The sequence below is a fragment of the Cottoperca gobio genome, chromosome 14 (genome assembly GCF_900634415.1).
Source record: "Cottoperca gobio chromosome 14, fCotGob3.1, whole genome shotgun sequence".
NCBI classification, from domain to species: Eukaryota; Metazoa; Chordata; class Actinopteri; order Perciformes; family Bovichtidae; genus Cottoperca; species Cottoperca gobio.
The window spans coordinates 15,237,261-15,309,349 of record NC_041368.1 but is presented as its reverse complement, the minus strand read 5'-3'; the positions used below and the strand labels follow the sequence as shown (position 1 = coordinate 15,309,349).

The window sequence follows — 72,089 nt, the reverse complement described above, 5'->3', positions numbered from 1 at the left end:
CTTCACATGTAGTACTTGACTTTATTTGCCTCTCTTTCTCTGCCCATGGACCTTCACTGGCTGCTTTTTCGCCATCATTTTCTCCATCATTCTGTCTACTTGTGTCTCACTCACCCACTCTCTAACTCTGTCACCTCTCTTTATGTCTCACATCTCAGTCCCCTCCTTCCTCTCCTTTCCAGCCAGATGTCTATGATTCACATTCGAAGTGTTTATACCTCCTGCTGTTACAGTCTTTCCTCCTGCCCTCACACTCTCACGGTTTTCTCCCTCTCTTTCAGCTCTGCTCCTCTCTCCCTTGTTCCTTCAGTCTCCTCATTTCTTCTTCCTCTCCCACTGTTTTTCCTCCCTCCTCCTGTGCCTTTTAGATAACTGTTTGCTCTGCTGACACTTTCATCACTGTAAGACCAATAGAATTGAGGAAGGTGTGACACCCATCCATGTCACCCTGTCACTCCCTCTTTATCCCTCTGCGAGGAACCCTCCCATCTTCTCTTCTACAGCATCTTTTTGAGATCCATCACTTCCTCCAATCTTGTCAAGTAAATCACGTCCTCTCCTCCTCGTCACTCTGTGAGACTTTCCCTATGTTGTACTGTGACAAAGACAATAGAAGGCTGCTATATATAATGTATGTGATGCATATATAGTTCTGTGGTATACCAAAACAAACAAGACGGCTATAGAAGTTCCCTTTTCAAACACAGAGCTACATACACAGATTTGTGAAATGTTTAAGTCATGTGTTCGCCTATAGCATTGTCTCATTTTAAATTTCTAACCTGTATTTAATATCTTTAATTGTTCCATGGGTGACAGTGCGAGCGATAAAAGTGATGGTTAAAGTTGTGGTCATCTTGTTAAAACACAATACACAAGTTTTGGTAAACAGCAAATGTCGACCTAACCCGAGGCTGCATTTCAGACGATTAATGAGCTTCTAGTGACCTTTTCTAAAAACGAAAAGGAGACAAATTTTACTGCAGAATCTTCTGAAATTTGCATAGTGAGCGAGCACATACACTAGTTGTCAGTATTTGTTGCTAATTTGTATTTGTTGTTAATTAAACACAGGGTTCATAATCAGACATTGTATATTACTATTATTCATATATATGAGAATGAGCAAATGCGAGAATCATTAGTGTTATGATGCAGTTTCTATTTTCTCTATCCTTAAAGCTGCTGTAATCAATGTTTTTAATATCATTATTATATCCAGAGACTAATTGTATGTGAAAGGGGTCTCTTGTGGTGACAAACCCACAGGGCCTCTGCAGTTCCCCTCAGCTCTTCAGAGCATTTCAGCATTTTTTAACTCATCGTTTTGGTTTTGCAGCCCCGGGACCTGCTGTCTTGGTTCACTCTCACAGCTAAGAGTTGCTTTTGGTCGCAGCAGGCAACTATTTTCACAGCAAAAAAAAAGCTCTAAAATCCGACTGAACTCCTGACAGACAAAGTTTGCAACTAGCTGGTGAACATGGTGGAGTATTTTTGGCAGTTCAAAAGCCATATATTTCCCTCAGAAGTTAGTGGAGACCAAAAACAGAGCTAAAAGAGAGAAAATATTAAAAGCTAGTGATGCTCCCTATCATTATAGATACTGGATAAAAGAAGTAATATCTTCTGGAAGCAATTTCTTGAAGCGAAGTACACTAACTCAACTGAAAAGGTGATTATATGTCAGCGTTGTGTACATGTTGCGTTTCCGCTACTCCCAAGTGGCAAAATAAAGTTTAAGAATCAGTTAAACTTTGCTCTAACTTGTCATGTATCTCTCGAACACTCCTGTGAGCAGTGGTGGGCCGTCAGGGCCAGCAAGGCCTTCTCTGCTGGCCTAATCATCATCAGAATATAAATTAAAAAATTTTCCACAAATATGTATTAAATTATTCCCCATAGTCTATTCTCTTCATTTCATAGCTTTCCTCTGGGTTGCGCTGCTTCCAGCCTCAGATGGAGATTTGGAGGGCTGGCCTTTATGTTAGAGCTTTTATCCAATCATATTTCAGCCATGATGTGTTGCCAGGGACCGAGAAATCTGCCCTGAGATCTTCAGAATCAACAGTGCGGGCGCCTGTAGCTTAAAGTGAACGGAGACAAAACTGTGACGTTAACCAATCAGATTTCAAGTTGGCGACACGGGGGCCAGCTAGAAGGCGTACGATAACGTCAGCACGTCCACGTCTTTTGATTGGATACACACTATTGAGAGGCAGAACTATGCAGAGCTAGCAACTGACCTTGAACAAGCTAGTTTGTGTAGATTTCTACAAGCTGATTTTTCAACCCACAATGGCTGAAGGAGGAGAAGAAATCGATTTGGTCGCAGATATCATTACAACGCCATTTTCGAGACGAACTTTTCAAGAAAAGCTAGACATCGTTAGAAGAGAACGGCCAACTCCAGCATTAGCCTCCATGTCTATAGAAAAGGACTTATTGGTGGAACTGAAACGCACAGATAAACTGTACAACAGTCATTGAAGTCTTCTTGAGGAAAGAAAGGAGGATGGATTTTGTGTTCAAAAAATCAGTTGTTTTGGTGAGTAACAAGCATTTTGTTTTTTGACAAATATATAAAATGTGTGATGCTTCTGCAAGAGATGTAGAGATGTAGAGATGTGTGTGGCGCACTGGCTCAGCTGTGCAGTAAAAGTACTCAAGGAGACTTGTTGAAATGTTTTGCTTTAACCTTTATCAAAGTGGACATTCAAGGCTAGGAATACACTTTCACCACTGTCGCAAATATATCCTCATGAACAAATGCAAACTATTTGTTTGTTTTCTTTTATTTTCAGTGAATAGTTTTTGTGTCTTTATTCTTTATCGTCACGTTTCTTAAATGAAACTGCTTTAGGTGCGACAATGCGCTGTTTAGTGAACACACTTGTTAAAGCTCACATACTTTTAGTGGACTTAATAAAACTTTGTAGACTAATCCCTTAAAAACGCCTTTTATTTTTAAGTTTTGACAGTATCCTAACGATCTTAAAGCTGGTAGTTTAACACTCTTAATTGTAAATGCGGATTTATTGATTATAAATGCTTCGGAAATATTAATATAACTCTGTTGTACTTGACTTTGTTAAGGTGATGCAACGCCCGGTTATACTGCGTTTCTGTTTAAATGTATAGTTTCTAGAGCCATGGCATCATAATGATGGTATTAAGAGGTGGAATAATTCAGGTAGGACTGTGTAGGACATCACTGAAGGCCTAGATGTGAAATGCACGGCCCGCCACTGCCTGTGAGTTATTATCTCTGCAGGAACACATGAGTAGATGTTGAGTATGCTGCTTGGCTGCGTGCTGGATGTCACTGGCTTCCACATGTGTTTTATTATTGCATTTTATAATGTTTGGATATCATTGTGATTGTTATTCAAAAGGGAGCTCTGAGAAACTCCTACAATTCACAAGGAGTTTGAGTTAAGTCACACACACACACACACACACACACACACACACACACACACACACGGGTGACTAAGACAATGTGCTCTGGTGATACCAGATTGGAGGGGTTTACAGCAGACAAATACAGCTGGCCATGCTTGTACTCTCCACTAAACCATTTGTTCTGCAAACACCCATGTCGATTCTCCAGACACAAAAACAAACACGCACATTTTCCCACATACTCTTTAAAAGATGTTCACTTAGCACCGGTTTTGATGGCTTATGTAACACTTCTCAGTTTGCCATCATTTAAAAAAAATAATTACATAGCCTTTTTAATTCTCCTTTTATCATTTTATTATATTTAATTTAATCACCAACTACAGTATCATTTTACAAACTGAGATTAAAATAATGCTGATCTGATAAGGCACCAGACTGTTCCCATATGCTGACGGCTGAAAAACGTGCATGTTCTTCCAGATCAGCATTTTTTAACAATAATAAAGATTCCTCGATTTTTGGCGTGAGAGTCGACTGTTAGAAATCTGACCCAAGTTTTTCTTTCACATAACAAAATCCTGTCCATTAGCAAGTCGGTCAGAGGCATGGTGTGTGAAGTGAAGCTCCACCTGGCTCCGTCGTCAGTCCTCATTATTTCTGCCTGCCCAGTGGCCCAGTACCACACAGGCAGCTATTTACTGATGACGACTAACTTACTCCACAGGCCGGGGAACTTTAGCTCATTTTTGTTTTTTTAAGACCTCTGGGTAGCAGGGGCACACACACACACAAACACACAGTACATACAGTATATCTCAAAAGTGAGTACACCCTTTAGATTTTTGCAAATATTCTGTTATATCCTTTCAGGGGATAACATTATCCTACTGAAACTTTGATATAACTTAAAGTAGTCAGTGTGCTGCTTGAATAACAGTATAGATTTATTGTCCTTTGAAAATTACTCAGTACACAGCTGTTAATGTCTAAACAGCTGGCAACAAAAGTGAGTACACCCCATAGTGAACATGTCTAAATTGTGCCCAAAGTGTCAATATTTTGTGTGACCACCATTGTTATCTAGCACTGCTTTAACCCTCCTGGGCATGGAATTCACCAGAGCTGCACAGGTTGCTTCTGGAATCTTCTTCCACTCCTCCACGACGACATCACGGAGCGCACGGATGTTGGACACCTTGCACTCCTCCACCTTCCTCTTGAGGATGCCCCACATGTGCTCAATTGGGTTTAGGTCTGGAGACATACTTGGCCAGTCCATCACCTTAACCTTCAGCTTCTTCAGCAAGGCCGTTGTCATCTTGGAGGTGTGTTTAGGGTCATTATCATGTTGGAAAACTGCCCTACGGCCCAGTTTCCGAAGAGAGGGGATCATGCTCTGCTGCAGGATGTCACAGTATATATTGGAATTCATGTGTCCCTCAATGAAATGCAGCTCCCCAGTGCCGGCAGCACTCATGCAGCCCCAGACCATGATGCTGCCACCACCATGCTTGACTGTAGGCAAAACACATTTGTCTTGGTACTCCTCACCAGGGTGCCGCCACACACGCCGGACACCATCTGACCCAAACAGGTTTATTTTGGTCTCATCAGACCACAGGACATGGTTCCAGTAACTCATGTTCTTGGATTCATTGTCTTCAGCAAACTGTTTGCGGGCTTTCTTATGCATCGGTTTCAGAAGGGGCTTCTGTCTGGGGCGACGGCCATACAAACCGATTTGATGCAGTGTGCGGCGTATGGTCTGGGCACTGACAGGCTGACATCCCACTTCTGCAACCTCTGCAGCAATGCTGGAAGCACTCGCACGTCTATTTTTGGAAACCAACCTCTGGATATGACGCTGAGCACGTGGACTCAACTTCTTTGGTCGACCCTGGCGAGGCCTGTTCCGAGTGGAACCTGTCCTGGAAAACCGCTGTATGATCTTAGCCACTGTGCTGCAACTCATTTTCATGGTGTTGGCAATCTTCTTATAGCCAAGGCCATCTTTGTGAAGCGCAATAATCCTTTTTTTCAGCCGCTCAGAGAGTTCCTTGCCATGAGGTGCCATGTTGTCCAGCGTTCAGAGAGAATTGTGCCCAAAACACCAAATTTAACAGCCCTGCTTATCATTTACACCTGAATCCTTGTAACACTAACGAGTCACATGACACCAGGGCGGGAAAACAACATCATTGGGCACAATTAGGACATGTTCACTATGGGGTGTACTCACTTTTGTTGCCAGCTGTTTAGACATTAACAGCTGTGTACTGAGTAATTTTCAAAGGACAATAAATCTATACTGTTATTCAAGCAGCACACTGACTACTTTAAGTTATATCAAAGTTTCAGTAGGATAATGTTATCCCCTGAAAGGATATAACAGAATATTTGCAAAAATCTAAAGGGTGTACTCACTTTTGAGATATACTGTATAATCATTCCTCTCAGGTATTACTCCTGAGGTTATACCAACGGTTATACACACATGCACACACTGAGTTTGCATGTGTGTATAGTTAAAAAAACTGTAAAATACTAAACACTGCAACATACTGTGAGTGCAACTAAACGGTGGACTCCACATTAAGACAAATACATCAGCCATTTACCACTTTAAGAATATATCAAGAATTAAAGAACCTATGCCTCTGCAGGATTTAGAAAATTCTCTCTGAAAAGTCAATCACTCAACTGCAGCTGATTGAGAAAACTGCTGCTAAGTCCGCACTAAAACAAGGAAAGAGGAGAAGATCACTGCAGTTCTCAGATCAGTAAACTGGCTTCCCTATATGAATTTCTGACCTGCCACTATATTAAGAACAGTCCAGAGCTTTCAGATGGTCCCCAGAGTCTAAACTAAACAGAGAATCATAATGTGGTTTCTATGCACCACATATCTGGAATAAAATCGCAGAAAAACACATTTCATTTGCCACTGCATTTTCTTAAATTAAATTTGTGACTATTTATTCATATCTCTCATTGTACTCTAATTGTGTTTTGTATCGTCTCTGTGCAATTTCCACATCAAAGACCAAGTGAGTTTCATTTTTGGATAATAAAGTGTCACAAACAAGGAGAGAGTCCATGCAAGATATTTATTAAAACTAAAGTTAACACAAAATAAACAAGAGGATGGGAGTCAGTGATGAAAGCATGAATGTGAGAGTTATGTGCTGTGGAGGTCTTGATGGTGCACGAGGAAAAGAAGAGGATTGCTGGGTGGATGTCAGCTGAAAGAAGAAAGGCAGGACTGAGCACGTGGACAGCTCTAGTAGCCTGGGAGCCCTGGGGGACTAGATCTAGAACTGATGACCCTCCACTGTCAGCAGACATTTGCACTTGTCATAGTAGAAAAGGCACAGTTGTAATTGAGAACATTAAAAGCGCCCACACTCCATTCAGGTAGTACCAGGGTGCTGGCATTCTGCTCACTGTCATGGCTTACTCGGACACTTGACGGAAGTGAGCCATCATTAACGAAATTAGTTAGTGTCAAAATGTCTGCTGTGAAAAAGCTCTATTGTTTGCTGGGCGGGCAAGGACAAGGAAAGCTCTCTGGACACGGGAGGGACGTCACACTGAAGAACAATCACCTTGACATTTAAAATATTTTACAAAGTTAAAAATCCAAGTCGAAGACTGTACAATACGGCAGTATAAAAATGAGATGTCTCACATTTCCTCAGTTGTAACTTATGGCTCAAGTATTCTCAAGTGTCCCCACTATACTATCACAACATACTACAATATGAACAGAGTGGCATATACAACCACCAGAGCTTTAACTCCAACTTTAACTTCTGAGGAGGAGGAGGAGGATGATATGCTGTATGTCTACAGGAATCATTTATGTTATAATGTAACTTTAATGTCTCGACAAAACCCTGTAATATTCTGGGGTACACGTGATGTACCCACGTGAGCATAGGAATTATGTTTTGATATCTTTTGCTAACAGTCTGTGTCAAGTTATTTCCTAAATGTGCAGCTTCCCTACTTAAAAAGGATGGAAACATCTACCCCAAAGTTGTTTAACTGGATTTCACTCCAAAAGACCAAACTGCTCTTTTCTTTTTTTCCCTCCTTTTATTTTTTGCAATTTCAGCAAAAGTCAGACAAGGTATTTAGGTTAGGTATTTAGAGGTGAAAAACCTTTTGTATAGAAAACAGAAAAGAGAATAAATACATATTACAAGGCAACTCAAATAAATGTAAATAGCAAGATACACACATTTGTAATTTCCAACTATTTCCATTTCAACCTTAAATTAATTTACAAATGCACTCCCACTAAATGAACATAACACATGCACAGCTGCTGTCATCATTTTAACAGGAAATGCATTTCATTTTCCCGAGTAAATATGTACTTCCAACGGCATTTTAACTTTAAGTACTACTCATTTTTAATTAAATACAATTACTCATTTTTAATTAAATACAATTATGCAGTCAGTTTTTAAATCACAAACGATATAAGAAATTAAACAAGCTGTTCTGCAAACATGTACACAAGCAGCTCACGGAGCCACACACACACACACACACACACACACACACACACACAGCGTCAATCAAACGAGTAGCGGCAGCGATCTCCAGCAGGTAACAGTCTCTCAAGCTAAAAGGTTCAGCGTCTTACAGGCTGCCTCTTTGGTCTCGATCGATATTTGGGCCCTGCGCAAACTTGCTCCGGATTTCGACGTAGTCACGAACACATCCTCTCTGCGCTCCCATAACGCCAAGCGGCGCTCTTTTAAATGGGAAACACTCAGGCAGATTGGTCACATCCGGTTTGTCCCATTACTATCTGGACAGCTCCAGCTTGACTTGACAGCTTCAGTTTGACTTGACAGTCTGAAAAGCTTGAAAAAGAAGGCATTATTTTATTAATTTATTTATGAATCAGATTTGTCCAGTACTGTATCATATTGTGTTTGTGTTGTTGTTTCTCTATCTATTTTTCAGTGTTGTTCGGAAATGATGCTTGTATGGATTTTTGGTGTCTTGAAGGGATAGTTATAGGCATGATGCAATAACACAATTTGTATCAATCATCCTTTCATATGTCAATCAATCAATAAATATAATATATATATATATATATATATATATATATATATATTATATATTATATTATATATTATATTATATTATATAGGTATTTAGGCAAACAAACACTAGCAATGTTACACAGCAAATATACATGCTCGCAAATGTACCTACTGTATTAACTGCTTCCCCTTTAAACTATGAAAACTCTTCACCTGCATCCTCTTTTTATCGCAAACCGGAACACTTATTCTAACAGCACACTCAACTCTATAAGATCAATTGTAACCCAGTCAATGAATAACTCAACTGAGTATCACCCGGACCCCAGTGGACTCTTCATAAGCACTTGACATTAAGTAGAGCATCGGCACTGAACAATCCAAAAATGTCCAAATGCTTTCCAACTTCCAACTAATGCATCAGTTCACTTTAGAAAACACAATAAAACTTAATCATTGACGGAGTGAACAAATACTGCATCATGCAATTTTAGTGCAGTACTGTACTTGTGCAAATACAGAAGCTGCTGTGTGTTTCTCACTCCTTATCTCTGTGTATCTTACAAACACACACTTAGCAGAAGGAGTTGTGTCACTGATTGAAGCAGCCTACTCACAACATGTTGCCTTCTGAGTCAGTGCATTTGGAAACAGAACAGAACCATATATTAACCAATAATTTAGCGGCTCCACTGATCATGTATTACCTTACACTGTATGAGCCTGAATGCAACGTATTACATAAAGTGTGTTTCTGCTTCTTTAGCTCTCTGGCTCTCTTGTCCTCAGAATTGTGGTTTTAGGAATTGAAGGAAAGAGAAATATCATTTGTGAACAATGTCATCCCGCAGTCTTAAAACAACACAATAACTCACTATTCCCCTGAACTCCCTGACTACAAGACTATCCGTAATGAAATATGTCATTATTCCTCTGCGAAACACCTCTTTGAGCTTCCACAGTATGATAACCTTCCCTCCAATTATATCCATGCTCCAGAAACATGCTGCGAGAAGAGAGTTCTTTGTGTTGAAGTAATCTACTGTGACTCTTGAACGGGCACAAAGAAACGGCTGTATTTATTTTTAATAGAAAGCCAGACAGAGCAAGAAATCTTTTTCTTTTTTTTTATAATGAAAACTCTTCTTGAATGATCTCAACATTTCATTGGTTTCTAAGTGAAATGGGATGCCTGATTAAACCCAAGTCTTTAGCAGAAGGTGCAGGATAAATGGGAAGGCAAAGAAGTGAAGGTGGTTGTAATTAGACTAAAGACAAACCGACCAGAGAGGATCTCTGTTATGTTGTTACAAAGACGACTACATTAAAAAAAAAGGAGAAAAAAGACGCCACTTACAGAAGATTAAGAAGGCTGGTGCTGTTAAATGTCTTTATTAAAGCACATCCAGATCTACTCTCTCCTTCTTTAGTATACATTTTTATACCTTCTTTTATTTTTATTTGTGTCGGGTTTGAGTCTTAATGAATATGGATGCTTACTGCCACAATGTGTAAGATTTCAAGCATTGAAATCTCTGAGGAATTATTAAAAATACATTTCAAAATTCAAGGTTTTAAACATTCATTTCAACAGTAATATGGATTTTAATGTGTGGCTCTGTTCTTAAGGGACAGCACAGACTGTCCCTAAGCCCACAACATTTGATGAACATTAACACATATTAAAAGAAACATTCAACAATTACAATTTACAGCTAAATGCTGATACAGGAGGAGGCTGGGGAGGTGGAGGGAGTTACATTTCTAAAAGCAGGCAGCTGGCAGTGATGAGAACATGGCTCAGACTTGGGACTGATGGAAAACGAATGAGTGCCAAATGTCTACATGGACAGCCTGATCGTTGAGAGTGTAGGTTGTGGACATACATGATTGGAGAATGTAGGGAACATGCCACGATAAAATTGATCATGGTGTGTAAAAAGCTCACAATCACAAAGTGTGTTTCAAAAGTGTGTAGCTAAGAAGCTAATTAATTTAATCGTTTTTCTTAGAGGGGATATCTCAGTCATACAGGTTGTTTCTATCTACAAGTACTTTATGTTTGCATGTTTGGTCTGTCTGTCTGTCTGTCAGCAGGATTACGGAAAAACTACTGGCCCAAAATGTTCATGAGCCTTGGTGGAAGAGTGTAGCATGGGTCAGAGAAGAAGCCATTACATTTTGCAGCAGATCCAAATCAGTGGGCGGATTCATGAATTAGGAATTATTTTTCACTTTTGTTCACATTGCGAGATGAGGCATTTGGCCTTGGCCTACGTCTGCGCTCTCCGAGAGCCCTTCTAGTGAAATATCTGCTATAAATAGGACTACAAATACCTTTTTAGGCATTAAGAAAATAGACCATTGGATCCATTTAAAGAGGAAAACAGCGGTCAAGTGGTGGTGTACATGATAGTGGTGGGTGAGCTGAAAAATACATTTTGTGGAGTTTGGGATCAAGCCAAGATAGTAGCCAACATGAATGATTTAAAGGCATATCTTTCCCCCTACAAATTATCATCAGAATATTCTGTTTAATCTGTAATAACCATAAATATTTGTGTAAGCACATAAAACATCTTAGTGTCTCTTGGTGTTGCTGATTTTAAATGGAGTTATATTATGGCTTTACTGCCTTCTAATCAGCCAGAATATGCAGAAACAGATAAAAAAAACAGCAACCACCTTTCCATAACTCATTCTGGGTGATCAGTCATTTTAGATTTGCCACCAAGACATACAAGAAGTGAAATTGACCCTGAAATATGTGATTTTTGGAGTAAAGATTTAAAGGCTTTTAACATGTTGTTACGACTCGGACACAGGGAAGGAAGACTCAATTGCACCACTCCAGACACAAGGGTAAAGTGTAGAATAAACAAAACTTTACTTCCAAAAAACAACAACTAAAAACGCTCACAAGGAGGGTATACACATTTCCCTGAAAATCACACTTCATGGAACACTGGTAGTTGCACATGATCTCACAAGGATATGACCAGACGAACTGGCACAAGACAAAGAGCGACAGGACAATATATACAAGAGGTGAGTGGGAACAGGTGGAAACAATCAGGGGCGGGGCAGATGCTGACAATGGCGGGAAACCACACAAAGACAGGAAGTAAACACAAAACATGACACAAGGGAGGTGAACTCTACAAAATAAAACGGGAACACAAATCCAGAGTCATGACACATGTATGCATCTCACCAAAATGCATGGTGTGTATCCTTAATACCCTGCAAACTTGTTGAATCCATTTCATTACATTTTATTTAGCTGATGCTTTTGTCCAAAGCGACTTATAATAAGTGCAAACAACCACGAGGATGCAAACTCAGAACAGTGAGAATCTTGCAAGTACATCAGCTTCAAATAGGTTAAATCATTTTAAGTGCAGTACAATAGCTTCAAATAAGCCAAACCAATTTAAGTGCTACAAACACAAATGAGAATATATATATATAAATATACACATATACATATATATATATACACACACTGTATATCGTACATAGGTCTTCAACAGGGGGTACTGCAGGGGGGTCGCAAAATTGTTTGTAGATAAAGCTATTTTTTTTCCACTCTCAATATGCATTACCTCGTGTGTGCACTCTTCAGAGCGAAGGATCATGCCACCAAGAAGTGAGGACTCAGTGCAGCGTGCATGTGCGTCATCATGCGTGAGAAACAAACCATTTGCTTGTAAAAATATTGGTTAACAGCGACGTTAGCGCTGAAAAATTTGTCTGCTGTCCTCTCTAAATAACGCACTTAAAAAGGTGCCGCTGCAGTACAGCGCCCTTAAACACAAAGGACAGATGCTGCAAATAATGTGCAATGGTGATAGTAAAAGCCCCAATCAAAAACCTGTTATTCCAGTTTCTATTTCTGTTTTTCATCCATTCCTGTGTTCTTCTGTGAAATTCATGAACACTTCAGGAGGCAATGAGGAGACTCGAGGCTATGATAATAATATTTAAAAAATAAATGTGTTACCTGAGCTGAAGCAATTGCAGCATTTTGAGAGTGTGATTCATTTGTGGATTGTGTGTGTGTGTGTGTGTGTGTGTGTGTGTGTGTGTGTGTGTGTGTGTGTGTGTGTGTGTGTGTGTGTGTGCAATATAATGCATAAGCTCACATGCTGGATGTGGGTTAACTTCACGCCAAAGAATGTCTTTGAGCAGGTTGATATAATAACACAAGGAAGAAAGGATCATTTTTTACACATTAACTCCACTCTGACAGCCTCTACTCTCCAATCCCCCATTTAATATAAACCCTTTCATTTTTTCTTTAAAATCTAATTTAATAGAAGGTTGCAACATTCCAGCAATCACCACCTCCTGAGGTTATGTGTTTAGGAATGTGGTCTGCAGCATTGTTGCTCGCTGCCTCCTGCACTGATAATATGGCTAAATAACATCTGCAGACATGTGGTGCGACTGTGATTAGCGACGTCTCTCTGGGAGAGAGATGTATGAGCTTCACGCTGCATTGTTTCACTCCGAGTCAGATACCAGGAATTGAAAGCTCAATAGCAAGACAGACATGTTCAATTATGCCTTTTTCTATTTATTTTTTCTATTAATCCTGCTTGAAAGGTATCACAATAAAGGGTGTTTGAATGCTTGATTAAATATCAATCTGCCCTTTAAGCTTCAAGAAGAGACTCCCAACAACGGATGTACCTGTGATGGATCCACACACACGAGGAAAGAGCCTCCGCACCCTCCCCTTCCTCACTTACTGCGTACTGCAGTACGTACTGCACACTCAAAGTGTAACTCTCCATAGGGGTGTAATTACGTTTGTTGTGTAAACTGGGTAATTAGCAGTGTTTCTACTTAGCTCTCAGCTGGAAAAGTGACGAGGAGCGAGCAGAGCAATGAAAGAAACATCATCACATCTGATGCCGTTTTTTTTTTCTCCATAGCAGGATAGTGCAATTTCTTAAAATGTCACTAAAAAACAAATGCTAGCATAATGAGAATTATCCATACGCTGCGTACGAGAAAACACTGCACAGGGATTTCTGCACACTTATGCACAGTATGTGGACATGAAGACAGAGTCATCTCATTTGAATTCTCCCACATTAGATTATTTTCAAACAATCTCCCATCTAATATGTCTGATTTTAGTTGATTTATTAAGAATCAGCAAATACCTTAACAATGATGCAAACTCCATCCTCTGATGGAGAGTTGAGACCAATGAGATGCAGTTGAAAGTATAAAAGCTAAATCTGCCATTTGTGCAGACTTCATTGTAAAAGCCCACACCTCTTCTCCTCTCACTACCTGGTAATGGAAAAGTAGAATACGTAAAACCCAGCAGGTGTATCTAATCCTGCAGATAAGCAAAACAAACAAGGGGGAGTTATAACTGTCATCTCTCTGTGATCAGATTAGAGGTTATGCAGATAGAGGCTTAAGACGGTTATCTATTGACTCATCCCGAAGACACTACAGGTGCACAAAGAGATGGTTGACTGAGAAATGTGGAGTCACTGGATGGATACAGCAGGAGCAATTAATAAGCAAACTAAAGCTAAATTACGTTTTTGAAATATTCAACATCTTGCACAGTTGTCATGCTTCCAACACATGGAGGGAAGTGGGGTTTAAATGCAATTTTGGATTTTGTAAACTGTTTGTTTTTTGCTAATAGGACCGAAATACAGAAACCAGGATGAACACTGAGGACTTCAGCAAAAACAATAAGTGAAACATTAGAGAAGCACATGCTGAAACTGGTAGGCTGTGCTTTGTAGGTGGCCAAAAAGCAGACAAGGCAGCCCAGACAATCTGACAAAAGCCAGCAGGCAAAATGTCAGCTATATATATATATATATATATATATATATAGAGAGAGAGAGAGGAGAGAGACACACACACACAGATACTAATGATGAAATGCGGTGCAGCTGGTGAGGCAGGCAGGAGCCTGGTGGACAGGTGAAGAATGACACTGGATGATGTCAGAATCAGAAATCCATTATTAGTCGCACAACGGGGAAATTTACAACGTAACAGCAAAGAACATATGAGCAAAAGAACATATGAGGTGCCGAGTGCACGATAATTAAATAAAAATAATATAAGTACAAGCGGTTGAGTAGTTTATAAAGATGAATATTGCACACCCACCCATCCATCCATCGTCTACTGCTTATCCGGGGTCGGGTCGCGGGGGCAGCAGCTCCAGTAGGGAACCCCAATCTTCCCTTCTCCGGGCCAAATCCTCCAGCTCCCACTGGGGGATCCCGAAGTGTTCCCAGGCCAGTGAGGAGATATAATCTCTCCACCGAGTCCTGGGTCTTAACCGGGGTCTCCTCCCAGCTGGACGTGCCTGGAACACCTCCCTAGGGAGGCGCCCAGGTGGCATCCTTACTAGAAACCCGAACCACCTCAACTGGCTCCTTTCAACGTAAAGGAGCAGCGGCTCTACATGGCAGTGATAATTGCACAACAGTGGTGGAATAGTCTGTATTGTGTGGTGGTCTACGAGGGGCCGTGGTGATTGTACAGTCTGACCGTTGCAGGGAGAAAGGACCTGCGGTATCTCTTCATAATTGATACAATGGAAGTTGGTGGTTTTTCAGCCTTTCTTACTTTTTTTTTTTCAATATATCAGATTTGGTATTCATCATATAAACATCAGCATGTTCTCATTGTGAGCATTTTAGCATGCTGATGTCTGCCCAAGCACAGAGTCGCTAGACTCTTAGTCTAGTTTACATTTACTGAGGTCTCAGATCTCAGTCTCACTGGGATTTACCTGAATAAATAAAGGTTTTATCATTATTATAATTTGTGGTGCTCACAGCTTTGAAAAAATACTGTCACTCTTAATAATCAGTTTTTACTGGAATGACTTTCTAGTGATGAAACTGGGATACTGTTTCTCTAAAGAAAAATTGTTTATGTAAGCTTTTCAATACTTCAAAGCTTATCAAAACTATAACTCAAACCCATTCTTATAAATTCAGTACTATAGAGTTTAATTACCTTGGGAAATGTCTCCTTTGTTGAAATTAAAAACTTTTAGGCAATAAACTATAACTCCATCCAGTGTATGGTCATTTAGCTTAGCTTAGCTTCAGTTTGTGTAGAGTTCAGATCAGCACCGTTAAAGACATAACCAATCTTAAAGGAAAACTCAACTCTAAGTAATTACCCTGAATCTAAAAGAAGAGTTTCAATACTGAAAGCAATGGGAGTTTGGTTGTTCTGTGGTGCATTTCTATGGCATCACATAGATATTTTAAAGGCGGCTGAAAGGTTTTCTTAGGCAGGTTACAATAATTACAGAGAAAAACATCCATCACAGAAAACACAGCATGTACTTTGCACTTGTAAAGTGACACATTGTTTGGCTGTACACAGGTTGTTTTCCAACCTACTGACATTCTGTTGAATTACTGGGAACTTTACTGTACCTTAAGCGGGGAGAGGTGAATGAATGGCTGTGGCAAAAGCAATCATGAGAGCCAGAGCAATTCTAATTCAATATATTACCGGTAATTGTCCTTTTGTCACACACCTGCCACACACCAAAGGTATATTTTGACACAGCATGCAGTTGTGTTGTGTATATATATATATATATATATATATATATATATATATATATATATAACCCTAACCCTATATCATATTCTTTATTTGAATCCCTATAAGCTTCCATAAAGTGGTCGCAAGTCTTCCTGTCGATCATACTAAAACAATAACAATAACAGCAATTAAAAATTAAACTGTGAAAAGAAAAAGAAAATCATCAAATTGAGTCGTGCATTGGATAACACATGTCCTACAACAGTGCATTAATCTTTATTATATAAGCTTATTTAATTAAAGGTGCCACATATTCACTCGCGGCAATTCTGTACCTCCCACGAAAAGACATGAATTCCTGTTGACTGAAGCTTTTGTAGTGAATCCACTTCCAACTGTTCTCTATCACAGACTGAGCTCCATGAAGCAGAGAAAGAGAAAATCTAATTTGATTGATAATGACTGACGTGAGCCCCTACCACATTCTGGTAATATATATTTCTCATAATCACACCATGTTTCCAACTTCAATCGCCACATGCCTCCAGCAATGAAATATCCAAAAGTCAGCTGCCACAGCGTGAGCGCAGTACTCTGCACCATTGATTCTTTACAACAGAGCCCAGAGACGCCAATTTGTCCGTCAACCACAGCAACAATAGACCAAAAATATAACACAGAGTTTTGAGTAATCCCTGCTTTTCACACATTTTTCTCATTCTACTTATTTTAAATGTATGATTCTCCTGCTCTCTTGATAATGCCATTGCTCTCGTCACCGACATCATAAGTGAAACAAGTTCTCATCCCATTGCTGAGGGGTGCTGGAAGGCATTCTGGGAGATCATTAACCTCAAATAAAGTAATGTGCACTGTGTCCCAATTCAATTCTATAAACATAGGGGCTTGCACAGTCAAGAAATTGACGAAAAATAAGAATACAACTGTTCGTAAGATATCATACGAACCATTGTATAAGGTTACGCAGCACTTTTTAATGAGCTGTGAGAGGCTGTCTGGATTGCATTATCCAAAATCACAGCCCACAATCCCCCTCCTCTCAATAATGTGTCGAAGAACATTTGTGAAAAGAAAACAATTAAATTATTATTAAAAGGTTTTTTATGTCTTTAAATATATCGGAATGTATCTTTAATAATAATGTATTTTAAAATTTGTTTTAAAAACAACTTTTTCTTTATTTGAAGTGAGGGTGTCGTATGCTGTACAGATTGTAAAGCCCCCTGAGGCAAATTTATGATTTGTGATATTGGGCAATATAAATAAAAGTGAATTGACTTTAATAATACTGTATTTTCAAATTTTTTGGGTTAGGGTTAGGGTTACTGAAAACAAGATTTTTTTATATTGTAAACAAGTAATCGGTTATATCTAACATTGTATGATTACATAATCCCAAATTCCCACGCTGGCATGTACAGTGCATGTTGGCCTTGGTGTTAGCATGGCCTCTGGCTCTCCAAGTGGAGCAGAGAATAAACATACACGAGAGAGAGAGAGAGAGAGAGAGAGAGAGAGAGAGAGAGAGAGAGAGAGAGAGAGAGAGAGAGAGGGTTTATTTAACTGGTGGTGGGTAGCAGAGAAACAAAGACAAGATAAGCGGAGAGGAGTAGGAAATCGATGAGGAGCTCAGAGAGAAATGATGATGATGCCGGTGGACACAACGCGTGAAAAAAAACAAACAGATACTGTAGGTGGACAGGAAAAGACAGACGAGGAGAATAATGGAATGAGTAGGGCGTTGAAGGGGGATTGAGTAATTTATGTAAAGAGTGGAAGGAGGCAAGACGTGAGGGCTGAACAAAAGAATGGCCTCCTACGAGAGGGAAAAAAGTTAAGAGCGAGAAGTGTGCACCCACGGCCTCCTGCCATGCATGTAACATGAACGATCCTGCAGAACACCTGTGCTGCTGTCCCTGGAGCCCTTTTATTTAAAACTGGATCATTTACATTTAGCACAGAAAGCAGAGCCTATAAATACCATTGAGAGAGTGAAGTGTCCTTGACGACACTTTGAAAGGCAGTCAGTCTGTCTATCAAAACACAAAGTGTTGTGGATTAAACAATAATTTTTAAGTTATGCACATCAAAGCACAACATGAATCTGACCCCCTGGAACACTTTTATGTTCACATATTTGTTTGAGCCTTTTTATTATATAAAATAAAACATAAAGAAGTAATGAAACCTCTAAAGAACCAAGCGTGTGATTTTGGACGTTCGTATCCTTTCATTTGGGTTCAGACAAAGAAACAATCTTCTCAACCTCAGTTACTTTTATGTTAAGGCCTTTATGTTCTCACTATAGACTTTGCAGACAATTTTTTTTAACACTTTCTTGTCTAGACTTGAATAGACTCAAATGTATTAATAATTTACTTCATTTTTTTCTACTCCTCCTTTGTATTTCTATGCTTTGTAAATGCACCTCAGAGTGGTATATGTATCAAATGACAATATGAACAGAGGTCACACACCTACAGAGAATTATCACCTGTGTATGAGCTTTATAGTGAAATTCAGATCATGTTTAGCGGTCCGGCACCAACTTTACTGTCTTGGTTCACTAGCACTGCTCTTAAAGAGTGTTTTTTTTTGCCGTAGACACAGTTAGCAAGTGAACCAATTTAGCTGCTAAAGATATTTCCCTCAGAAATTGGTGAAGACCTAAAACAATGCTATAAAACAGAATGAATATTTGACTTATGTTCACCATGAGGACTGCAACACGACTCCAGATGAATGGTAATGTTGCTCTGTAACTACTAAAAGTGTAAATAAGCAACAAACACGTTCAACGCCATATCAACTTAAAACAAAGGTATTTCTGCTGCCTCCAAGTTATTGCAGATTTAGTATAAACAGTATCTTGATGAATATCATGACAACCATGTAACTCCATTTTGTAACTTTGAATATTTCCTGATAAACTGAAATATATAGTGTTCCTTTATAGGTTGAGAAAAATCTCCAAATCCTTAATATTTAAAAAGCCTCTTGGAATAGTTGGAAAATGCATCGTCACAAAACAAAGAAAAGAAAAAAGATTGTTTTTTTTTGTGGTTCTCACAGGACAGCAACACTGCAAACAAATGATGATCTCATGGAATATGATGCCTGGCTGTAGATTAAACTACCCAACAGTTTCTTAAGGAGCTAAAATGAGCACGACCTTAAACATCTACAGCAGTAAAAACATACACATTAATGCAGCAGTAATATTAATCAGAAAACATCATATAGTTTAACCCTGACACGATCATTTTCTGCAGAATTATACTTACATACTTTTACCCAAGTAAGGTTTTGAATGCAGTACTATTACTAGTATTTTCACAGTAGGCCTAAATTAAAGGCTTTGCGCCAGTGTTACGCCTACAGTACATGTGTCGAAGGCATGTGTTGCCCGTATTGGTTCTGGGGAATGGTGGTCTCTTGTAAAGTCTCACATACACATACACACACACACACACACACACACACACACACACACACACACACACACACACACACACTTGACTGAACAGTGTGTTTTAAGATGAGACTGCGGTCATATAGACTGTGATCTGGGCTATGACCTCCGTGATAACCGCAGCTCATTTCCATTCACCGTCCTTGTAGCCTCACACACATTCTGCAGATAGAGACAAACTGCATATTCACCAGACTGAAGGTCCCACTTTCCCCAGAAGGAAGATATGACAACCTTACCAGTAGTTCAGTTCACTACTGCTTAGCACGTCACAGTCAGATAAAGTTCTCTAAGGGGTAATACAAAAAAAGGTATTTCTCTTAATCTCTTCGCTGTGCCCTCCTCTGTCCCACAATGCCTTGGGGCTGCAGACGGCAGACCATCTTAAGTCTCAATCACCAGCGAAGCTTTAAGTTGGAAATGACTTTCTGATCTCACGGTCTCCTTTTTACATTTGCAGAACAGAACACAGTTACACTTGCTGCACCTGCTTATACCAGCAAATTAAAGAAAATGTCCTGGCAAGGTTTCAGAGTAAAGCAAACCTCAAAAGTCAGTATCATGTGAACTGTTAGTGGTTTTGTATTGAGTCGAACCATTTCCGTTTGTTTGTCAGTGACAGATGAATCAAAAGCAACTTTCAATCATTCACTTATAATAATTATAAGCTTTATTTGTATAGCACCTTTCATACAAGAATTGCAGCCCAAAGTGCTTTACAGCAAAAACCTAAAAATGAGTACAAGATTAGGCAGAATAAGAGCATTTATAGTACAATAATCAGTGTTGAAGTAAATGAGTGTGAAATTGTATGAAATATCAGAATAAAAATGGTATAAAATGGCATTGGAAATCATGCCAAGTTTCCCGATCTGTGCCGGGAAAACTATCAGAGCCATATTTTGAAAGCATGAGATCAACAATGGGCCCCTGTGGCCTTTCAACTAGTTTACTCCCTTTGACTTTTTACGTTTCAACCGATAGCTAATCGGGCCTACTCTGTAGGACTTTTTCTTTATCTTCCGGGTCGCCGCCGGGTATTCTATTCCTAAAACTAACAACTAACTAACAAACAGTTCGGTTTAACCAGAAACCTTTCCCTTTGTGTTGAAAATACAGTCTGTATTAGCGTAGTACAGAATATGTTAGGCCAGTTCCAGTCTCGGTTTCTGCAGGTTTCACCAAGTTAAACATGGAGACATTATAGCCTAGAATGATGTATCATTATATCACTTAGTACTTACCAGCAATATCAATAATTCCTAATGATAAAATTAATTAAATGAACGCGACATGGATCACGATAAGCAGCAGGAAATTAATGGATTAACCAATGAAAAATAATTAATTCATTTAAATTAATTCAGGTTTTTGTTAAAAAATCGACAGTTAAAGAGAAGATGAGCTTCGTAGCTAATGTAGCTAGCAGTAGTTAGGGTTTGCTCCAGCTCTGATGGTGCCAACTGAAACCCCACAAGCCAGTGTTGCAACAATTCTTCTTTTAGTGTATATACAGTATAGTGTATAGGCTTTAGGTCAGTAACATATTACAGCCATTCTAATGGTGTATGCTCTTAGCTGGCTTGTTTGTGTGCGCTTACCGAGGCTACACTAGCTGCCTGCTTGTGAACCACAATGTCTCATTTTCTATTTCTACACATTAAATACAAAAGATGCAACATGAACAGGTAAGGAGGATTTGAGGAAAGTAAAATGTTTGAGGAGCAAGTACAGTGTAACAGTGATACGTGATTATTTTCACATCCTTTTAATTATTATTTTCTTTTAACATTTCTTGGAAGTGCAGAAGCAAAACAAACATCACTCTTTTAAAGTAAAGGGATAAATTAGCAAGTAGACACTGTGAGTAAAATTGTTAAGACAAATGCCAACACGTGAATCTCCCACGCACTTTTGCCATGCTTTCATCTTTAAAACGAAACAAAGAAAATCAAGTAAGATCTGACTCATCTACGTCTTACTCAACTAACACGGAGCATCACTCACCACCACACATTCGAAACCAAAGAGAGGAATAATTTGCTTAAAAAAAGAAGAAAGAGAAAACGCTGTGATCCTACCATGTATGATACGTGAAACATATTAAATATATAAGCAGCTGTCAAACGCAGTCATGTGTAATAACAGAGTCAAAGATCTTCATTAAATTAAAAAGGTAAAAATCATTTCCATCACGTTGAAGGAGGTGACCAACTAAAAACAAGTCTTTTGTTTTGCTGCCATTTAATCAAATGAGTCACTGGCCAGTCCGTCTGCTGCCTCAGTCAGATATGCTGTTATCTTGCTTGAGGCAAAAAGTCGGGATACCAGTGGAAGACATGTTTAATCACCAGGCAGCCGTTTGGATGACAGCGGCCGAGTTCAGCTGGCCAATTTTCGGATGTTACCGATGAGCGTCCTGCTGTATTCTCTGTGGTCGACTGGCTGCACTTCCATTACGGTTACCTTTATTCGACTCTCATCCTGAGGAGGGAAGCACAATCTTGAGTTAGACTCTATGATCAGCATCATTCAAGAAATAAATGCTATAATATAATGTATTTACTGATGTAACCAAATCCAAATCTGTGTAGATAGGAATACCTAAACCCCCAAAATCGGCTGTTTACTTCACAAACTCAAGTTAAAAACGGGGTGAGTAATTGATATACATATGATCATGTTGGGAGAGAAGTATTTCTTTAAGTCTGTTGCCTCCTGGTGTAAGTTGGTTCTGTTGGAGTCTTGCCGTCTGCTGGTCTGTATTCCCAAATTCTTCAAACTATCGCACACCTTCATAGGCTTTCTCTAATGCGAGGGGAGAGCGAAACATGTAGGTCCGACTCCACTGGCAGACCTACGCGTTTTAAAAAAAAATTATACAAGGGGTGGGAAAGCATTTATATCCAGATTTGACTGAACAGTCTAAGTGACTTTTATGTTGTAAAAACTTTATTATATTCGCACAATAAACAAATAATGAAATCTCACATCTAGTCATCAGGGCACCGGCTGTAGACTACAGACACCTCCGTAGATATAAATGATGAATTTAAGCATTTTAAGCACTAAGTTGGTCTCTAACGTGGGGACCTTGAACACCTCTAAAGCATTTTGTGGAGGAACAGTGTGTAAGTGGTGGAATGTTCCAACTCGAAAAGTCAACAAAAAGCAAAATGTATCTTTAAATAACAAGTTAAGCAATAATAAATAGTATGATCTTATTACATTATAATATACATTATATTTACAACTTATTACACATCCTGTCGAAGGAGAGTACCACACAAATCAGTCTCATTCGGTTCTCAACTATTTGTAGTAACAGCCACCATCAGCAAGATATATTTCCCATTATATTATCAAATAATGCAGTGGTTTGCAGAGCCCAGTTCCAGTAATCTCACTATAAAAACGATTAATCCCGAGAGACAATACATTAATCAATTAGCAATTCAGCCAGCATAACCAGCATCAATGATTTCATATTTCCCCGTTATCTCATATGTGATTCAACACCTCTATTAGTATTTTCAATTTGCATCTACCTGAGGATAGCAGGAAAATTAAACAATAAGGGGGGCTGCCGAGACAAAGGTTCCACTTGACAGCTTATTTAAAAATAATGGTCTTTCTAAGACGGGGTACTGTGAGAAATAAGGCTTGTTAATTCAATGTGCGTAGACTAACCTATTCCAATCACATCTGGAAAAAACAATTACTCAGTGGCCAAACATTCAACCCCTATTCTCTAACTCAATTTCAGATGGTGGAGTGAGGGGGTGTTCTTCCCTACAGAATGATAACAACGCAACTTCTGGATGCTGGCACATGTAGACATACAGCTTCACACACATGCAACAGAACAGTAGCCATCACACACCTCTTAGAATTAATGAGATGAGATTCTGTAGTGAACAAGGAAAACACATCAAACTGAAGACACCTGCGAAGAAATGTGGATAATGAAGCTGTAAAAAATACACTAAATATATGTGAATGAGAATTATATCAAATTTACAAACATGCCTTCAGCTTCTTCAAATGCCAGCATGCTAACAACACTAAATTAAGTTGCTGAACATGGTAAACATGTCACCTGTTAAATATCAGCATGACGTTAACCTGAAGCTCAAAGCGTCGATGTACCTCAGCTTCAAACAGCGGCCGCTAAACCGGTGCAAATAAGAGGAAAAGAAACCGTGCTATTCTCAAAGCACCCACAAAAGGGTGAAATGCACCCCAAACTACGCTGCCAAGAAAATAGCGTCTCGCTGATCCTGTGCCATTAGCACATATTTAAAAAAGGTAGTAGGATAAACATTTGGCCCCTTTCTATGCAAATGAACCTCATTGCAATAACAGTCCAATTCACAAAGATCAGCGCTTATAGCCACACGCAGTTACAGTGAAATTCTAAGCGTCTTCAGAGAGTTGAAGGTATCTGAAGCGCATTTATAAGGAATGTCCGCGCAAATGCATTTATTCTGGGAAGCAGTGACAGGATGTGTCACTGAAAAATAATAGCTCCAGTACCTTGGAGTATACTTTACCAGGGAGGCTGAGAAGTGTGATACCCCTGTAGTTGGCACACACTCTCTGGTCCCCCTTTTTAAATAGGGGAACCACCTGCCACCGCCTAGGCACTGTCCCCAGACTTCCACGCAATGTTGACGAGGCGTGTCAACCAAGACAGCCCCTCAACACCCAAAGCCTTCAGCATTTCTGGACGGATCTCATCAACCCCTGCGGCTTTGCCACTGTGGAGTTGTTTGACTACCTCAGTGACTTCCATCAGGGAAATTGACGATGATCCCCCATCAGCTTCCAGCTCTGTCCTCTACCATAGAAGGACGTGTTAGTCGGATTCAGGAGTTCCTCAAAGTGCTCCTTCCGCCGCCAGATAACCTTCTCAGTCAAAGTCAGCAGGGTCCCACCCTTGCTGTACACAGCTTGGATGGTTCTTCACTTCCCCCTCCTGAGGTGCCAGATGGTTTTCCAGAAGCACCTTGGTGCCGACATAAAGTCCTTCTCCATAGCTTCTCCGAACTTCTCCCACACCCGCTGCTTTGCCTCTGACACGGCAGAGGCTGCCGCCCTTCTAGTCCTTCGGTACCCTGCAACTGTTTCCGGAGTCCTCCCGGATAACATAACCCGGAAGGACTTCTTCAGTCGGACGGCTTCCCTGACCACCGGGGTCCACCGCGGTGTACGAGGGTTACCGCCCCTTGAGGCACCTAAGACCTTGAGACCACAGCTCATCACCGCAGCTTCAGCAATAGAGGTTTTGAACATCGCCCACTCAAGTTCAATGCCCCCAACCTCCACAGGGATGTCTGAAAAGCACCACCGGTGGTGTGAGTTGAAGATACCCAGGACAGGGGCTTCCTCCAGACGTTCCCAGTTCACCCGCACTACCCGTTTGGGTTTACCAGGTCTGTCCAGAGTCTTCCCCACCCCTTGATCCAACTCACCACCAGATGGTGATCAGTTGACAGCTCCGCCCCTCTCTTCACCCGAGTGTCCAAAACATGCGGCCTCAGATCAGATGATACGATTACAAAATGGATCATTGACCTTTGGCCTAGGATGCTCTGGTACTACGTACACTTATGAGCATCCTTATGTTAGAACATGGTGTTTGTTATGGCCATTCCATGATTAGCACAGAAGTCCAACAACAAACGACCATTCGGGTTTAGATCATGGAGGCCATTCCTCCCAATCATGCCTCTCCAGGTGTCTCCATCGTTTCCCACGTGTGCGTTGAAGTCTCCCAGACTACGGAGTCCCCTACTGGAGCCCCCTGCAGGGCTCCATTTAGGGTCTCCAAGAAGGCTGAATACTCCGAACTGCAGTTTGGGGCATAGGCACAAACAACAGTCAGAGTTTTTCCCCCCATAACCCGAAGGCGTAGGGAGGCGACCCTCTCGTCTACCAGGGTAAACTCCAACGTAGCGGCGCTCAGCCGGGGACTTGTGAGTATCCCCACCCCCGCCCGACGCCTCACACCTTGGGCAACTCCGGAGAAGAATAGAGTCCATCTCCTATCCAGGAGTACAGTTCCAGAGCCAAGACTGTGCGTAGATGTAAGCCCCACCAGATCCAACTGGTAGCGCTCCACCTCCCGCACTAGTTCCGGCTCCTTCCCCCACAGAGAAGTGACGTTCCACGTCCCCAGAGCCAGCCTTTGCTTCCCGGGTCTGGTCTGTCGAGGTCCCTGACCATCACTGCCACCCGTGTGACAGCGCACCCGACCCCAGCGGTTTTTCCCATGAGTGGTGGGCCCACAGGATGGATGGATGGGAGGCACCACGTAGCTTCTTCGGGCTGTGCCCGACCGGGCTCCGTGGCAAACCCGACCATCAGGCGCTCGCTGTCGGGCCCTCCCTCTGGGCCTGGCTCCAGACGGGGGCCCTGGGCTTCCTCCGGGCAGGGTCTCTCCTTCTCTTTTTTTCATGAAGTCGTTTTGAACCATTCTTAGTCTGGCCCCTCGCCTGAGACCAATTTGCCTTGGGAGACCCTACCAGGAGCACTAGGCTCCAGACAACACAGCTCTCAGGTTCATAGAGACACACAAACCTCTCCACCACGATAAGGTGATGGTTCCCATTTGTATAAACGAATAAACTAATTATTTTTCCTCTTTCCTCTTCCTCTTTTCCCAAATCCCAGGCTTATAGGCTCTCTCTTAATTGCCTTCAGAAGGGTTGGATGTAAGTGCCCCTCTGACTATCACAACCTCAAGCACATTTATAATTTACCGCATGGATAATTGCAATCAGAAGCAAGAAAAAGGGCACATTGCACCCAGTTGCAACACTTTATTGGACGTGTTTGCGCCGTAATATGATTAGCGCAATATCTTCTGTGAATTGGACGGGTGCAAAAGATGCGCAGATCATGGAGTTATCAGCAGCCGCATTGCATTCTTTGTGAATTTACCAATTATTATCTTTTTACACATTTTAAAGCTACATCATTTTCTATTTATACATTTACCTTCAGCCATAGAAGAATCTATCAACCTGCACAAGGACGGCGAAAAGATCTGAATGTGATGTTGAAAGCATTGCCAAGAGTATGTTGAGGATGTAAAGTGAGTGTATTAAGTGTGTGGCTCCCAAAGGCCTGTCTGTTAACATAAGGCAGGACATAACAGGTCCCCTCTGACACTAATGTATTCATATAGACAAAATCAATCCATTCACTTCAGAGAGATGCACTCCTACACAAGCAGATATATGCACACATACGTTTGAGGCCCTCCTGGAGACCACACACACACACACACACGGGTGACTAACTGTCCTGGTAAAGACTCACCAAATTCAATATATTGCACCTGGTGATTGGTTTGAAATCAGATACACTTTCCCAAATTCTAAGCACATCAATAATCTTGGATTGCCTTTTAAACAAATGCAAATTTGATGTTTATGTGAAAGATGCACTCATCTGCGCTCAGTAAATCAAATTCTGCAGGCCAAATCTGATGTTCACCATCATCTGAATTGCATTAACTCCACTATGAGATGGGCTACACTGAAGTCTGCAGCACAAGTGGCTGATTCACTGCACTCTCCTGCCTCTTAGATGCTCTGCCTTAATGAAACATGACAGAGGATGGAACTTTATTCAAAATACATTATAAGTCGGTAATGATTTGTACATTTGATCAGTTTTAGGTATAAACCAGATGTTGCCATAACACATGAGATACTCCGGCAGCTGTCATTCTACTAACACCGTAACACTATCAAAGTGGAAAATGCAACATTTTCCTTCTCCTGGCAACATTCATCTTTACTATTTCTGTCTTTTTTCATGTGGAACTTTATGAATGTCTTCCAGGAAACTGTCTGGAAAGTGTGCAATTATCCATATTCAAACGTTTATTGCATCTCGCTTCTCTCTATGACCGTCGGCCTTGAATCCCCCCTCCGAGTGTGGCAGTTGTAATTATAAGGCAAAAGTGTTTATAGTTGTTAAAGACAGGTATATCCTATATATACTGTATATTATAAATTACATGTATTACACTGCTGTATATTTCATTTATTTGAATACATATCTTCAGACATATTTGGACAATGCATAAATCATGTAATGTATATAGTTTTCTGTTTTTACCTTATTAAGCCGTTTCTTGTAACATGAATTGACCTTGTGTTGGGCAATAAGGTCTTATCTCTTGAATCATGATGTCAGTAATAGAGAAGGAAAACATTTATATGAAAATGTCGATTACTTTGACTTTTAATAAATTGGTCAGAAACTGTAGTCACATTTTGGAAAAATGGAAAGTTAAGTCTGGAAATAGAAAGAGATAAAGAAAATACTGCTGCACCAGTGGAATCACCAACTGTGTAACAATCAGCTATAGGCTTGTGCGGTTCAATATTTATACTTGATGGCAGAGAAACTTTTGGGGATTTTAGTGTACTGTGCTTGTTAAATCTAAAAATTGGTACTTTATCATCTTTGCTCTGCCCTAAAATAATTCATAATTGAGTTTATATGCAAGAGAAGAACAGCAACTTTAAAATATGATCCTGAGCACGGTTCTTTTTCCGTGTGTCCTTGTTATGAAAAATGACAAAGCACACATTTTTGTAACTTCATTAATCTTGTTAAGCTCTGACATTTCATTACGTTGTTCTATTTTTATGAAAACACTGAGGTAGGTGATCTTTTTTGCACACTGAAAAGTCAATGGGAAGGAACTGAGGCGGAGGTAGAAAGACGTACTGAACAAGTGAATCACTTTCTATTCTGTGCCGTCTCGTCAGAACCTTTTAAACAACACCCACTGGAAAGAAATCTGAATACATTGATAAGCCCTGTGGAGAATATCTCTTCTGCTCAGACCTCATTATCTCTACTTTGTGGCATACTGGAATTATCATTTGTTTTACATAGTTCCTGTTGGGCTTTAGATCAATTATTGGCCCTTTCTACAACACCAACAAATATGACAAGTAATTAAAAAGGTGCAGGAAACAGTTGTAACCGTATGTGTTAATGGTGTTGGTGTTCCTGACATCAATTCCTAAAAATGTTGCCAACACCTGGCCAACACTTCGATGCTTTTTCGCCGACCTCTGCTCCTCACTGTTGATATGTGATGAAGAGGTAAAGTTTTTCCCAAATGCAGTGCTGTATTTCTATTTATCACTGTTTAATCAATTAGACAACTAGAACACATTACATATTTCTTTTTCTGTTATAGCTGTAGATTTAGGCAAACATAGGTAAATACAAACATGCAGTTGCGAAATAGAGACTTTATTGACTTTAAGTGCTTATTGCGCATTGTACTCAATTCATTCACGTTAAACTGATTCGGTGTAGGAAGCGTAAAGCTGGTCATATGTTTTACTATCTTACTCACTAACTGCAACAGCTGCATCTTATTTACTTATACCTATTTTAACTTATTTCTGAGGTATGCTTATTGCTTTGCTCATTGTAGTTCTTATTGTGGATTTCATTGATGTTTTATTACTGGTGCTTTGTTGCTTATTGTACGTTTTATTTTTGATTGCATTGATGCATTGACTGCATGTGTTGTTGCTGATCTCGTGTGACCTTAAGTGCCATGAAAGTCGCCGTTAAATAAAATGTATTATTATTATATTTCTAATGAAGTTATCAGTTTTTTGCTTTCTTTTCTGAATTGGGATGACTTTCGGTTTCGCATTTCTTTCCCCACATTGCCACGAAATTTGCTGTGGATATCCGTGGCTGTCAGTGGATGATTTAAAGAGAACATTGTTGCCTGTACCCCATGACTCTTGTAATGCAACCCTGAGGACAAACTCAATTTTGAGCTCCACTACTGGTTGCTAAAGCTGTAATAAAATAGAAATGATCAGTATGTTGTTTGTTCTAACACTTTGTTCTAGACTATGAAGAACAGTTTATGAACTTTGCTTAGCGTTCCTTGTAGGATTTCTTGAGGTGAGGACACAGACCGTTCAGAGCTCATCCTACATCTCAATCATTCCATTCAGACTCTCGGTATGCGCCCCAAGTAGCAAATTAGCCTCTGAATAATTAAGCTAATTAGGCTTAGACAGACAATAGCTAAATGCTAATTAGTGCCTAATTAAGAGAAATGAATCCACAGCTGTATTTGTTTTCTTTTATCCAAAGTGCACTAGCTACATAACAACTCCCTTGTCACTGTGATACTAATTGAAATGATTTTAGATTCATGTAGTGTGACTGACTGCGTTGTGATTATACTGCGTTTTGTGCATCTTGTTTTGTGGCTTTACATGCTCGGGACCGCAGTAAGCCGGAGATAATAACCAAAGAGGAATTTGGTTGTTACGAATTCACGGATGGCACGCAGCTCATTAATTAAAACAACACACCTCAACACCTTATGGTTCACATAAATCAGTGAATGTTCACTTTGTAATATTCATGGTGACGTCTTTATCACGAAGGACCTTTATGTTATTTACTATTTGGAAAGAACTCCTTCGACCTCTGCCTACTACTTATCCTAAAGGTCGCTGCAGATCAGTAAAGTATATGTACCAATCAAAATACTAAATCTGTAAACACTGCAAGCTTTGCCTTCCATCCAACCATCGTCCTTCATCACCGGACTTGCTTTTTTTTCTGCCAAAAACAGAATCTTGAGCGGGTCACAAATATTAAGTGCTGCAATTTCTAATGACAATTTCATAACAGAAATGTGGTAACTGTCATATAAAAGAAACAGCACACACACGTACGCACACATGCTTTATATACTGTAGCTGGTCCAACTTTTTGGTTTGATTGTGAAATTGACCCTAAATGAGACCATTTACAGTTTTTACAACAATGCGACTTGTTTGCAATCCTGGTTATTTTAAAAGCCCATTTTCCCAGAACCATTATTAGTGTACTGCTGGTGTATTTGTTCAGAACAGTGATAAGACAGACATACACTTGCCAATCAGGGTAGAGTATTCCTGCAAGGCAGAGATCACTGACATTTTTCTCTCAGCTTGCAGGACAATGATGAGCACCATTGTATGTCATTACATTCTGCTCTTTTATTTCTGGGAAACCAAATTGCCTTGCATTGTATCAAATTCTATTGTGCTCCCGTTTATAGCTACTTACGTTGTACGTCTCCAGCTTGACTCGGTTTCTAAAGATGTGAGTTGTAAAGTTGGTTTTCTGAAAGACTTCTTCGAATGCAGCCTCGTCCTCAAGAACACACACACACACACACACACACACACACACACACACACACACACACACACACACACACAAAAACAAGGTAAATACAAAGTCAGGGCCAGTGGTTTACAGGAAGTAGTCTGTTAAAGTTAGCCCTCCTGAAATAATTGTAAAGGGAATTTTCTTGTCAGATGTCAACAAACTAGTTTAGGGAGAACGGTGTGTGGTAGCATATCCATGTGTGTGTGTGTGTGTGTGTGTGTGTGTGTGTGTGTGTGTGTGTGTGTGTGTGTGTGTGTGTGTGTGTGTCTCTCACTGTGTCTCTGAGCTGTCCCAGTGTTTCTGCACTGTGACCTAACAGGGCCTCAGCTGTCTCCTGAAAGCATGTCACCCACTGGTTATCCCCGAAGTCTGCTAAGTTGGCCTGAGAGTCACACAAACAGAGATGATAAAGGAGCCAGAGATTATTCATGTGTGTGAGTTTGAGTGTGTGTATATGTGTGATCACAGAAGTGATGATGTGCACTTTGCACTTACATTAAGTAGGAGTCTGTATTGGAAGTTGGGATACTCTCGGTTACACTTTTCGCAGCGGTACAGTCCGTTCTGTTGGTCGATGACCTTCTTCTTGCAGTCGTCAGAAGGACAGGCCTGGTACAGACAATTCTCCTTACGCATGTACAGCACTGTCGCCAAGCAGCTGAAATAATCTGCCTGAGATGAGAGAACAAAAATGGGAGAAAAATAAATCTAATTATGGGGATAGAGCTGCGAGACTAATAAACGCTACCAAAATCACATCAAACTGCTGCAATTTGAACGTCTAAAAGGCTGCTGTTAATTTGCAGGTGCTACCCCCTTAAACAATATTGTGCTGAGGAGAAATATAACACGCAATTCAAAGGTCATACTGGAAAAATCAATCAAGGCTGATGAACGCTATCATTTAATTATAGAAAATGTTTGTGCTGAAATTTGTACATTTTATTCTACACTTAGTGAAACCCGGTTGCTCCTGCATGGAGAATATGAACATGGCTGTCTGGTCAAATGACACGCCACGTTTACCAAATCCTGACCTGACATATTTGAAGAGAACTGCATTAAATGTATCACTTTGGCAACTGTAACTGCGACAGGGAAAAGGCTTCCACTGGAGCTTGGAGAAAAGACAGAAATCTTAAAAGGTTTACAATGAATGGACCGGAACAAGACACCTCATCAAAGTGTTTGTTATGTAGGAGGCTACATCTTGGTAAATGAACAAGGCGCCAGGTGGCTCAGGCTGTAAAAACACAATGAGTAACCACTAGTCCACAGTACAAGAGTCAAAATCACAAAACACTGTTCGGGTACGATGACCAATTTCAGAACATGCAACACTTCTAACTCTTTTCTGTTGGGGGGAACAACAACAGATTAGCTCAAAGGGTAGCCCTCCTGCAACACATTTCCAGTGGGCGAAGAAAAATCAGTAAAATAAAACTGTCGATAACTTGAAAAAACTTTGTCTGTTCTCGTGTGTGTTGTCAACCACTTGAGCATCGATGCATGCCTCATGCATTGTAACAACTGTGCGGGCCATATTCATTCATTCATGACCATCATGTAGCCTCAGGTGACGGGTACTGTGTATAAGATAACGCTACCATCAGTGCAGAAAGTGTGCAGGATTTAGGTCCCGCAGTTGCTCACCTGGTAGAGCCAGCGCACCACGGCTGCGGTCAAATAGTGAAAGAAATCACGTCTAGTGTCTTTTCCGAACCACATTTCCTTGACCTGGATGCAAAACATCATGTGGAATGGCACTATCTTTTTTCCTTTCGTAAAGGATGGTCCAGTGTACCCTATGCTAAAGGAGATGAAGCACCCAGCATTTAGAGAATTCGACCAGCTCTTATCATGGCTGCTACTTAGCTACTTCCAGGTCATTTAACTCAGTTAGGAACCTTCCTAAGCATAAAAAACTATTAGACTGCAGCCCATGATTCAAGGTTCGATTCCAGCCTCTGTCGTACTCTCTGTCGTTCTCTCTCTCTGTCGTTCTCTCTCTCTGTTGTTCTCTCTCTGTTGTTCTCTCTCTCTCTCTCTTTCCAAGCTATCACTATCCAATAAAGCGGAAATACAGAAATAATATTGGAAGAAAGTGTGCGGGAATGATTCATGGCAATGCTGCGAGAGCAGCTCTGTGATAAAGTTAAACACAGCAACATTAGAAAAAACATTCACTCATCAAACCTTTGGGTTGATGCTCTGTTCTCTTACACATTGTATGAGTATTCTTTTGGCATTTTCTTGTCTAATCATGATTGGTATTTTTAAATCTTTGCACCATACAGCAAATGTCATGAAACCAAAGCCTATCAACAAAGAAAAGGGAAAAAAAAGCAAGAGACAAGGAGGAGCAGAAGTGCTCATTTTAGTGCAGGCAGTAAACTCTTCAACAATTTTAATTAATAATGCGAATAAAAAAGCTGCTTAGGGTGAAAAAAGAAACGTTAAATAAAATGAAAACAAACTCAGATCAAGCTTGGCATCATCAGTAAAACGGTTGCCAACAAGTCAGTCCAGCTGGTAGATGCACACTGTTTACACATCTCTATTTGACTTCCAAACAATCTTGGAACGGTTTAAAACAGAGCAGAGGGAGTTTGAGAGTTTTATGCATAATGGATGCAAGATGAGACAAATCTCTCTTCCTCTCTTAATACGAAAATTGTGCGAAGGTACACTCACCTGACGTACACATGACTTACATGCACGGTTATATGCAAAGACCCAAATGTACGCATTTGAAACTCAGATATAATGGGCTGAACTTCTTTCAGCTATGAATTGAAATTAAAGTGTACACAATCAAACAGAATCTAATTAAAATGCAGCGATGTTGTGGAAATTTAAACAGACATTAGCACCCACAGTAAATAAATGCTAATTCTGGGGGGAAAAGATGCTATTCTCTCATCCTGTGGAGAGACACAGAATTCAATTACCATAAATGTAAGTATAAAGACTGCACACAGCAGATGAGCGGTGTCTTGGTGGAAAGAGGCACACACATGTGCATAAAGCGATAAATACGATATATGTGAATGTGTAAGAAACCACAGAAGAATCCTTTTTCCTGGATTCACCAGAGGGTATTTCTTCTACCAGGAGAGCAGGCCTTGAACAAGATGTTGGAATTACAGCCAGCATTTATAATGAAATGCTTTAAAATGCATTCTACACAATAACTACAAGCAAGAGCTGGGCCAGACTCATTACTAATGTTGGCCTAAATGAGTCCATCAAAGACTCTCTCTAGGAGGCTGGCCAAATTTACACACTGACTGAGCAATGCTCCTTTCGTTATACAATCCACAATTTCTGTAGTGTTCAGTAAGAGCATTGAAATGTGAAAAGGACATTGTGCTTTCTACATCCCTAGTGAGATGGTTGATCTTGTCCTGTGTCCCCACGACCTCCACAGATACTGTCACTCAGACTTAGAGCTCTCTGACACTTTCTTACCTCTAGCTAACACTGACTCACGTCCTCATAATCTGTCCATTTACCCAGTACCAATGCCACACAGCAAGAACCCCTCCGAAACACTTACGAATAAGTTTGTTTTTTTAATTAGGAGAATGTCTGCCTTTAGCAAAAGCCCTCTCCCCCTCAACTCTCCACTCCCATGTTTCCACCCGCATGGCTGCCTCATCACATTTTGCAGACTTGGGCAGATTGAAGCACTGGAAGGCTGAAGAGGTGGGAAGGCGATGGGTGGGGAAGGTGGTAGGAGGGTGGACGTGGTGGGAAGAAAAGAAAATGTGAGGATAGAGGTCAGCAGGATCTGGAGCAGAGCGCAACTAGACCACTCTGAATAAATCCCTCTGCATTTGTCATCCTCTCTGCTCTTCTTCTTCTGTGTTTGTTTTTTGTCTCCCTCTGTATTCCACTGTGTACACCAAAGCCTTGGGGCAAAGTATTAACCTTAAGCACACTGAGAAGAACCTAGAAGAGCAGCAAGACAAACGCAGCACACAAGAAAACGCTCAAAGACACACGGAAACAAAAATATGCGTGCAAACTTAACTAAAGATTTATAAACATGCACACATAAACACACACACCTAACATTCTGTAAATAGTTTTCATTCTTATCACACCAAATCCCTGTGTCACCTTCTGGCACCTAAATGCAATTAAAGTTTGTATGTGGAAGGGCAACCAAGTGAAAACCTACTTCACATAATTGACGTGGTTGCACATGCCAACTTTAATACTTGTCCCAAAACCCCAACACACACTGCTACATTAATTAGAAATGGCTTGTACACACAACACACACACAGACACACACGCACACACACTCGTAGTCACAGTCACGCTCATACATAGAGGAAACAGGTAGAATGTCAAATTAGATTCCTTCAAAGTATAAGCTAATGATTTGGGTTTCATTATTATTACCGAAGCTGCCGCCTCAGTGTGTGTGATTGACAACCTCCTTAAAGCTGTTCAATTACAGAAATGGTTGGGGGTACACAGGGCAGGGAGAGAAAAGAGGAGAGGATTAATAGAATAGGCCTAAATGAAGGTTAAAAAAAAGTCAAAGAGGGGAAAGAAATCTGAGTTTGAATTATCAACACATTCTCACCTTTCAACTCTTTTCCCCATAACTGCCAGTTAACTGTTCCTAGGTGTATCCTTTTTTAAAACACCCCTCGTCACTTCTCTCTCTTAGCCACTCTCACTCAGTTTTAACTTTTTTTTTCCCGGTGTCTTTGTTTCCTTAAATCCTGCAACACAGGTTTGTAAGTGACATGAATTTCAAGTGGCTGGTTTTCCTTCCCGTCTCTCACTCTACCATGTTCTCTGTCCGCGCTACTTCCCTTCTGGTAATGTTATGCCCTATAGGCTTCCTCAAACTCAAACACATAATTAGAAATTTTCATCAAAAACGACATTGATCTTGAAGCTACCCCTAAGTGGCTTCTAATTAAACGTGAGGGAAGAGGGAGACTAGTCGGAGATAAACCTAATTAATTAGATAGAAAGTTTATGAGTGGCACATACAATTACATTCACTTTACTTTTAGTCGAAAGTGTCGCATAATTCTATGCAATGACATTTCTTACAATGGCACAAGGTTCAATTTGAGAGTTCTCACATGCTCCTCTAGTGGCGTTTGGCAGTTCAACCAGTACTGGTAATATGTGAGCATAACTATCTCCCTCCCACAGCTAAAACAAGAGAACCATGACTCTAATCCGTGAAGTCATGGAAAGTCACAGCCTAGAACTGCTCTATTTACAATGAATGGAAGACTGACTGTGGATTTGTGTTTGGCTAAACGCTTACATTCAAATTAGACTAAATCCATGTCTGTTCACAGAAAATCTTCTCTCATACTTTTAAATAAGAGGACATCAGTGTAATCTCTATATGGCTAAACAAACACCATTCAACTGTCATTTTTCTGAAATGCCTTAAATTTTATTCAGCTGTGGGTTATACTGTATATGTAGCTAGAGAAAGCATAAGACATAGTAAGAGCAAGTGAAATATGTCAAGAAAATGTGAGACTCACGCTCTTGATGTCTAAGTCCGTCAAGATGATGGATTTGATCCTGTGTGACTGCAAAACAGTACAGCTCTAACTCTTTGATTCTCAGGGATTGACACCAAAACCCTGTGTTTACTATGCTTGTCTTACAACACTCTCCTGCTATCAAACTCTCGGAAAACTGCAAAGCAAATAACAAGATTTGTTTTGTTGCGGTTTCACACCTTGTGGGTTCGTTTCCACCTGATGTTTTGAGACTCAAATGCGAGCGTAAGTAGAGCGAGAGTAAACCAATCTGAAACTAAAAACTTCCTATCCGTTCCAAACACAGCACAGAAAGTGCCCTACTGAAAATCATCAATGACATATTTCTCTCTGCAGACTCTGGCTTCTTCAACATCCTCATCCTTCGTCACCTCAGCACAGCCTTTTACACCATGGATTTCTTTCTGCTCTCACGCCTTAACATATCATAGGAATAACTGGCACCGCCCTCTCCTGGTTCACCTCATATCTCTCTGACAGACATCAATACATCTCCATAAACAACTGCAAATCCTCCACCATCCCAGTTACTCATGGTGTCCCCCAGGGTTCAGTCCTCGGTCCCCTCCTCTTCATCCTGTACATCCTTCCCCTCGGACAGATTCTGCATCAACATTGCATTCGTTTCCACTGCTATGCCGATGACACTCAACTTTACTTTTCCTCAAAGACCATTACACCAACCACCCACTTGACCCTCACCTCCTGTCTTAATGATATTAAACCATGGATGCAACATAACTTTCTTCAACTCAATAAATCAGAAATACTCATCATAGGCCCGAATTCCCTCACCCACTTCACCCAGTCCATCTCAATCCTCATTGACGGCTACAACGTCCCCCCCTCTACCCAGGTCTGCAACCTCTGAATCATCCTCGACCCCAGCCTCTCGCTCCTACCCCATGCCAACCACATCATCAAAACTGCTTTTTTTCCACCTCAGGAACATCGCCTGTCTCAGACACTCCTTGTCCTTTACTGCTGCCAAAACACTCATCCACCCCTTCATCACTTCCAGACTCAACTACTGCAATAGCATCTTCTATGGCTCACCCAACAAAATCACAAATAGACTTCAATACATCCAGATAGCTGCTGCCCGCCTGCTCAACTCCACCCCCTGCCGAGGCCACATCAGCCTGGCTCTCCACAACCTCCACTGGCTCCCGGTTAAACACAGGATTGACTTCCAAATAAAACTCACCACTTACAAAGCCTTAAACAACCTCACCACTCCATACCTCTCTGAACTCCTCCCCTGCCAAATCCCAACCGGTTGCCTCAGGTCCGAAGATGCAAACATCCTTAAGACCACCAGGACCAAGCTCTGGACCTGGGGTGACAGGGCTTTCCCAGTTGCTGAACCCTCCCTCTGGAATGCCCTCCCAAACCAGATCAGACAGTCAAATACCCTTCCATCTTTCAAACAAGCCCTTAAAACTCACCTCTTCAAGACTGCTTTCTCCTGCTAGACATTTTATAGACCAAATGATTATCAATTAAAATATTAAAATATTCATCAGATTGATAACAAAAACAATTCATTATCATTCATTCATTAGTTGCAGCCCTATTTCATTGTGAGGACAGTTGTCAATGAGAATACAGTGTCTGATATCAAAAGGCCTGGAAAATAAAAAGACATCACCAACATCTGTTTTATGGTAACTTTTTCTGTTAGGGGTCAATCAATCAAAATTATTAACAAAAACAAAAAAGATGCCTAGCCACCGATTTCATCTGGCCACGTTTTTAGATTTCCGTCTCTGATATCTGTTGTGATTTGGGTGAACTAACCTTTTAAAAAGACACCTTTTCTGTCTCTTTTGAATGACAGCGTGTTTAATACTTCTTGGGATGGATGCCATGCTACGTGGTTGTGTGAGGCTTTATGTATGTATGTATGTATGCACTTCACCTTCTCTCCATGTCCCAAGTGTTCATTCTTAACGTCGCTCAGCGTTTTCCAGTTAGTCTTTTGTCCGCTGCCCATTGACCTCGTCTGTGTCAAGGATTCGCTGTCGAGCGCATAGCCTTCCTGGTCATACCTAAAGTGTGGACATTAAAACACACAGCACATAGGTGTAAATAAATGTATACGCAAACACGCTTGCACACCAAAAACAAACATGCAGTACATACAAAATATGACATGCATTATTTAGAATGTAAGGAGACAGAAAGAAAAAAAGAGGAAAACACAAACAGAGCGTGTTTGAGAACGCAATACCGAGGTGGTTATGCTACAGAAGTTACACCGTCAATATTAGTTGACTATGAACATGTACAGGAGTGTATCCATCACTTTTCGAAAAAGAGGCTGTGAAAGCAAATGAGTTTGTGTGTGTTTGTTTACACAGATAAAGGTATGTTATATTAACAAAATTTGATTTTTCCTGTGAAGGAGAGACTGCACTAAATCTGCTATTATCTACAAAAACCGCCTTCAGCCATGCCTGAATTACTCCCTTAATCCCTTAACTGATTTACAGCCACTGCATCTGTATCCTGCAATCTATTTTATCTGACATATGGCTGTCTATCATGGATAAATGCATTCATACTTCAATCAGCTTTTTCATATTTACATACTTTTTTGTCTATAAATACTGTTTCTTTGCTGAGCCAAAAAGAAAAACAATGCTCGCCTCTCTTTCTTTTTGCTTACCCACTCTATCCATTAATGTATCTACCTTTTTAATAGTGCCTTTAAAATCTTAATGCATCAGCCTGACTAATCAAGGCATCATCCAAATTCATCAGTTTCCTTCAATTATGCAAGCAAGCCTGGTCAAAACAATGTGACAAAGCATCACGTCGCCACAGGAACTAGACTCAGACAGATACTCTTTGTCTTTGTGTAGCGCAGACCTACATGTTATAAAAGGATTGCTCCTGCATAACATCCTTGAATAACATCCATTGTCATTCCTTCACCACTGTCAGCCTGTAAACTGAAGAGAAGACCAAACTGCAGCAGAGATGACGGGGAAAAATCAGGGATTAGAGAAGAACCGAAGAAGAAATTAAAAGAAAAAACTAAGTTATTTAGCCCTTTGAATGTTAAGATGCAATGGAGCCCGTCTCTCCACTCACTCCCTCTCTAAACACACACATACTAAGTAACTGCTATAAGTAACACACACGCACATACGCACAGCTATTGTTCATGGAGCAGTTAGTCAAATTTAAATCCAGACATTAACAACTGAAAGAGTGAACAGAATAATGCCCACAGGTACCAACAAACCTAAACTTTTATTTACTGTATTCACACTTTGAAGCTGTGAGTGCACTGTCTGACGCAGTTTCCTGACTAAGAATAGCTTTCAGTTTAACAAACAAGCAATCACATGCACACTAAGCATTGAAATGTACACACACACACACACACACACACACAAGGGGAGGGGGGAAGAAGAAAAAATGCATTTATATTTCAGCGGTGGCCAAACTTAGGAACAGCCTTAATGAATGAATGAGTCATAATTTAAAATCCCTGCACAGGAACTGCTAATAAGAATCCAGTTTGATGTGGCTCATCATGTCCCTCTCTTTCTGTGCACGTACAGTAGAAGTTCAGTGCTGGAATCCAGAAATATCCGAGTTCTGCTTTTCTCTTATTCCCACCATCCCATCCTGTCTATGACTGAGGAGGACACATGCCACCAGTCTCCTGACACTTGATCAACATGGTTTGTTCAAAGGTGTGTTGTGCATGTGTTAACCCTGTATTTAGTAGGGTTGCACTTGTTGGGAAAAACTGCCATTGTTTATTCTTTTCTACAATAGACAGTATATTTGCAATATGAAAAACAATACTTAAACACAAGACGACTACAAAGTACCGGTGTTTTAATCAACATCATCCTTTCCTGAAATATTTCCATACCACTGAAGTTTTTTTCTGTTTTTCTTTTCCTGTTCCTTTCTCATCTTCAGATAGTGGTCGACGAGAGGTGCTTTGATTGTTTCGATAAATTGATCAAGAATTATTGTAATTGGTGGTTCGCTGTGCGTGCAGAGCCTGCATGTCACTCACTAGCAACAAACTCGGTGCATCCAAGAACCCTTTAAATTTGTCAATGTATGTACATTTTGTCAGACACACTTCTCTTGTGGATTAGTCGTGGAAAATGTGAACTAAAGATGTGGCATGACATGTTTGCCTTAATTTGCCTTAATTGACATCACATGTCCTGCAATGTGTCTATTGGGCATGCACACATCACAACGTCAATGCTGAAACATTATATCTTGCAGCCCTTGTGTGTAGTATTCTATATTCTACTATACCATATTTGACTTATAATAACATTTGAGCATCAAAAGGCTACAATCACTCTATTTGTAGAGTGATTTGTCCATCTGTATACCCACACCGTGTCTTGTGTGGGGCCTATGGTAAAGTGATTGGATATCTGTGGACAATTCTGTGTGTGTTTATGAGTGTACACCAGTGTGACTCACCAGGCCCGAAGACTAAAGGCCTGTGGTAAGTCTGGGTTGACCATGACTGTTGAACTGAATAAAGCCGAGAGAGATCTGCCCCCGAAATCAGACAAGCGAGCTCCTTTGACGGCCACGACGGGCTTCCCAGAGACATCGAACTTCTCCGCCTGGAGAAAGAACAAACTGTGTCAAAGACAGTAATTGAGGAGAGAAAGATGGAGAACAAGAGACAGCAAAAGCAGTAGTGTTATTGTCTCTTATATGTTCAGTCTGTTTCTGCAGCTTGCAGAGACCAGAAAGTAATATGTGGTATAGTTTGCTTTTATAGTTGGACAACCTACAAGTTATTTGAAAGTCATTTTTGGATTTTGGCAAAGAGGAGGGATTAGCTCTTGCAGATTGAATGAGCTTAGAGAAGAATAGTGCCATTTCATGCACATTCGAGAGTTATTTAGCCTTCCGTCTCAAATCAGGTCCTCTGGTCCAAAACACTCCTGAAGGTCAGGAAAATGATTTGACCGATTCAAATTTTACAGCCCACAAAACCCAATCAAACGGCTCTGTATGCAAGAGCACACACAGAAATGTTACGCACATAGATGGATGGGCACCTTCATAAACACACGATTAATTACAGCCTGCTAGACAAGTTCTTGTGTTAAACTGCAAATCCATCCATGGATACAGACAGAGATCAAGGAGAGAGAAAGAGAAAGAGAAGAACAGAGAAAGATTATAGTTATTACCTCCTCTCCCCACAGTGTGAGAGCCACCACTTTGCCAGTTGTGTCTATTAGGTTGAGGGCCCTCTTGGAGACTTCTCTGCTGGTCTTAGTGGTGATACGGGATACATCATCCGCACTCTTGCAAATTCCAATCACATCTACAGGCAGAGAGAGTCATTTTACATCTCCGTCTATAGATAGCTCATGAATACAGGTAGATAAAGATACAATGAGGTTAGAAAGAGGAAGCAATAGTCTGTTATGTGAAGAGAGCCTCCACATGGTGCGAAGTATAAAAATGCCCCCTGGTTACACTCTACATAATATGAAGTGGTATCACATCATAAGCAGTAAAGACCCAACACAGCGGAGAGCAGACACCCCTCTGATATTTCCAAGTTACAGCAGACTGACATAAATGTCATAACATGCTGGCTAACACCCAGGCCCACACTCCAAATCACAACTAACGCACTCGTTCTTCATTCATGTTTCCTGTCATGCTCCAGGCCTAAAAACTTCATTCAGGATTACTGCACTGACTAGCAGAGCTGAGCCCTAAGAAGGTGAAGAGCTTGGCCTACCATGACTGATATTAAGAAGTAAATCAAATGAATTTATAAAAAGGGCTTAAGTACAACAAATAAGACTGTCACAAGGTTATTGAAAACAAAGAAAATAAAAGATTGAATCAAGAAATTGTGTAAAAAGACAGGATTAACGCAACTTAATGCCACGATTAGATAGACTGTAAGTACAATTTGAATTCTATGATTGAATCTTTAGTCTATAAAATGACAAATGGCTACAAATGTCTATAAAATGACAAATGGCTAAATGGCAAGTTCATGTTTTTTTTATGAAAAAATATTTTAATATTTTCATTCATATGAAAGAAGATACAAGCAGCTACATTTAAGATGCAGTAAGAAGTGGAGGTTTGATTTTACTTGATGAATAACTAAAAGGTGCCCTCCACAAGTTGTGTTTACGTTCAGTGTTACTCTCTTAAACGCACTGCGTATATCATTGGGACCTGACAAATGTGTTGAATGCATTTCCTCATTAATAAAACATTTACAAAGCAACTTTTGAGTATTGCATTGCTTATGTTCATGTTTTCAAGTCTGCACACTTCTTCTTCTTCTTTGTCTTCATCATTGCTCAGATTCATTGCCGCCATCTGTCGATCAGTGGAATAGCATGAAACAGGCGGCAGATATCTGTATATTGCGCTTGTAAAAACGTTATACTTCTAATGGTCACATACTCCACAGGGCCCCGTAAAAGGCTAAACAATGATCGAATTAGTGCTGGTTCATTTTCTGTCCATCATCTCATGGTGTCAGAACTAGTGCCCGTACGTTAAGTAAAATGTCAGGATATAATCACGATATAGATTTTGCAAACCAGTCATTCTTTGAACTTCATCCTCCTGTCTGCTACTTCAGCTAACCTTTCTCTAAACTCCCCCACGTTCCTCTCTTGCTCTGTGTCTGTGCCTTTTCAGCCCTCGATAATTCCATTATGATTGAGACGATGTCATCCACCTCTGAACTCCATTATCACCACAGGAACAGGCTGACAGTTCTCATTACCATGTTATAATCCCCTATTTAACAAAGGAGCACGGAGAGCGGTAGTGGGGAGAGAGTGAATGGAGAGACAACAGATGGCACACAGCACATGTAACACTGCCCCTCTGCAACCAGCGCAAACACACTCCTCCAGGTAAACCGCTCGGTGCATCTCTTAAACTGTGTTGATGTGCTGGTTTACATTGCTTATAGTTTACGCTAATCTAATCAGGCAGTATTACTGCTTTGAATGCAAACCTAAACTAATCTTCCACTCTGTAGGTTATAGATTCTGGGTTGCACTTCATTGCGACCATTAATTTATTCTCTAATATGGCGTGTCCAACACTTACAATAATTAATAGCCCTTCTTGTGCTGCCATCCTGCAGTCTGTTGATCCTATGCAGTACACACTCTGCTGACGGGTGCGGTGAGAAATGCATAAGAAATTGCTCTTTAAATTCCACTTGCTACTTACAAACCTTTTATCCTTTTAACTCGTGCTTTGGCACTACTTTTTTGGTACGGACTAAAATGAGAGTGAATGATTTATTTATTATTAGTTCCTTATTTGAATCAAAATGTGACAATTTTATCTCGTTTAGGTGGCAATAGATAACCTTTTTGCTTGAACTTATCACTATGAAGTTTATGTTGATAGCACAATGTAATGGCTGTAGAAAGACACTATCGGTGTTTTGATTGGTTCACTGCAAGCCTCGCTTTACAATGCAATTCTGTCTGCCACCGGGTGAGCTCCCTTCACAATAAAAGCCCTAGATATATGCACTGTATCACTGCGTACCAGAGAGCTATTCGCTAAGAGGCACACATTCTTGAATGGCTACTGCATTTGGACATCATTTCACACTTATCAACTATAGCTTCCTGGATAAAACTAACAATTTTGTAGCAAAACATGTTTGTAATTCTCAAAAATAAGTTAAATGGAAAAAAATATTGTTTGTCCAGCGCAACTCATAAGTAACACAAACAATTGATGCGAGTCTAAAAAGTTGATCAAACAATTGAATGGGTCAAAAACTGTAACATGCAAAGTTATGTCCTCCCCCTTCAACTCGCATACAGACAAAGAGCAGTTTAAAAAAAGAAAAGAATGACATCCTCATTGCCACAACTACAGAAACATCACCGTCATACCTGTGCATCATCTCACTGATAATATTGAGCAGACTGCCGAACGCACACTGTTGAATCACTCATTTCAACCCCAATCTACACTTGGCCCATCCCAATTTACCTGCCACAGAGATAAGACATTCCTGTCAGGCAAAGAGGGCAGGCACTGCAACTAACCTTCATAAAAACAGAGGATGGAGCATTATCCCCTTTTCATCTCTCCTCTTTACCGTATGCCTGAATTAGCCTTCCCGTTGACCCTGTCATAATGTATTCTTCTAGGACACCTGGTACGTAATCGACTGGCACGTGCTTCTTTATTAGCAAAACCTTTTTACCATCTATATGTATAATTTGTAATTGCCTGAATTGACGGAGTAGTTAGACGAGATGATCCAGCTGATAACCCAATTGTTCTTATACTGACAGCAACTAGCCTGACCAGTCAATCAATGGGGCTCATGCAAGAAGCATTCGCACAACCAGATGTGTTCTTAAGTGGAACAAACAAGAGATTTAAGAGAATTTGTAGCATTCACCAATTTTCTTGTACTTTAATATAAAATTCACAAGTGGTCTAGACCAGTGGTCCCCAACCACCGGGCCGCGGACCTGGTACCGTTCCGTGGGTCATTTAGTACCGGGCCTCACAGAAAGATTGAATAAAAAAACATTTTATTTTGAAAAATCACCGGATACATCCGTCTGTGTCTCTTGACACATGTCAAGACGCTCGTCTCAGTCAAGTGATACTTTACTTCAAAAAATTAAGCCCACAAGCAACAATGAGTGGAAAACAAACGTCTTTAAAGAGCTTTTTTGGAAAAGGGAAAAGACCCAATGAGGAGACATTTAAAAGACAATATCAGGAGTCCTACTTAAAATACGTGTTTATCGCTACAGGTGATTCTCATGCGTCGCTCTAACCCGGCGTTAAAAGACAAGCCTTTGGAGTTTTTTGAGACACGGAGAGCGTCATACTTAGTGACTAACTGTATTGCTAAGGCGAAGAAACCTTTTACCATTGGTGAAGAATTTATACCCCTATTGGACCGGCTCGTTGCAGAGACACAAGCTCAGGGCTGCCACTACCACACTCACACTCACACCCACACCCACACACACCCACACACACACGGCTGGTCCGGGAAGATACTCTCTTACATGAAACCAGTCCGTGCGCAAAAAAGGTTGGGGACCGCTGGTCTAGACCTGTCGTCCGAGTCTCTCCACAGGGGAAAGAAATCTGAATACATTTCTAATTTCAAAAGGATATTGAATAGGGCTGACACCTTCTGGTCGGTCGGTGAATTAGTTAGTCGATATGCGTCTAGTCCGACAAAATTCCCATTGTTCGGAAAATCTCTGGTGTTACTTTCATAAGGAGAAAATAACTTCTTAATCCATTATCATACACATTCAAGTTAACCATTAACCAACACGTTAACCATTCACTCTTTATTTCGGTCACACTACTGATGTTGTTAATAATTCATATTAAAGAGTTCTGGGTCCTCTAACACCCACTACTGACACTATCATTATCATCTACAGATTTCTAAAAGCTAAACATGAAGCTCCAGCATGTTTAAAACTTATTTTTACTCTTTTATAAAAACAGTTGTACCCTCAAACTAACGTAACAGGCTTAATATCGGGATGAATTTGTAGTAAAGAAATATGCCACACACTCCATCTTTAACATCTCGTTTCCCTGGTTGTTTACAAAGTTTGGAGAGGGAGTGAGTCATCATCTGAGCCCTCACCACAGATTGCTGATTGGATGCGACACATACCTATCAGTTGATTATCAAGGTTTCGAGCCTTGATTGCAAAACATGCACTTGTGAGAGAATATCTTGTAGCCTTTGTAGAAATGAACAAATCAAGTCTCATTGATGAAATTATTTTCTTACCAATGAGGGTGTCCACGTCTATGTTCTCCAGCTCTGCGATGGGCACAAAGTCACAGTGCACTGCGGGGAGGCCCTGACTGTCATCACATGGCACGATGGATGAATGAGCATGGAGGGTAATCTCATAGTTGCTCTTCAGTGTGGAGTACTGTTTGTTGGCCACCTTCAGTGTAGCCTTGGTGATGTAGTACACCTACAGAGAATTGGCGAGCAAGGTGAGCTGGCAATCTTAAATTAGACCTAATCAGACTTGTTATTTCCTGTGAATCTGAATCAACTATGACCAATCTATTTGGGCGAACACTTCATTGATCCTGCAAAGGAAATAATTAATTACAACACAGCTTCTGTTCCACCAAAAACTCTTAATAAGAAAGGAAAAAACCTTCAGGTCCAACTAAGATGTGGTGTCATATCAGGCCCATCAGTTCTCTAATTCACCAGAAAATAAGCAGCAGCTGAGAGTGAGTCGGCTAAACAGCATAATTTAAACTCAATATGCGAGGCACACTTCTTCATTTACTCTCCCAGCTCTCCAATATCCTCTCTCTCTCTCTGCCTCTCTCTCTCTCTCTGCCTCTCTCTGCCTTTTCTCTCTCTCTGCCTTTTTCTCTCTCTGCCTCTCTCTCTCTGCCTCTCTCTCTCTCTGCCTCTCTCTGCCTCTCTCTCTCTCTGCCTTTTTCTCTATGGCTTACTCGCTTTCCTTTCCTTCCTCCTTCTCTCTCTGATTTACCCCACACAGAGATAGGAGCATGGAACTAATGTGATAAGCGTTCTGGCCGCTCAGAGCCAGTCACACCCACTCACTGTTCTGTCAATACTCAGATCACGAAGGGAAGAAGGATTCATTCCTTTATTTATCTTTGGAGGGCAGAGGGCACAAATTGGATCTGGGGCTGTTGGGAGTCACTGTCAGTGGCTGATACCTGAGCCAGTGTGACTAGCAAAATGATGGTCAGGGTTAATTGAGTTATTAAGCTCTGTGGGCCAGACTGAGTTGAGCAAGAGCTTTAACATGTGTTCTACCCGTCTGTAATTGCAAATGGCATGTTCTGGGTGGTCAGACTGAGCACCACCTATTTTAGCACAAACAACACACTAACAAGACCCAGCCAGGTCAGAAGTCAGTGTCAGTTATGCAACAGCAGCGGGTGGGCATTACATTTCTTACTAAAGGACAGTAAAGCAGATGATTTCTGACACATGTCTCGAGTCAGGACCCTCTGGATGAAAGATGATACTATTACCAAATGCTACCTCAAAGATTGGTTTGACAAAAAGATTCATATGTAAAAATGTTTGACTGACAATACCTACAGGCATTGTTACATTTAGAAAACAACATAATGCAGTGTATACAGGACATCGCAGTTCTCTTTGAAGTCCTATATGTTGTCCTTTTTTTTAAGCCATAGTGTTTTTATTTGTCATGGCAGGGTATTCCAAATCTGTGGGCTTTTGAGTGGAAAAGAGGACTGACCCAATGTTTCTTGCGCTTTGCTGGTTTGCAGTCTCCTCTAACTATTCCCCATTTACGAGGGCGAGCCATCGTAGGTTAGGATAGGATAGGTTTAGAATATTCACATGCCCACACTCATGTACACAGGGAGACTGTAATCACTGTAACCATTCCTCCTCTCCATACTTGCTGTGAAGAGATTGTGCCCTAACTACACTCTAAGAGAGGAGTGGCAAAACCCAGTGTCCTAGTTCATGTTTTAAAGTCTAATTTGATGTTTGTGTTGTATGTTTTTTAAATGACTGTCAGTCTGACAATAAAGTTGATGATGATGTGCACAAATGTATTGTGCATTTCAGCCAAAGCTAATATGAAGCCTCAACAGTCTGAGTTACCCAAACAATGTTAACAAAACAGTGGGTATATTTGAAATATACAGTCTTTTTAAATTAAATTCCCTCTTTGTGTTTCCCTGGACAGCCTTACTCAATCTTCATATTCTCTTTCGCCAAACTGTAGAATGCATTTTACCAAAGAGTAAAAGTTCCCCTCATTTCTTCCAGTGTAGTTGCGAAGGGATTGCTTCACATGCAGTAAGGAGAGGAGTGATTAAAGTGACCTATAAAAAGTTATAATATCTCTATTGATTACTTAAGCTGGAATAGAAACTTCATAATTGCATCCTCCATGGAGAACACAGCCCGCTGGTAGCCCTTTCTGAAGATGACTTTAAGATAACCGCAAAACAATATCAAAACATCAGAAGTGTTTTCACACTGTTCTCAGCATACTCCTGGACTCATATCTACCCAATTGCTCAGTAAGTCTCAAACATACAGTATATATATATATTTCAGTAAAATATGACTTTATAAATCCCTTCTACAAAATCCTCTAATACTCGCCTCTGGCTCATTCATTGGTCAGAAGTCCTGCAGGCATTAGAGGATTTTGCAGAAGGGTTGATTAGGCACTATTTCACCTATGATACATTTGTCTGAGGCGTTATGTGCATACAAAATGGAGCTAAGAAGCTCTGCAATAGTAAGAGCTCTGTAATAATGTACAAAAGTTATAATCACTTCCAGTGAGGATGGATATGGGTGAGTGGGAACCGCTCACCTTGCCATGCTCCACTAGAGTGAAAAACTTGTCCACTTCGTTGTTAAAGGCTGTGATCTTGATTTCTCCCTGTTGACCAGCACATTTCCATTAAACAAACATTTAATTTCACAGGTAAATCCAAATACAGCCATGTGTGACATATGTTTGACATGCATGCTCACACTCTCATCCAGTACATCAAAGGAGAAGAGCTTTCCCTCTCCTCTAGAGTTACTCCAGGTGCGGACATTGGACTTGTTGGTGACTCGGGCTCTGATAGTCCACCTAGAGATAAACACAGCAAACACTTGTGATAAAGGATCAGAAAGAACATACAAAGAATATGTCAACATGAACTAACGTAATGACACAATATGTTATAAGTCATTTAGAGGGATTGAGACAAATACTTTTACCTTTTGACAATGTTAAAGAACTAATTTGCTGATATAGAAAAGTTTTGAAAATGTTTTCTTTTGTATGCGAGTGCACACAGAACACTTAACAAAAACAAAAAAAGTTTTCTTTGACCAAGATAAGTATGAGCAACTTAACTAAAAGAGTTGCAGTCTAAAGGTCATCCCAAAAAGTAATTAATGTTGCAGAGACACTTTTTCTGATAATGAGCATCCCAACTCAGCTAACATCAGGCACCAACGTGAAACAGAACTGTGCAAAAGAACAATTCCCAAGGAAATTGGATGAGTGTCTTTTCAGTTTGTTGAAGAAAAAAAGAATCCATCAACTTTCTTTTTAAAGAGTGAACTAGGTGTTGTACATCTGCCAACTCCTGGATGCATTTAAAATGTGCTTCTTGTTCTGTTTTTAACAACAGCCAGACAAGCTCGGCAGTTTATACAGCAGTGAGCTTTTTGACTGCGTTGATAATTGTGCAGTGGAGGATATTCATACCATAACTTTGCCTGCAATTAAATCCCCTATCGTGAGAGCAGCTGCTGGCCCAGAGTGAACCCCATTCCCTGCTCAGTATGGATAAGACTGCTACACCAAGGTTTATGGCAGCCAAAAGCCAATTATAGTCTGCTCTAGATGCTATTACTTAACACCAGCAGAGTGGGATGAGACAGCTGTGCAAATGACCATAAAAGACCATGTGAACAAACACAGCATCCCTATATAATCTCCTGAATGTAACACGTTATGTCCCACACACCCACACTTTTCATTTCACGCAAACATACGTAGCAGAACCACAGCTGCTGAACTCATCTGTTTTGCTCACTGTAGGTACTCCCCAACTTCAAAGTTAGAACAGTCATCAGTTTATTACAACACCTAGAGGCACAGTTATCTTTACAGCTTGCAATTTTAAATAGGGCTACGTTATCAGAGCCTATACATGGAGAGAGAGTTGACAGGGTACCTTTACTCCAATGTAGACAAATACATTTCGCTATACTGTTAACTTGTCTTTTGTGGCCAACTTTAAGGTCAGAGACAGAGACTTACAGCAAATGAAACGATAAGAAGCAAGGGGGGGGGGGGGGGGGAACAGCACTAAAATTGAACCCCGGAGGAGGTAAAGAAATTGTGAGAGGGAAAAAAGGGGGAAGAAAATAAAGTGATGTTGGCCAAATCCCCACCAGGCCAAATAACAGAATCAAAACCTCAGCAGCAGACCATAAAGACCCAGCAGTACCTGCTGTTAAAGTGTCTATTTCTGAGGCAAGATTGGAGATTTAATTTCCATGCAGATGGGCCGACTAAAATCCATGCACTCACGCACAACTTACTTGCTTTGGTAGGGGTTGATGTTTGCAATAAGCATTGTTGAAGAACCTGGAGAAGTGCTGGTACCCTTCATGGGTGAAGTCGTCATGGGTGAAGTCTTCATGGGTGAAGTCTTCATGGGTGAAGTCTTCATGGGTGAAGTCTTCATGGGTGAAGTCCATGAAGTCTTCATGGGTGAAGTCTTCATGGGTGAAGTCCATGAAGTCTTCATGGGTGAAGCTTTCATTGGTGACTTTTCCACAAATTCTCTTCCACGTCCTCTGGGAGGAGAAAGGGCTGCAGGGAAACAAAGTGAGATATTTACTCCAAATTTACAAGATAGCAATGTAATAGTAAAGAAAGATTAATACAAGATTGTGTATCCGCCCTGTGATCTGGATCTGCTCCAAAATGAGTTCTTCCTTAGGTTAATATACTGATTGTGAGCTGCAGCCCTACAATTAAACGAGTAACAAACACTTAAAAGGGAAATAGTTGCTGATATTCAACCACTTAGTATTGTTGCAACGTGGGTGGTATGTGCAAATTAACGATTTTCGGCTTCCCTCCGTTTACCGGCGCTCCTGTCCAATTTGTGATTATCATCCAGCGGACTTTTGCCAGCGTGTGAGCAGGTGAACATAACAACGATACTAAGACAATCTGCAAAGTTGTACACAATGTGTAAAATATGCCAGAATTAAAATATAAAACATTAAAACAAATAAACTAACATTATCAACAGAATGTGAAGAGGTAACAGTGTTGACCGTTATGTCAAAGACGTCTATGTGTTGTGTTGCAGAGATATCTACTGAAATCAGCAGACGAACTGACTAGCTGCGCTCCGTCCAGTCTTGTAATACCACTTGTTCCTCTAGAGGCGATAGTGAGTCACTGTAGCGCCACTCTGCCCTCAGTGCAGAGGGAGAAGAAGTGTATCTGCCTGACTCGGGCAGACTCTTGCACGTTTTTATAGTTTGTTTTGGTTTAATCCAAAGTGGCAGAAACGAGAAAACGACTCGCGCTCCATCAGCCCACTGTAACTGCCGGTGCTGGGATATTCGCCGACCGTATCCGAGCCACTGCACGCTCCCCTCGCGAGACGCATTAATATGTCCGCGCGGAGGACCAAACAAAAACACGAGTCGTTCGCTCGTTCCCCTGTGCCACACTAAACACACAGATATCTAAGCCCCACATGAAGATTATAAGATAGCAGTGTTATATAGACCGACTGTCAGAGTTTCTGCAGTCTAATGAACTGACTGACATGTTTACACAGGAGTGAAGATATACACAGTAAATATATCAACACTTGAAGAGAGGGAGATGCATAGCTGAAGAATACAATACATACAGGACTGTCCCAGAAAATTAGAATATTGTGATAAAGTTCTTTATTTTCTGTAATGCAATTAAAAAAACAAAAATGTCATGCATTCTGGATTCATTACAAATCAACTGAAATATTGCAAGCCTTTTATTATTTTAATATTGCTGATTACGGCTTACAGCTTAAGAAAACTCAAAAATCCTATCTCAAAAAATTAGAATAGTTCCTCAGACCAAGTAAAAAAAAAGATTTATAACAGCAAAACAAAATCAAACATTTGAAAATGTCCATTAATGCACTCAGTACTTGGTTGGGAATCCTTTTGCACGGATTACTGCATCAATGCGGCGTGGCATGGAGGCAATCAGCCTGTGGCATTGCTGAGGTGTTATGGATGCCCAGGATGCTTCAATAGCGGCCTTTAGCTCATTAGCATTGTTGGGTCTGGTGTCTTTCAGCTTCTTCTTCACAATACCCCACATATTCTCTATGGGGTTCAGGTCAGGGGAATTGGCAGGCCAATCGAGGACAGTAATGCCATAGTCAGTACACCAGTTACTGGTGGTTTTGGCACTGTGGGCAGGTGCCAGATCATGCTGGAAAATGAATTCCTCATCTCCATAGAGCTTTTCAGCAGACGGAAGCATGTAGTGCTCTAAAATCTCTTGGTACACAGCTGCATTTACTCTGGGCTTGATGAAACACAGTGGACCAACACCAGCAGCTGACATGGCTCCCCAAACCATCGCTGACTGTGGGAACTTCACACTGGATTTCAAGCAACTTGGATTTTGCTCCTCTCCAGCCTTTCTCCAGACCCTGGCGCCTTGACTTCCAAATGAAATACAAAACTTGCTTTCGTCTGAAAAGAGGACTTTGGACCACTCTGCAACTGTCCAGTGCTTCTTTTCCATAGCCCAAGTCAGACGCTTCTTCCGTTGTCTTGAGTTCAGAAGTGGCTTGACCATGGGAATACGGCTATTGTAGCCCATTTCCCGGACACGTCTGTGAACAGTGGCTTTTGATACCTGGACTCCAGCTTCAGTCCACTGTCTTTGAAGCTCCCCCAAATTCTGGAAGCGACTCTTCTTCACAATGCTGTTAAGGCTGCGGTCATCTCTCTTGGTTGTGCAGCGTTTCCTGCCACATTTCCCCCTTCCAACAGACTTTTTGTGGATGTGCTTTGAAACTGCACTCTGTGAACAGCTTGCTCTTTGAGACATTTCTTTTTGTGTCTTACCCTCCTGATGGAGGGTGTCAATGATGGTCCTCTGGACAGCAGTCAGATCAGCAGTCTTCCCCATACTTGTGATTTAGTTTACTGAACCAAGCTGAGTGTTTTTCAAGGCTCAGGAAACCCTTGCAGGTGTTTCGAGTTAATTAGACGATTCAAGTGATTCGTTGAACACCCTACTAGTATACTTTTTCATGATATTCTAATATTTAGAGATAGGATATTTGAGTTTTCTTAAGCTGTAAGCCATAATCAGCAATATTAAAATAATAAAAGGCTTGCAATATTTCAGTTGATTTGTAATGAATCCAGAATGCATGACATTTTTGTTTTTTTAATTGCATTACAGAAAATAAAGAACTTTATCACAATATTCTAATTTTCTGAGACAGTCCTGTAATATAAAGAATATATTAGAATATTGTAAAACAGAATACAATAAATATGACAAACTACTATAACTAAAATATAAACAGGATAACTATAGTTTTTTAAATTTATTTTTTATAAATAACTGATGGTTTTGATAATCAATGGACCCAGTAGTAGGGGTGAAATACTGCCCCCTATTTATTTGGAGCAGGTGGCTCAGAATTACACATTGAACCTTTAAAACTGTTCTTATGGCATCACTAATATACCATGCAATTAAACTAATAAAAGAGCACTGGTAAACAAAAAAAAAAGTATCAATAAGGCTGCATCAGAACCAGATATATCGTCTTTTGTATTCCCCGCATTCTTCAAATTTAGTCCTGCATTACCCACAATGCAACGTGACTGCCGACAGTTCAATCTGAGATTCGGGTGTGTTATGCTTGTAGCGGCTAATGTGGCCTTTAACATTTTCGTCATTGACCATATAGAAGTTTAACACATTGTGAGGTACTAATAACCTCAACGCACATGGAAAAGTAATCAAGAACAGTAGAGAAGCTTGAACAATTCATTCGATAATACGGATACGCAACTGGTAGAGCACCTACTAGTTTTCCAAGAGGCAGTACAAACTTAATTAAAAAACACCCTAAAAATATATTTCAGCAATTATAAAACATTAGTTGTAGTACCGTTATCCGATTATGCGAGCAGCTGCCAAAATGATAAACTGCCTGAGAAAGTTAAACTCTCCCCAAAGATCTCCCCGTAGAATTACTCATTTCCTTGTTAACATCAGTTTGTGCCAATGAATGAAACTGTTTTTCTTCTTGGGTAATCAATTATTAATTTCATAATTACTGTACTTATGCCTTCTGGTCATAGAAAAAAGAATCATTAGGATTAGGTATCAGAATATCAGTCAACACAACACATAAATGTGTAAATACTTAAATCCTAACTACATTCATGAGTCTGAGTAAAACAAAGTTTAGAAGGTATTACACTTATTATAAAAGGTAACATGATTATTTTAAATAGGCGGTAGAGTATGTAATAGCATGAATGAATGAGGAAGCCTTCGATTACAGGTTGTTTTTCTTGAATACTTATAGTAATTAATAATATCTTTATCATGTGTAATAAAGTCTGATGAATCAAGCTGAGAATGCTTTGATTACATAATATACTGTCATCATGTGTTCAATTGAATTACTAAGTTGATACTATTTCTGTCATTGTTAAGTAGGTGTGAACTTACTCAACTCAGACTTTCCCTTCCCCTTTGTTAACAACTGATCAACTTTTATATTTCTTTTACAAATGACAATGCCAGAAAACTTGAACAGTTCGAACCAGCCCACAGAATCGAAAGGTGCTATTCTCACCTCCCACAATTAAGTAGCATCAGCCCCATCAGCAGTGAGTCAGGCTAGATAGTTTGCTGTTGTCAGAATGTATTTGACTGGATGGAGTGGATGGATGGATACTTTATTCATCCCGAGGGAAATTTAGGCATCCAGTAGCTTAAAAGATTTTTAACATTACACCCCCCCCCCCCCCCCCCTCCATTAAAAAAATAAGCGATAAAGGCTGTACATTATAAATACAAATGTAAAAATACAAACTGTTATAAATAATTACATTGCCACTGTTTTTGTTTAATGGCTTGAAGTGTATGAAATGTTTGGAAATTTTGAATTGTTGGAATCCCCCGGCCATCACCGAGAGGAGTTGTACAGTCTTATGGCCAGGGGGGGACAAAAGAGTTCTTGAGCCTGTCTGTGGAGCAGGACAGGGACAGCAGTTTGCCGCTGAACATGCTCCTCTGCCGGGTGAGTGTGCTGTGCATGAAAGAGGTGCCTTATTGAGGAACAGCATTTGAGGGAAGAATTGTCAGGAATAAAAAATATGCAATTCCACAGAGACCCCTGACATAAGCTCCTGTTGAGGAGCACAACAAATACTCACCTCTATGATACCCTCTTTTGTGGGTGTGTACTATCATGTGCATGTGTGCATGTGTCGCAAGCAAATTCCTTGGGGAAATCACAGATTGAACAGCTATTTTCAGGCGAGGGGTAATTAACATTAATATTCATAGACACGCAATCCGGATGGAGTGTTTAGAGGGAAGAGAAGAGGTGATGATGAGGTGTGGATGGGTGAAGAGCAAAGAAAAGAGAGGGGCATAGAGGTTTGTCAAGGATCCTCATTTTTTGTGATTAAGATCAGCACAGAGTCTAAATATGTATGCCACTAACGTATTCAACGTTTGTGGAGAGTACTTGATGGTGAGGATACTATAGAAAGAGAGAAAATGAAAAATATATAGACAAGAAAAAAGCAATAAATAGAGAAAGTGAATAAGAAAGCGAGAGTATAAATGTGTGTGCGTGTGTGTGTGTGTGTGTGTGTGTGTGTGTGTGTGTGTGTGTGTGTGTGTGTGTGAGAGAGAAAGAATTCTCACAAGAAAGAGTTGTGAGGACAAAGGAAACCTGCAGAGAATGGTTGGTGATGAATAATGAATTTTTTTTTTTAAACTGCACTTCAGCGAGTGCAGATCTCTTTTTAGAATTTAAATATCATCTGTGAAGCAGTTTTAAGGTAGTCTATTTCAAGGGTTGCTGCTGATGAATATTTAAATGGGAACACAGAACTGTCAGTGACTGCTGTGTCATGACCTTTGGCTCTACACCTAATGCTGAAGGACTAGTTCTAAAACAATACAGAATATTAATATTGGGACTTATATTTTTTTATTGAAAACAAACAATATCTCTTGTGACAAAACCATTAAAAACACTAAAACTGGGCGTCCCGGTAGCTCAACTGGTAGCACTGGGCCACTGGTTCGAGTCCAACCTGAGGCTTTTGCTGTATGTCGTTCCCTCTCTCTCTCTCTCTCTCTCCCCCTTTCACAATCTGCACTTCTCTATCATAAAGGCATGAAAAGACCAAAAAAAAATACAAAAAATACTAAAACTATTTGAAATGATTCCTTTAAACTCTGCTGAAAAAAATGTTCTCTGACCACATCCTCCCACTCCAGGGATGCCAGAGGTCAGGCTTTGCTAGCGAACCAGAACATAGGGATAGGGAGGGCTTTCCATTCAGCTAATTACGCTTGCTCCTGTCCTCGCTCCCTCGTCCTCAGGCCCATGATCTGGAAATTGATCAAGGTCATCATCAAGGATGATATGGCGAGGAGCCACAGGTGTATCCTATGTGGAAGTTGGTGGTAGTTTCTTTTCTTTTTACAGCGCAGCGACACCTATTAAATCAGAATCTGTTCAGTGATTGGTCGGCTGATCCGATGGGACAGTAGAGGAGCGCACAGATGGACTGTTGTAGGAACAGCAGTATTGTAATAATACTAATATTATTGAATAATTGCAATACTGTAGATAGAGCAAACAGTTTATCCAGAGAATAAATATTAGAAGGCGTGATTCATCCGAATCACAAATTAAATCATTAACTGCTTTTTCATCAGCCAAAGACTTTTATTTTCTTATTTTCTGCTCCAAGTGCATCTCATTCAGGAAAAATGTTTGTCCTAAATCTGCACAGTTGCGATTAGACATAGTTTGTAATATCCAGCCTGAGCCTGCATAGGACAGACTTACTGTACCTGCAGCCTTTCAGACAAATGTGTGATTCGATTACGCCCTCTTGTCTGTTTCAGTCTTTCAGTAACCAACACATTTATCTGTCTATTGATGTTATTTATATCATGCTCTAATGCAGCAATAGCTCTATAATGGCTGTTGAAGCAGCAGGCATCAGCCAGTTGAGATGATGTGCATCACGAGTGGTAGCCATCGCTTAAAATCGACCCTGGAGTGAGCGGGGTTGTCCTGTTAGGTAAATACAATTCCTCCATCATTGCATCGCTTCCTCCTTCTCTCTCCAATCCCCGTTGGGAAGAGCTGAAGGACTGCAAAGTCTTCACAGAAGCTTGAACACAGACCCTCTGATAAAACAGAAGCCTACCCAGTCATTACATCGCCCACAGCTCATTGGGAAAACTTCAGTTGTTGCACTTGCACAATATTGCTAATGCACACAAATGTATCAACTTGCAATGTACAAAACACTGACAAGTAATCAAACATATTCAGTAGAAGAAAATACTACTAAGACATTATGCATAAGGCTTGCTTTTGGCTCAGAAAAGGAATGCAGGAGCATTTCATCAACAGCACAATTAAATAGAGCAGCAAGTTTTCTGTATCTGGCGGGATCTCTGAGGTAACAGGATTCAAGGGATAGAACGAGGAAGGAGACTGATGAACTACTTACTGCAAAGCCTCATCTTTGCTAAGTCAAAATATTTGACTCTCTCTCTCTCTCTCTGTGTCTCTCTGTCTCTCTCTCTCTCCCTCTCTCTCTGTGTGTCTGTCTCTCTCTGTCTCTCGCTCCCTCTGTGTGTGTGTGTGTTGTCTCTCTCTCTCTCTCTCTCTCTCTGTTTCCTCCCTCTGGTGTGTGTGTGTCTCTCTCTCTCTCTCCCCTCTCTCTCTGTGTGTCTCTCTCTCTCTCATCCCCTCCTCCTCACTCTGCTCTCTCTCTCTCTCTCTCTGCTTCTCTCCTCGCTCCTCTCCTCCCTCTCTCTCTCTGTGTCTCTGTCTCTCTCTGTCTCTGTCTCTCTCCCCCCTCCTCTCTGTTTCTCTCTCTTCTCTCCCTCTCTCTCTGTGTCTCTCTCTCTCTCTCCCTCCCCTCTCCCTCGCTCTCTGTGTGTCTACTCTGTCTTTGTCTCTCCTCCCTCTCATCTCTTGTATCTCTCTCCCTTTGTGTCTCTTCCTCTCCATCTCGTCACCCTCCCTCTCCCTCTCCGTCTCTGTTTCTCCTCCCTCCTCTCTGTGTCTCTGTCTTTGGTCTCTCTTCTCCTCCCTCCTCCCTCTAATCTCTGTATCTCTCTCCCTGTGTGTCTCTCCCTCTCCTCTCTCTCCCCCTCCCTCTCCCTCTCCGTCTCTGTGGTCTCTCTCCCTCCGTCTGTTCATTGCTACGAGGGGATTCAGTCCACAACACAATATTCATGAAGTCATGAACTGGAGGAGCCATCGGCCCACACAAGCTCCCTCAGTCACAACACACATACACACATACACACACACACACACACACACACACACACACACAATATATATACCAAGCACTCATTATCCACCCACATGCCTACATCCTCCACTGACTATTGGGTACGTTTCTGCCACATAACAAAATCAATGTCGATGCTGAGAGCAGTTGGTGGTAGAAAGAAAGTGAGTGAAACAAAGACGAAGCTAACAAAAGAAGATCCAATAAAGCACAGGCTACTTTAGGCATGATACATGGCACCAGCCAATTTGGCAGAAAACCAACCATCCTTTGGAGGTCCTATTCTGTTGTAAAAAAAACTGATCGGTGGTAAAACAGTGAAAGTTGTGAGTTATGGACTCCACCAGCTGCAGTGGCCAGTGGATAAGATCGTTTCATGCTCTGATAGCTGAGCAGTAAATAGAGCTGAAGGAACTTCCATTATTTGGCATTTGCTGTGGTTACCTTCAACTGGTTGAAATCCACGCTGTGCCTCGTGATCCTGTTTCATCTAGTTCTTAACTCACGTTCAGACTACCGCCTTTAAACACTGAAGAGCTATGAATATCAAAAGGAATGAAAACCAGGATACATGTTTTAGTCCATAAGTGATATTGAAAATTGAACAACAAAGGTTTTGTTGGTTCCAAATGATGGCTGCAGAACAACAGCATTGAGGAGAAAGACCAGAGAGAGAAGTGCATATCATTCATCAGCACCCTTCTATCAAAGGATACATGGCTCCCTCTGCTGGTTAGATGATAGTCTGAGATTCAATTCTTACCACAGTGTAACACACTTTATAATGACTGGTGTAAACAATCAACTAAATATGTTTTTATGTTGAGATCTGAGAAAAGAATGAACTCTTAAAAGCAAAGGGTTGTTTACAAAAAAAGACAATAATTCATTGTCTAAAAGAGAAGCTGCCATTTCGATATGATGGTGAATTAGTTATTACTTGAAAATGCTCCCTACTTGCTTCCTTGACTTCATATTGAAAGTCATAAATATGGTTTGTCCTCCATAAGCACTACAGATCAAGAGCTTCTTCTGCATGACTGCAGAGTAAAGAATCCATTCTGTGACAAAACGGTTTTCAGCTTGAGCAAAGCCCTAATGTTCAGTGCATTCAACTTTGCCAAATGAAGAAATTAGAGCTTGTTCATATAAGAGAGGTGTTTCATTCCTGTGATCTGTGTAGCAAACGAGTCGTATCAATATACATGACATGCAATATCATGAACAAAGAGCCTCTGGGTGCATTGTTGTGTTGTGTTGTGTTTTAAAGATGATTTATTCTGACGTCGACATGCAGTGGCTCGAAAAAGCATCGACATATTTTATTTGTATTACTGTCAATACTCCATGTCTGGTATTTTTTTTGTTTTGAACCTAATTGACTGATAGCTAAACCAAACTGTGTCCATCTGTGTTGTAATTAATGTGCATCTGCGTCATGCTGCTCTACTTGTACACAAATGTTCAACTGTTGTATAGTCTTGCTATATCAGGAAATCAGTGCCGTAATCAATACGCGTCAGCTTGAGAGATCAAATGACATTCATCCAATTTGTTGGCTGTAGCAAATGTTCGTTAAAACGAGTGGAGAATTGTTGCTCCTCGTGCTCTAGTTAGAATAAGATATGCATGTTATAAACTAGAATATGCTCATGTATCGCCTCCTGACTGCAAAGTATGATAATTCTCAATGCTGATCACATTTGTGTTTGGTGACTGCTGCTTAGCATGAGAAGCTACTTCTGCCATTTAAGTGACTGAAAAAAAAACATCTGCAAGCAAGAATATTTCAGAGATTCTGTTGGATTTGTCCTGGTTGACAAAAAACTATTAAAAAAAGGAGGCATCATAATTGTTCAAATTGAAACTGCTTTATGTGTAATGTCGGAGAGGACAAGAGAACTATATACACAGAAGCATGAAATCATATACACAATATTTGATAGAACACTCACTGCTGTTGTACATATAGGAGGGTCCAGGTTCTGCAGCAGATGGAGATGAGTCAGGGAGGTCAGAGGTGCTTGAGGCAGACTTCTGTGGCGAGGACGTCTTACCTGCGAGTTGAACAAACACCATAAGGGATCTGTAAACTGTTTATTACTGTTCTGACTTCATGCATGTGCATTTTAAAAGAATCATACCAACTGCATTATATGGAGTGGGATTCCCAATCTTCCCTCCAGTTTCCTCGGCCGACTGTAATATCTCCACGTCCATCACAATCACCACAAGCCTGGAAGAAAGGTCAAATAAGGTCATGTAGCAAACACATACAGAAGGGAACAGAGAGGAAATGAAAACACATACAGTACCTGCCATCTGACAATTTGTTGATGATGGACTTCTTCACCATACACACACAGTTAGGTACCAGGCGGTTCTCTTCTTTCAGATGGTTTAACTGTGTGGCCAGCAGGAAGGCTACATACACAAACACATAGAAATATATTCATGTGCATTCAAAAAAAAGAGGATTCAACTGATTTATTCATCCACATCTTCGGAGGTGTTTTTTTTTTTTTTTTTTAACGGACCATTTGCAGTTAAAGGCATAAAAGCTTATAACTTCTTGCTTAGTAATTAATGATATTACACTTGCTGGGATTAACATGTTTGTCTGTCAACTTGCTGCCAACAAATCAAACTCACAGTCAGACTGCAAGTTACTCACAATTCCAAGAGTGCTGACCATCACTCATCAACAGCCGGAACCTGGGTGGACCAGGACCAGTAACGACCTGGCGGATGTTCTGACAAACGCAGAGGGAAAGAAGGATTTTATAAGTAAGGTGTCAGGATTATCGTGTTTCAGGACATTTGACAGTTCCACAAGGACTTAATAATTAAACCGCACTGCATAGAAATAACAATAATAAAATAAATATTAACAATAATAATCTTCATAAATCAATCTTTTTTCATTGTATTTATTAGATAGTGACGGCTCAGAAAATGCGAGAAAGAGGGATATGAAATGGTTACAGTATATGGTATGGGTTTTAACCATTAGACCACTAAGGCCTATAATCCTACTACTTTAATAACACTTGTTTTTTTTTATATTAACAACGGAAAATTATTAATAGAATATAGCTGGATTGGTTGGTCAAGTGGACTCTTAAATGTACTTACAAGCAGCTGCAGCACGATATTGTTCAACGGTGAGCCATTTAACAGGGCCTAGACAATAACAAACATGGACGTGTTAGTATCCACTGCCCCCTCCTGTCTCATCACATTACCATGCTACTAATGCAAAGTTACAGACCAACATTAATTGGTAATTAAAGAAGTGGCAATTATTTTGTACCACCCCTAGCAGATAAGCACATAACAATCACATTTCTGAACACGAAATGTTTGGAGAAAATTGGCTAAATAGCGAGATTTCAGTCGCACCACATAACTAATGCATTGTTATGTGTCAATATTTTTAATAAATTAGGCAAGCCTGTATTTATTTCACCCCATTAACACATAAACGTATTTTAATGCTTTAAACAACAGCCAATTTTAAACAATTTGTTAGATTAATGTTAACGTAGATTCAGCTGACAGTGCTAACAGCTGGAGCTAGCAGCATATACATATGGCGATCAGAAATACGACATCTCGTGGCTGGTATTTTAAGTCTATAGAAAATACAGTAACTCAGTTATATTAATATGTATGCTTACTTCAACTGCCCCCTGTGTGAGATTTACACTCATGTCATAAAACGCTTCTCAAAGACAGTAAACACTAGCTTTTCTAATGCGTAGCAAAGTATGGTCACTTATCGCGAGAGAAGCGAGACCAACGATATTTTTAAATAATAACTGTAAGAAGTCACAACAACATGACCTATACCGGATATAGCACATTTATGCCTTCGAAATAAAGGAGCGAATTTGGTTAAGGATCAGGATGAGGCATACATGATCGTGAAAAGTAACAAGATTTAAAAACATAAGGTTAATGGTACATGAACAAAACATTTGTTTAAAACTAGGAGTTGATTAGGATACTCATTCACAGCAATTGATAGTTCCGTTCAGCAATAAATTAAGTCAGTAAAGGTTTTATTTTGAAGGTTTTTGGTCGGAAACTCTCTTTTCATCTACACTAACTTGACAGTGGTGCCGTGAACAGGCGTGAAACTGACTCAAAACAAACGGTCATCCGTTGCCCATGTGGTTTATTTGTAGTTCATGATGGATCTTCCGTGTGTCCAGTGGCAAGATCATGTTGCACAGAAATGGACCGTACTCGACCCCGAGCTAAAGGAAAAGTTCATATCCCTGCTTGAAATAGATGATGTTTTTAAATGTACCCTAACTCTGACAAAGTGAGTAGCTAGCTTACTTCTGTAGTTTGGCGCATGTGGGTTTCCAGCTAATATCTGGGACCACAGTTTATTAACTAAACAAAGGGCCATGAATTATGTTAAGCATACTGTTTTGATCAACTATTAGGGTACGGAGACTTGTTTTTGATTCGGCCACTTGAACTAATGTGTACATTGTACGTTCACTTTGCTAATGATATGAACATAGGTTTCCGGAACTTGTCTAGGACCATAAACAATAAACCCTAGCTTTTGCTGACATTTTGAGGCACTGATTCAGTTGTTGATCATAGAGAAAGTTTCTCTGTAATTTGTCTCTATTTCTCTTTCATAGCCAAGATGATCTGGACTTCTTGCAGTCAATCTCTGCAGGATACTCTGTACAGAAGGATGCAGAGCAAGCAGCAATATGCAGGGAGAGGGGCAACTCTTGTTTCAAGACCAGAGACTACACTGCAGCCGCTCTGCACTATTCACAGGTGAAGAGAACATATTATTCAATTGCTTCCTATGAGCCAGTGAAAAGAAACTTCAACCTGCTAAAATACAAAATTGGATTATGTTTAAGTGCACCATTCAATTTCATCATAGTAGCTGTAGCTAAAATATAATGTAAAAATAAATAGTTTATATTTTGAGAATAGTGTAAAAATGCATTTGGGATTATATAGCATGATGGGCCTTACTGTCCTAATTAATATGCATTAACTTCAAGCTTCTCTGTCTCCTGTCATCACAGGGCATATGTTTAGCTCCTCTAAGTTCTGAGCAGCTGTCTCTATGTTATGCCAACCGCTCTGCTGCGCTCTACCATCTGCAGCACTACCAGGTAAGATGGCACCATCTTAAACAATCTAATAATGAGATAGTGTTATACTTGTGGTATCATTAAAAACCTGTTTAAACCAGTTCCGCTTCCTATTTGTTGTGTGAAAACGGGCCTGTAGACGTCTAACAGATTGTTTCACCTTGGTGTGATCAAATAAAAAAAGACTTGACTGCAGGAATTCTGCAGGTGATATTATCATCATGTTTTAATTATATGTACACACAACAGTATCGACATATGCTTAACACACTGTCCAATCTAAAGGCCACACAAATAGCAGATGATTTGCAAGAGCACATTAATAAGTTATTTTATAATAATGTCTCAGTATTTATGGCAGCCTTTCACCCACAGGGCATATGTATCACTATTATGTATTCTTTTCCATCTTATGTTTGTACATTTTTAATCTTATTTTAATTGTTTACCTTATTTTATTAAGTGTGTTTTATTTTCCGTCGTATTTTCCATTAACTATGACATTCTATGTCTATTCTTCTTTATTGCAAAGCACTTGTGCTGCATTTCTTGTATGAAAGGTGCCATCCAATTAAAGTTTATTATTATTATTATTATTATTATTATTATTATTATTATTATTATATAGCCTGTTTTTACTGCAGGAACCTTTTCCAGGAACCGATGAAATATCGTTGAGAGATTATTGTAGCTGTCCGGGTACTTCTGGAACAAAGATATCATCTTCTATAATGCCTCCTTTAATTAAAGCTTATTGGCCTCATAATTGCCTGATTAACTCAACCTTGTTTCACTACTTGAAGTCCGACACATTCCAAAGTCTTATATGTGCTGTTGATACTACTTGTGTAGCGCTAAATTACTCTACAGATGAAATCTGAAATGTGTAGGATATTTATAGTAATTATCATCATTCCTGTCTGCATCTTCTGGTTTAGGTTTAGATCCGTACTCAGTCTTAGACCTGTCTCAACATCTTAAAGCTAAAATTCTGACTTGAATAAGTTATTAAAATGTCAGTCATCTTTACACTTTAGTGTTTCTTTTTATCCCTCAGGAATCCCTTGATGACATTGAAGGAGCTCTGAAGAACAGCTATCCCTCTCATCTTTCACACAAACTAGAGGACCGTCGCACACAATGCCTCAAGCATCTCGCCGTGGATCAAAAGGCAAAAGAGGATCATCCTAATTCTGCCTCAAAGAATCATAAAGATCCAGACAAAGTAAAAGGGGAATCTGTTGGACCTCTCACATTTGGGATTTGTCCTCAAGCTGCTGTTGGCTTCAGCCCGGAGAAAGGTCGACACCTTGTGGCTGCAGAGAGAATAGCAGCAGGGGAGGTGTTCCTTCATGACAGGCCATACAGCTGTGTCCTTATACCAGGGATGGAGGAGGTGAAAGAGAATGGAGGAAGGCAGGATGCAGAGAGAGGAGTGTTGCTTGGAGTGGAACACAGGCGCTGTCACAGGTGTTTAACTGAAACTCTGTGTCCTGTGCCGTGTGAGGGCTGCAGCTACAGCCGATACTGTTCAACTTCCTGTCAGCGAGACGCTTGGGAGGAACATCACCGCTGGGAGTGTCCACTGGGAGCAGATCTGATGGTGATGGGTGTGATGTCACAGCTCGCTCTGAGGGTAACACTAAAGGCGGGGTTAAAAAACATCCAAATGGCCAGTGATCCAATCCGAGACGAGCACACAAAGCCAGAGGCAAGCGGCCTTAACGGAGAGTCCAGGGATTCAAATCAACCCGATCCTTTCGCTTCATACTACGGTGACTCTTACCCGAGCGTGTTTCACTTAAGGCACCACCTGGATCACCACAGCCCTGGTGTGCGTTTCCTGTGTGCGCTTACCGTAGCAACACTGTACCTAAAGCTCAGCAAGGCAGGACCTCCTCCTGCCTCCTGGGACATTAGCAGACCCTTAGGGGCGAACAGCCAATCACCAGACAAGGAGGGAGGTCTCGCAAATTGGAGCTCGGAGATGTGGCTACTGGGAAGTGCAGTCCTGAGGCACATCCTGCAGCTAAGGTGTAACGCCCAGGCAATCCTCATGTTGCAAGATACAGGTGATTGATTTCACAAGTGTTTTCACCTTGCCTCAAATTGAGATTTGTCACAATGAAAAATTAATAATAATGTCTCAAAGTCAGAAACATGAAAGCAGTTTGTTCCCCTCGTTTAATCTTGAGTATCCAAAATTGAGTTGCTTATAGAAGAAAACAAACATTTACATTGGAGAAGTTATAACCAGTGAAAGTTGGGCATTTTAATGGTTTATTTAAACTGTTGTCGATTCATTTTCTGGTGATTGACTAATTGATTCAGCTCTACTGTAATTGTCACCACGCTTAAACTGCAGTACAATCCACTATAGAATAAACATTTTTTAATAGTTGCATCTTCAGCTATGACAGTTTTTAAGTCACACAATGACCTTTACTTTCTGGTTCTTGCATCTCACAGGAACGGCAAACTCACCAGTGCAGTCCAGAAGGGAAATTCGCATTGCGACGGCAATATTCCCAAGTCTCAGTCTCCTGAATCACTCCTGCTGTCCCAACACCAGTCTGGTGTTCAGCACTGGAACCAGTCTGTCTGCAGAATTCAGTGACAGTGTGGCTGAGTACAGAAGCACAGACTGTGGAGTCACTGTCACTGTCAGAGCAGCCAAAGTTATCACTGCTGGACAAGAGATCCTGCACTGCTATGGTAAGAACATTACCACATGATTTTGCAAAAGGATTGTTAGGGTGCTGACATATTTCATAAGATACAAGGGTGCATTGCAAAACATAACCTTACATAGAGTGTAGATAAAAAATGCTGTTTGGACTGTTTTGCTTTAGGCTAAACATTATTCAGCTGAACTTAGGTTGAAATGATGTCATTGCTTTCAGTTTGCAGTGTTGTTCTGTTACTTTTCTTATTGTGAGTTAGAACTTGTACTGTTATCAAGCCCTATCTTCCCTCCCTCAGGTCCTCACAGCAGTAGGATGGTGACCCTAGAACGCCAGCGTCTGCTGCAGGAACAGTACTATTTCCTTTGTCAGTGTGAGGCCTGCAGTCTGCAGAAGCAGCAACCGGAAGAGGAGGAAGAGGAGGGTTCAGAGGGCAGACAGCAGTGCTCAGATGTTGGAGTGGGTCCACAGTCTGGACTTCTGTGTGGGAAATGCAAAGCATCCCTCAAAGTAGGCGTTCTTAAGAGTTTTTGTGGATTTTCTTCCTTACAATTATACATTATTAATTGTACTGCTTATTGATGAGTTTCTCTCTCTCTCGAGATTTATCTTGCTTCATTTGAGAATTTGATTTGATTTTCAGAAAAGCAGCAGCGACAGAGGGATAGGATTTATGTGTTCGCATTCATCCTGTGGTCATCGTATATCTTCATCTGAAGTGAGCCACAGGCTGCAGGAGATCAGGGTCGGTCTGGAGAAGGCTGTGGACCTCATGGAAAGAGAGAGACCAGGTGGTTGTGACAAAACTACATCAAAATGTTGATACAGTAATGTGTCACTGTCATGTGTTCATAAGGTCTTACATCTCCATGTTGTTCTTCTGCTCCTCCTTCTCTCAGATGAGGCTCTGAGACTGTTGACAAAGACCCAGAGTCAGTCTGGACTGATCCTTGCAGAGTTGCACCCACTACACGGGGAGCTCGCAGATGCCACGGCCAGAGCATATGCTACAATGGGTGAGAATAATAATGCATATTAGCTTTGTGGTGAATACATCCCTACTGTTGCGGTTTTACCATTAACGAACCTCTCTACCGATTGGCTGAGCGTGTTAACGTTAACTTCCTGGAAGGTTGCTATCTGAAAAGGTCTGGCTCTAAAAACCCCAGTGCACTCTGGGGATTTCATTAGGCTTAACACCAACAGAGGGCTAGAGATGGCTCCATTAGTTGAGTTATCACAACTCAAACACTATTCCAAACAGCAGAAAAATAGGTCAGAAATAGCCACCCTGACACTTTTTCCAAAAAGTATGTTCTGTAGCAGGCTTTAATAGAAGAGTAGAACTAGCAGCTCCTAAACAAGCACAGTGATGACTGGCCACATGCTGTTGTGTTAATTAGCTAAAATGCTTAACAGTATCATGTTCATTTAAGATGTGTAGCTAAAGCCAGGAAACCAATAACAACATTCTCAGACACCCTGGGATGTCACTTTGGATTGTTCCTCTTACTGCTTTCCTTACTTTTTCTGCTGTTCCTGTAGGTGACTGGAATAATGCTGCATCACATCTGGAGAGAAGCGCTGTAGCTATTGGCTTCCAGTACGGAGAAGACAGTATTGAATTGGGTAGACAACTCTTCAAATTAGCTCAGCTACACTTCAACGGGTGAGTGATTTGTACTAAACAGTGAGGGACAATTTTCAGGGCGTGCCGTTATTTAAATGTCTGATGTTAAATGTGCATGCAAATAAAACAACTATTTTGACCGACATTTATTGATATAAATTACAGCTCTGTGTCTCTCTCCTATCTTTGTCCCAGTGGTGCCAGAGGCCCAGCCCTCGCCGTCATCCCCACGGTCAGACAACTCCTCTGCCTTCACGGTGGCCCTCACTGTCAAGAATTACAGGAGCTGCAAGCTATGGAGGACTGTCTACGAGAATAGTCTTGCATATACACAAGAGCGGAAATCTTTACAATATAATTATAGTTTTGAAATCAGTCAATGTGATTGAAAATATGTGAACGTTTCTATTTTTGGACCATGTATTTGTATGTAGTAAGAAATTGATATGTAACTGTTTATACACACTTGTTTGTATGTATATATATATACAGGTACTTTTACACTGATATACAGTACATCATTCTTCTGTTTTAGAAGCTACATGCAAGTCTGCAAAGTTTCTAACTGGCCACAGGTATACATTCATTTGATTGGGGCTCTCTGACCTCTTGGTGTCCGAAAGTATCCATTAATAATCTCAATGTCATGCTTCAGTGGTAGTCTGGCATCAGATCCACCAGGTTACATGTACTCCTCTAAATGAAACCACATTAAATGGCTGTGTTTTTCTTGATTGTGGACTTTTTTATTTGAAGCAAATAAAAAACTAAAAAGGTATTCACTGTTGAAAGTTAATCAATGTTTAAATTCAAGCTACTACATACACATATAGGTAGACCTCTGACCTTTAGGTGGCAGCAGTTATCCACCGACAAATTCAATTTCATGCTTTGATGGCCGTGAAGCAAGAAGAAGCTCTGACTCTTGAATGTACAGTACTCATCCCGTGTCCCCCAAGACCTTTGTACCGTCAACTTAAAAGTTATTATGAGCCAGTACTATTAAAGCATTATGTAGTTTTTTTTCTTCTCTCAACTTGGAAATCAATTAGTAACCTTCCATATAAATGGTGGATTGGGAATACACGCTAATGTGCCACGACAACAGCAAGAAAAGAAGGGGTCTGATTACTCGCACCCCTGCTGTAGAGGGTCATTGGCTTTCAGAGATGATTGAAAGCTCATGTTGAGTGAAGACAATACAATCTCGATCACAGCTGGAACTCCTGAGGCATCTGCCAGTTAGACATCAACAGTATCTGGAGGGCAGCCAATCTGACAGACGTGGGTACGTACTTCCAGAAAGTCAAGGTCAAGACAAAAAACTCACGGGAGAGGCAGCTGGTGATATCAGCATGAGGAGTTGTGAGCGAAGGCTACACACACAGACACGTTCCTGCTAAATATTAGGTTCAGGACCAGAAAACAGTAAAGTTATTCAAGAGCTGCTGGGACTACACTAATGAAACAATATTATATATAACTTTGTTGAAACCCGAGACATTCAGAGAAAACTAAGTTTAGCTGCAACTAGCAATTAATTTCCATTATCTATTTAATCTGCTGATTATTTTCTAGATTAATCGTTTGGTGTATAAATTAAAATAAACATAAAAATATCCATCACAATATGCTACAGCCTAATGTGACATTAGTTACGTATTGTTTAGTGCGACAAACCGTTCAAAACACCAAAATGTTAAATTTACTATAACGTAAGACACATTCGAGAACCTGGAAACATTAAATGTTTGGTATTTTCTCCTTGAAAAGGGACTCAAAGGATCAATTGTCAAAAAGTATTAGAGACAAATATATCATCTTGCCTTCCCCTCCCTGCAGAGCCTTTACAACAGGAGGTGCAGAGCTAGGAGGAGAATAAAGGACCCCTACCACCGCAACATCGTGCTGTTTGTGTGGCTGTGATCGCAATCGCCTGCACAGCCACAAATCACAGTCTGACAGACTGAGGAAGAGTTTCTTCACACAGGCTATCAAAGCCTTGAACAATAAACAATAAACTCCTGAAGGACAATATACCCAAGGACATGCACCTATAGCATACTTTATGTGCAACACTGCCATTTATATGCTGCTGCCACTTTATATCTGCACTGTTCACTTTTTTTACTTTCACTTTAAACTTTGAACCAAGTTTGCTATCTTGTGTTAACTGCTTTGCTATTTTGTATATGTTACTATTTTTGTGTATTTTGCCCATTTTGACATATTTGTATTTGGTATTAATGTTTGATGTATGTTGATTTAGCATTTGTAATTTGTATTGTTTTTGTATTTGTAAACAGCATTTCATTGTCCATACTTGTTCGAAATCAATGTTCTATAACCCAAGATAATCTTTTATTTCATTTTGTGTGTATATTAACGTTGTACTTTTGTTTTTATTTTTTTGCACATTTTGCCATACAGTAAATAATGTTTTTTGTCTTTGCCAAACTAAGCTATACAAACATGCAAAACATACTTTCGGATGCTTTCTATAAAGTCAAAGTAACTACAAGTTGTATTTTCTTTTCTTCTCTTGGTAATCAGAGAATTGACTGAATCATGCTGACTACAGTCTGTACCCAGATTTTACATTTAAATGAACCTGATATAATAATTCCACTTTCCGCTCAAATCCCTCTTAGCAAATCCAAAGCACGTCCCTTTTTGTACAGTTTGTCCTCTAATGAGCTACTGTTTATTAACATAATGTTAACGTGACCTGTCAGATAATGTCTTCTTACAGAGAGAGTCACTGATGCGGCTTACAATCTAAAACTGTAGAGCGAGAGATAACATTGCTTACATTGACAAAGAGAGATACGGCACACAATAGGAGATGTTGCTTAACATCCCCTAAAGTAGAGCTAGTGATAACATAGCTGTGATAGTAATCCTAGAAATATTAAAGACTATTCATATTCAAATTCTGAACATCTCAAGATCTAAAATCACAGTCATGTTCTCTGAGTTATTTCTGTTTGTTTGTTTGCTTGCTTGCTTTTCTTTTTTTTCTAAGCTGCTATAACAGGCAGGAGCTCAGGGAGAAAATGTGAGCTCATGTTCAAAAGGAAAAACACTCGCAAACTAAATATTGTGAAGTAGGGAGGGAAGAGGAGCATGAGAAAGATAAACACAGTCAGTCTGTTGCAGTATCACAGGTTTCTTATTTGACAGTCCAGTGCCATTTGAGGCCATTTCCAGTGGCTGAGATCTCGGGCTTATCAGATGTCTTGCTATACATAATGCAATCAAAATTGGCCAGACCGCGAACAAAAAGCTGTCACGTGTGTATTCTGTGACAAGGCCTGCGTCAATATCTGTAACACAGACTGACAGACTCATCTTGTCTCTTCTAAGCCGCCGGTCTTAAACATTACAACCAACACTGCATGAATTATACACACAACTAGTAACCATAACAATGAACTCTGACCTTCAGTCTGAAGGTATGTCTGGAATGGTAAAGAATGGGGATCACAAGAGACAGATTTAAAACCAGACTTGTAGTCGACAGCTATACCAGCGGCTCTGTGAGGGTGCAATGCCCTATATAACTAAAAACAAACCAATAAATAAATCAAGACAAATTTAAAAAATGTACGTGATAATGCCACTAGGTGAAGAGTCTGGGTGATAGCTATTGAGGAATTTCACTCTGAGCACAATGTGAACCTGCTGGTGGTGCTGGAAGAAAATCAGGGGATCACCAAAGTCAGTAGGATTCATCTGTAGACCATGAAAGTATGTTCACAGACCCACCAAGCGCTGTTGAGAAATTTCCAGTTCGGACCAAACTGGTGGATTTACCGACTTTTCCAATCCATAGAAGAATTGTCAAAATTGTTAATTGTTGTTGTTTTAAGAAATTCTGACTTATAGTTTCTAATTCGGGTTGGTACAATTCCCACAATGCACATAATAGCTTTTTTAAGAACTCTTTTTGACCCTCTTTGCCTGGTAAACTTCCACATCTTTCAAACGCAGCGCTCTTAGTTTCTTTACAGCAAACATGTGTAGCCGTGTTAACCCTGATGACATCACTCAGATCCTCCAGATCCTTTTCCCTTTTCACAGGTACATTCAGGTACGCCTCATGACAAGTAAACTGATCTTGATGTGTAGAATTGGTGGAGTTTCACTTTCCTTGTCTTTTGGTTT

At 40.4% G+C, this 72,089-nt stretch overlaps 2 protein-coding genes across 5 annotated transcripts; one reads left to right on the top strand and one right to left on the bottom strand.

The window, feature by feature from the left end:
- Nucleotides 1–21,279: 21,279 nt before the first annotated feature.
- LOC115018765 (replication protein A 70 kDa DNA-binding subunit-like) lies at nt 21,280–62,260 on the bottom strand. Of its 4 annotated transcripts, none has more exons than XM_029447971.1 (18): nt 62,151–62,260; nt 61,606–61,653; nt 61,145–61,223; nt 60,786–60,894; nt 60,615–60,706; nt 60,426–60,527; nt 50,446–50,719; nt 48,874–48,976; nt 48,710–48,778; nt 46,129–46,321; nt 41,516–41,652; nt 40,788–40,936; nt 38,236–38,365; nt 34,319–34,459; nt 31,255–31,431; nt 31,034–31,141; nt 30,655–30,741; nt 21,280–22,011 (listed from the first exon to the last, which is right to left on the bottom strand). In XM_029447971.1, the coding sequence occupies exons 1-18, from the start codon at nt 62,181–62,183 to the stop codon at nt 21,910–21,912; spliced, it is 2,133 nt and encodes a 710-aa protein (XP_029303831.1). In that variant the 5' UTR covers nt 62,184–62,260; the 3' UTR covers nt 21,280–21,909. The 4 variants fall into 4 exon arrangements, with proteins under 4 accessions (XP_029303831.1, XP_029303832.1, XP_029303833.1 ...); XM_029447972.1 differs by having other exon boundaries at nt 30,655–30,735; XM_029447973.1 differs by lacking the exon at nt 34,319–34,459.
- Nucleotides 62,261–62,602: 342 nt separating this feature from the next.
- smyd4 (SET and MYND domain containing 4) lies at nt 62,603–68,656 on the top strand. Its single transcript, XM_029448199.1, has 10 exons — nt 62,603–62,800; nt 63,135–63,279; nt 63,540–63,629; nt 64,666–65,680; nt 66,078–66,323; nt 66,591–66,802; nt 66,936–67,083; nt 67,192–67,308; nt 67,838–67,961; nt 68,118–68,656. Exons 1-10 carry the CDS (start codon nt 62,664–62,666, stop codon nt 68,239–68,241), a joined length of 2,358 nt encoding a protein of 785 aa, XP_029304059.1. The 5' UTR covers nt 62,603–62,663; the 3' UTR covers nt 68,242–68,656.
- Nucleotides 68,657–72,089: the final 3,433 nt, after the last annotated feature.

Coding starts and splice junctions, on each gene's coding strand:
- LOC115018765 (XM_029447971.1), bottom strand. CDS start 62,183: ATGAGTGTAAATCTCACACAGGGGGCAGTTGAA. Junction 40,937..41,515: donor TCACACTGTGGGGAGAGGAG/GTAATAACTATA, acceptor TTCTTTCTCCAG/GCGGAGAAGTTCGATGTCTC. Junction 31,142..31,254: donor AATACAGACTCCTACTTAAT/GTAAGTGCAAAG, acceptor TGTGACTCTCAG/GCCAACTTAGCAGACTTCGG.
- smyd4 (XM_029448199.1), top strand. CDS start 62,664: ATGATGGATCTTCCGTGTGTCCAGTGGCAAGATCATGTTGCACAGAAA. Junction 62,801..63,134: donor TGTACCCTAACTCTGACAAA/GTGAGTAGCTAG, acceptor TCTCTTTCATAG/CCAAGATGATCTGGACTTCT. Junction 66,324..66,590: donor AGAGATCCTGCACTGCTATG/GTAAGAACATTA, acceptor TCCCTCCCTCAG/GTCCTCACAGCAGTAGGATG.